This window comes from Cyanistes caeruleus, chromosome 2 (assembly GCF_971803275.1).
Source record: "Cyanistes caeruleus chromosome 2, bCyaCae1.hap1.1, whole genome shotgun sequence".
NCBI classification, from domain to species: Eukaryota; Metazoa; Chordata; class Aves; order Passeriformes; family Paridae; genus Cyanistes; species Cyanistes caeruleus.
The window spans coordinates 84,522,813-84,594,901 of record NC_141702.1 but is presented as its reverse complement, the minus strand read 5'-3'; positions in this window follow the sequence as shown (position 1 = coordinate 84,594,901).

Genomic DNA, 72,089 nt, shown 5'->3' with positions numbered 1-72,089 from the left:
AAGAAAATTCCCTCCAAATTCACTGAATTTCCTCAATATCCCACCAAACTCCAGAACCATCTCACAAAATCTCAACAAATTTCCAAAAAATTCAAAAAAAACTCTCACAAAGTTCTTGAAAGCCCCTCAAAATTCCAGAAAAATGCCACAAAATTCCCTACATCTTCTCAAAACCCAAACAAACTCCTGCAACATCCCACAAAATCTCTGGAAATTTCCACAAATTTCAAGAAGACTCACACAAAAAACTTGAAAGCTGCTGAAAATTCCACGAAAATCCCACAAAAATCCCTAAATCTTCTCAAAACCCAACCACATTCCTGCAGCATCTCACAAAATCTCCACCAATATCCAAAAAATTCAAGAAAATTCCCCCCAAATTCTTCAAGTCTCCTCCAAATCCCACAAAATTCAAGACAAATCCTCAAAATCCCACAAAAATCCCACAAATTCCACAACCATCTCACAAAATCTCAACAAATTTCCACTAAATTCAAGAAAACTCTCACAAAGTTCTTGAAAGCCCCTCAAAATTCCAGAAAAATGCCACAAACTTCCCTACATCTTCTCAAAACCCAAACAAACTCCTGCAACATCTCACAAAATCTCCAACAATTTCCAAACAATTCAAGAAAAATCCCGCAAAATTCTTCAAGTCTCGTACAAATCCCAGAAAAATCCCACAAAATTCCAGAAACATCCCACCAAATCACCTCAATATCACCAAACATTCTGGAAAAGCCCCACAAAATTGCAGAAAAATGCCACAAAATTCCCTAAACCTTCTCAAAACCCTACCCAATTCCTGCAACATCCCACAAAATCTCCAACAATTTCCACAAAATTCAAGAAAAATCCCTCAAAATTCACTGAATTTCCTCAATATCCCACCAAACTCCAGAACCATCTCACAAAATCTCAACAAATTTCCAAAAAATTCAAAAAAACTCTCACAAAGTTCTTGAAAGCCCCTCAAAATTCCAGAAAAATGCCACAAAATTCCCTACATCTTCTCAAAACATTACAAAATTCTACAGACATCTCACAAAATCTCCACACATTTCCACAAAATCTAAGAAAATTCCCGCAAAATTCTTCAAGTCTCCTCCAAATCCCACAAAATTCAAGAGAAATCCTCAAAATTCCACAAAAATCCAACAAAATTCCCTACATCTTCTCAAAATCCAAACAAATTCCTGAAACATCTCACAAAATCTCCACCAATTTCCACAACATTTAGGAAAAATCCCTCCAACTTCTTCAAGTCTCCTCCAAATCCCACAAAATTCAAGAGAATTCCTCAAAATTCCACAAAAATCCCACAAAATTCCTGCAACGTCTCACAAAATCTCCGGAAATTTCCACAAAATTCAAGAAGACTCTCACAAAATACTTGAAAACTGCTGAAAATTCCACGAATATCCCACAAAAATCCCTAAATCTTCTCAAAACCCAACCACATTCCTGCAGCATCTCACAAAATCTCCACCAATATCCAAAAAATTCAAGAAAATTCCCTCCAAATTCTTCAAGTCTCCTCCAAATCCCACAAAATTCAAGACAAATCCTCAAAATCCCACAAAAATCCCACCAAATTCCAGAACCATCTCACAAAATCTCAACAAATTTCCACTAAATTCAAGAAAACTCTCACAAAGTTCTTGAAAGCCCCTCAAAATTCCAGAAAAATGCCACAAAATAACCTACAGCTTCTCAAAACCCAAACAAACTCCTGCAACATCTCACAAAATCTCCAACAATTTCCAAACAATTCAAGAAAAATCCCGCAAAATTCTTCAAGTCTCGTACAAATCCCAGAAAAATCCCACAAAATTCCAGAAACATCCCACCAAATCACCTCAATATCACCAAACATTCTGGAAAAGCCTCACAAAATTGCAGAAAAATGCCACAAAATTCCCTAAACCTTCTCAAAACCCTACCCAATTCCTGCAACATCCCACAAAATCTCCAACAATTTCCACAAAATTCAAGAAAAATCCCTCAAAATTCACTGAATTTCCTCAATATCCCACCAAATTCCAGAACCATCTCACAAAATCTCAACAAATTTCCACAAAATCTAAGAAAATTCCCGCAAAATTCTTCAAGTCTCCTCCAAATCCCACAAAATTCAAGAGAAATCCTCAAAATTCCACAAAAATCCCACAAAATTCCTTCCATCTTCTCAAAACCCAAACAAATTCCTGCAACATCTCACAAAATCTCCACCAATTTCCAAACATTTCAAGAAAAATCCCGCAAAATTCTTCAAGTCTCCTCCAAATACCACAAACATCCTACAAACATCTCACAAACATCCCACAAACATCCCATAAAATTCAATAGAAATCCCACAAAATTCAAGAGAAATCCCACCAAATTCTGTACAAGCCCCACACAATTCCCTAAATCTTCTCAGAACCCAACCACATTCCTGCAACATCCCACAAAATCTCCAACAATTTCCACAAAATTCAAGAAAATTCCCTCCAAATTCACTGAATTTCCTCAATATCCCACCAAACTCCAGAACCATCTCACAAAATCTCAACAAATTTCCAAAAAATTCAAAAAAACTCTCACAAAGTTCTTGAAAGCCCCTCAAAATTCCAGAAAAATGCCACAAAATTCCCTACATCTTCTCAAAACATTACAAAATTCTACAGATATCTCACAAAATCTCCACACATTTCCACAAAATTCAAGAAAATTCCCGCAAAATTCTTCAAGTCTCCTCCAAATCCCACAAAATTCAAGAGAAATCCTCAAAATTCCACAAAAATCCAACAAAATTCCCTACATCTTCTCAAAATCCAAACAAATTCCTGAAACATCTCACAAAATCTCCACCAATTTCCACAACATTTAGGAAAAATCCCTCCAACTTCTTCAAGTCTCCTCCAAATCCCACAAAATTCAAGAGAATTCCTCAAAATTCCACAAAAATCCCACAAAATTCCTGCAACGTCTCACAAAATCTCCGGAAATTTCCACAAAATTCAAGAAGACTCTCACAAAATACTGGAAAGCTGCTGAAAATTCCACGAATATCCCACAAAAATCCCTAAATCTTCTCAAAACCCAACCACATTCCTGCAGCATCTCACAAAATCTCCACCAATATCCATAAAATTCAAGAAAATTCCCTCCAAATTCTTCAAGTCTCCTCCAAATCCCACAAAATTCAAGACAAATCCTCAAAATCCCACAAAAATCCCACCAAATTCCAGAACCATCTCACAAAATCTCAACAAATTTCCACTAAATTCAAGAAAACTCTCACAAAGTTCTTGAAAGCCCCTCAAAATTCCAGAAAAATGCCACAAACTTCCCTACATCTTCTCAAAACCCAAACAAACTCCTGCAACATCTCACAAAATCTCCAACAATTTCCAAACAATTCAAGAAAAATCCCGCAAAATTCTTCAAGTCTCCTACAAATCCCAGAAAAATCCCACAAAATTCCAGAAACATCCCACCAAATCACCTCAATATCACCAAAAATTCTGGAAAAGCCTCACAAAATTGCAGAAAAATGCCACAAAATTCCCTAAACCTTCTCAAAACCCTACCCAATTCCTGCAACATCCCACAAAATCTCCAACAATTTCCACAAAATTCAAGAAAAATCCCTCAAAATTCACTGAATTTCCTCAATATCCCACCAAATTCCAGAACCATCTCACAAAATCTCAACAAATTTCCACAAAATCTAAGAAAATTCCCTCCAAATTCTTCAAGTCTCCTCCAAATCCCACAAAATTCAAGAGAAATCCTCAAAATTCCACAAAAATCCCACAAAATTCCTTCCATCTTCTCAAAACCCAAACAAATTCCTGCAACATCTCACAAAATCTCCACCAATTTCCAAACATTTCAAGAAAAATCATGCAAAATTCTTCAAGTCTCCTCCAAATACCACAAACATCCTACAAACATCTCACAAACATCCCACAAACATCCCATAAAATTCAATAGAAATCCCACAAAATTCAAGAGAAATCCCACCAAATTCTGTACAAGCCCCACACAATTCCCTAAATCTTCTCAGAACCCAACCACATTCCTGCAACATCCCACAAAATCTCCAACAATTTCCACAAAATTCAAGAAAATTCCCTCCAAATTCACTGAATTTCCTCAATATCCCACCAAACTCCAGAACCATCTCACAAAATCTCAACAAATTTCCAAAAAATTCAAAAAAACTCTCACAAAGTTCTTGAAAGCCCCTCAAAATTCCAGAAAAATGCCACAAAATTCCCTACATCTTCTCAAAACATTACAAAATTCTACAGACATCTCACAAAATCTCCACACATTTCCACAAAATCTAAGAAAATTCCCGCAAAATTCTTCAAGTCTCCTCCAAATCCCACAAAATTCAAGAGAAATCCTCAAAATTCCACAAAAATCCAACAAAATTCCCGACATCTTCTCAAAATCCAAACAAATTCCTGAAACATCTCACAAAATCTCCACCAATTTCCACAACATTTAGGAAAAATCCCTCCAACTTCTTCAAGTCTCCTCCAAATCCCACAAAATTCAAGAGAATTCCTCAAAATTCCACAAAAATCCCACAAAATTCCTGCAACGTCTCACAAAATCTCCTGAAATTTCCACAAAATTCAAGAAGACTCTCACAAAATACTTGAAAGCTGCTGAAAATTCCACGAATATCCCACAAAAATCCCTAAATCTTCTCAAAACCCAACCACATTCCTGCAGCATCTCACAAAATCTCCACCAATATCCAAAAAATTCAAGAAAATTCCCTCCAAATTCTTCAAGTCTCCTCCAAATCCCACAAAATTCAAGACAAATCCTCAAAATCCCACAAAAATCCCACCAAATTCCAGAACCATCTCACAAAATCTCAACAAATTTCCACTAAATTCAAGAAAACTCTCACAAAGTTCTTGAAAGCCCCTCAAAATTCCAGAAAAATGCCACAAAATTCCCTACATCTTCTCAAAACCCAAACAAACTCCTGCAACATCTCACAAAATCTCCAACAATTTCCAAACAATTCAAGAAAAATCCCGCAAAATTCTTCAAGTCTCGTACAAATCCCAGAAAAATCCCACAAAATTCCAGAAACATCCCACCAAATCACCTCAATATCACCAAAAATTCTGGAAAAGCCTCACAAAATTGCAGAAAAATGCCACAAAATTCCCTAAACCTTCTCAAAACCCTACCCAATTCCTGCAACATCCCACAAAATCTCCAACAATTTCCACAAAATTCAAGAAAAATCCCTCAAAATTCACTGAATTTCCTCAATATCCCACCAAATTCCAGAACCATCTCACAAAATCTCAACAAATTTCCACAAAATCTAAGAAAATTCCCTCCAAATTCTTCAAGTCTCCTCCAAATCCCACAAAATTCAAGAGAAATCCTCAAAATTCCACAAAAATCCCACAAAATTCCTTCCATCTTCTCAAAACCCAAACAAATTCCTGCAACATCTCACAAAATCTCCACCAATTTCCAAACATTTCAAGAAAAATCCCGCAAAATTCTTCAAGTCTCCTCCAAATACCACAAACATCCTACAAACATCTCACAAACATCCCACAAACATCCCATAAAATTCAATAGAAATCCCACAAAATTCAAGAGAAATCCCACCAAATTCTGTACAAGCCCCACACAATTCCCTAAATCTTCTCAGAACCCAACCACATTCCTGCAACATCCCACAAAATCTCCAACAATTTCCACAAAATTCAAGAAAATTCCCTCCAAATTCACTGAATTTCCTCAATATCCCACCAAACTCCAGAACCATCTCACAAAATCTCAACAAATTTCCAAAAAATTCAAAAAAAACTCTCACAAAGTTCTTGAAAGCCCCTCAAAATTCCAGAAAAATGCCACAAAATTCCCTACATCTTCTCAAAACCCAAACAAACTCCTGCAACATCCCACAAAATCTCTGGAAATTTCCACAAATTTCAAGAAGACTCACACAAAAAACTTGAAAGCTGCTGAAAATTCCACGAAAATCCCACAAAAATCCCTAAATCTTCTCAAAACCCAACCACATTCCTGCAGCATCTCACAAAATCTCCACCAATATCCAAAAAATTCAAGAAAATTCCCCCCAAATTCTTCAAGTCTCCTCCAAATCCCACAAAATTCAAGACAAATCCTCAAAATCCCACAAAAATCCCACAAATTCCAGAACCATCTCACAAAATCTCAACAAATTTCCAAAAAATTCAAAAAAACTCTCACAAAGTTCTTGAAAGCCCCTCAAAATTCCAGAAAAATGCCACAAAATTCCCTACATCTTCTCAAAACATTACAAAATTCTACAGACATCTCACAAAATCTCCACACATTTCCACAAAATCTAAGAAAATTCCCGCAAAATTCTTCAAGTCTCCTCCAAATCCCACAAAATTCAAGAGAAATCCTCAAAATTCCACAAAAATCCAACAAAATTCCCTACATCTTCTCAAAATCCAAACAAATTCCTGAAACATCTCACAAAATCTCCACCAATTTCCACAACATTTAGGAAAAATCCCTCCAACTTCTTCAAGTCTCCTCCAAATCCCACAAAATTCAAGAGAATTCCTCAAAATTCCACAAAAATCCCACAAAATTCCTGCAACGTCTCACAAAATCTCCGGAAATTTCCACAAAATTCAAGAAGACTCTCACAAAATACTTGAAAGCTGCTGAAAATTCCACGAATATCCCACAAAAATCCCTAAATCTTCTCAAAACCCAAACAAATTCCTGCAACATCTCACAAAATCTCCACCAATTTCCAATCATTTCAAGAAAAATCACGCAAAATTCTTCAAGTCTCCTCCAAATCCCACAAAATTCAAGACAAATCCTCAAAATCCCACAAAAATCCCACCAAATTCCAGAACCATCTCACAAAATCTCAACAAATTTCCACTAAATTCAAGAAAACTCTCACAAAGTTCTTGAAAGCCCCTCAAAATTCCAGAAAAATGCCACAAAATTCCCTACATCTTCTCAAAACCCAAACTCCTGCAACATCTCACAAAATCTCCAACAATTTCCACAAAATTCAAGAAAATTCCCTCCAAATTCACTGAATTTCCTCAATATCCCACCAAACTCCAGAACCATCTCACAAAATCTCAACAAATTTCCAAAAAATTCAAAAAAAACTCTCACAAAGTTCTTGAAAGCCCCTCAAAATTCCAGAAAAATGCCACAAAATTCCCTACATCTTCTCAAAACCCAAACAAACTCCTGCAACATCCCACAAAATCTCTGGAAATTTCCACAAATTTCAAGAAGACTCACACAAAAAACTTGAAAGCTGCTGAAAATTCCACGAAAATCCCACAAAAATCCCTAAATCTTCTCAAAACCCAACCACATTCCTGCAGCATCTCACAAAATCTCCACCAATATCCAAAAAATTCAAGAAAATTCCCCCCAAATTCTTCAAGTCTCCTCCAAATCCCACAAAATTCAAGACAAATCCTCAAAATCCCACAAAAATCCCACAAATTCCAGAACCATCTCACAAAATCTCAACAAATTTCCACTAAATTCAAGAAAACTCTCACAAAGTTCTTGAAAGCCCCTCAAAATTCCAGAAAAATGCCACAAAATAACCTACATCTTCTCAAAACCCAAACAAACTCCTGCAACATCTCACAAAATCTCCAACAATTTCCAAACAATTCAAGAAAAATCCCGCAAAATTCTTCAAGTCTCGTACAAATCCCAGAAAAATCCCACAAAATTCCAGAAACATCCCACCAAATCACCTCAATATCACCAAACATTCTGGAAAAGCCTCACAAAATTGCCGAAAAATGCCACAAAATTCCCTAAACCTTCTCAAAACCCTACCCAATTCCTGCAACATCCCACAAAATCTCCAACAATTTCCACAAAATTCAAGAAAAATCCCTCAAAATTCACTGAATTTCCTCAATATCCCACCAAATTCCAGAACCATCTCACAAAATCTCAACAAATTTCCACAAAATCTAAGAAAATTCCCGCAAAATTCTTCAAGTCTCCTCCAAATCCCACAAAATTCAAGAGAAATCCTCAAAATTCCACAAAAATCCAACAAAATTCCTTCCATCTTCTCAAAACCCAAACAAATTCCTGCAACATCTCACAAAATCTCCACCAATTTCCAAACATTTCAAGAAAAATCCCGCAAAATTCTTCAAGTCTCCTCCAAATACCACAAACATCCTACAAACATCTCACAAACATCCCACAAACATCCCATAAAATTCAATAGAAATCCCACAAAATTCAAGAGAAATCCCACCAAATTCTGTACAAGCCCCACACAATTCCCTAAATCTTCTCAGAACCCAACCACATTCCTGCAACATCCCACAAAATCTCCAACAATTTCCACAAAATTCAAGAAAATTCCCTCCAAATTCACTGAATTTCCTCAATATCCCACCAAACTCCAGAACCATCTCACAAAATCTCAACAAATTTCCAAAAAATTCAAAAAAAACTCTCACAAAGTTCTTGAAAGCCCCTCAAAATTCCAGAAAAATGCCACAAAATTCCCTACATCTTCTCAAAACCCAAAAAAACTCCTGCAACATCCCACAAAATCTCTGGAAATTTCCACAAATTTCAAGAAGACTCACACAAAAAACTTGAAAGCTGCTGAAAATTCCACGAAAATCCCACAAAAATCCCTAAATCTTCTCAAAACCCAACCACATTCCTGCAGCATCTCACAAAATCTCCACCAATATCCAAAAAATTCAAGAAAATTCCCCCCAAATTCTTCAAGTCTCCTCCAAATCCCACAAAATTCAAGACAAATCCTCAAAATCCCACAAAAATCCCACAAATTCCAGAACCATCTCACAAAATCTCAACAAATTTCCACTAAATTCAAGAAAACTCTCACAAAGTTCTTGAAAGCCCCTCAAAATTCCAGAAAAATGCCACAAAATAACCTACATCTTCTCAAAACCCAAACAAACTCCTGCAACATCTCACAAAATCTCCAACAATTTCCAAACAATTCAAGAAAAATCCCGCAAAATTCTTCAAGTCTCGTACAAATCCCAGAAAAATCCCACAAAATTCCAGAAACATCCCACCAAATCACCTCAATATCACCAAACATTCTGGAAAAGCCTCAAAAAATTGCCGAAAAATGCCACAAAATTCCCTAAACCTTCTCAAAACCCTACCCAATTCCTGCAACATCCCACAAAATCTCCAACAATTTCCACAAAATTCAAGAAAAATCCCTCAAAATTCACTGAATTTCCTCAATATCCCACCAAATTCCAGAACCATCTCACAAAATCTCAACAAATTTCCACAAAATCTAAGAAAATTCCCGCAAAATTCTTCAAGTCTCCTCCAAATCCCACAAAATTCAAGAGAAATCCTCAAAATTCCACAAAAATCCAACAAAATTCCTTCCATCTTCTCAAAACCCAAACAAATTCCTGCAACATCTCACAAAATCTCCACCAATTTCCAAACATTTCAAGAAAAATCCCGCAAAATTCTTCAAGTCTCCTCCAAATACCACAAACATCCTACAAACATCTCACAAACATCCCACAAACATCCCATAAAATTCAATAGAAATCCCACAAAATTCAAGAGAAATCCCACCAAATTCTGTACAAGCCCCACACAATTCCCTAAATCTTCTCAGAACCCAACCACATTCCTGCAACATCCCACAAAATCTCCAATAATTTCCACAAAATTCAAGAAAATTCCCTCCAAATTCACTGAATTTCCTCAATATCCCACCAAACTCCAGAACCATCTCACAAAATCTCAACAAATTTCCAAAAAATTCAAAAAAACTCTCACAAAGTTCTTGAAAGCCCCTCAAAATTCCAGAAAAATGCCACAAAATTCCCTACATCTTCTCAAAACATTACAAAATTCTACAGACATCTCACAAAATCTCCACACATTTCCACAAAATCTAAGAAAATTCCCGCAAAATTCTTCAAGTCTCCTCCAAATCCCACAAAATTCAAGAGAAATCCTCAAAATTCCACAAAAATCCAACAAAATTCCCTACATCTTCTCAAAATCCAAACAAATTCCTGAAACATCTCACAAAATCTCCACCAATTTCCACAACATTTAGGAAAAATCCCTCCAACTTCTTCAAGTCTCCTCCAAATCCCACAAAATTCAAGAGAATTCCTCAAAATTCCACAAAAATCCCACAAAATTCCTGCAAAGTCTCACAAAATCTCCGGAAATTTCCACAAAATTCAAGAAGACTCTCACAAAATACTTGAAAGCTGCTGAAAATTCCACGAATATCCCACAAAAATCCCTAAATCTTCTCAAAACCCAACCACATTCCTGCAGCATCTCACAAAATCTCCACCAATATCCAAAAAATTCAAGAAAATTCCCTCCAAATTCTTCAAGTCTCCTCCAAATCCCACAAAATTCAAGACAAATCCTCAAAATCCCACAAAAATCCCACCAAATTCCAGAACCATCTCACAAAATCTCAACAAATTTCCACTAAATTCAAGAAAACTCTCACAAAGTTCTTGAAAGCCCCTCAAAATTCCAGAAAAATGCCACAAACTTCCCTACATCTTCTCAAAACCCAAACAAACTCCTGCAACATCTCACAAAATCTCCAACAATTTCCAAACAATTCAAGAAAAATCCCGCAAAATTCTTCAAGTCTCCTACAAATCCCAGAAAAATCCCACAAAATTCCAGAAACATCCCACCAAATCACCTCAATATCACCAAAAATTCTGGAAAAGCCTCACAAAATTGCAGAAAAATGCCACAAAATTCCCTAAACCTTCTCAAAACCCTACCCAATTCCTGCAACATCCCACAAAATCTCCAACAATTTCCACAAAATTCAAGAAAAATCCCTCAAAATTCACTGAATTTCCTCAATATCCCACCAAATTCCAGAACCATCTCACAAAATCTCAACAAATTTCCACAAAATCTAAGAAAATTCCCGCAAAATTCTTCAAGTCTCCTCCAAATCCCACAAAATTCAAGAGAAATCCTCAAAATTCCACAAAAATCCCACAAAATTCCTTCCATCTTCTCAAAACCCAAACAAATTCCTGCAACATCTCACAAAATCTCCACCAATTTCCAAACATTTCAAGAAAAATCACGCAAAATTCTTCAAGTCTCCTCCAAATCCCACAAAATTCAAGACAAATCCTCAAAATTCCACAAAAATCCCACAAAATTCCTTCCATATTCTCAGAACCCAAACAAACTCCTGCAACATCTCACAAAATCTCCAACAATTTCCAAACAATTCAAGAAAAATCCCGCAAAATTCTTCAAGTCTCGTACAAATCCCAGAAAAATCCCACAAAATTCCAGAAACATCCCACCAAATCACCTCAATATCACCAAACATTCTGGAAAAGCCTCACAAAATTGCCGAAAAATGCCACAAAATTCCCTAAACCTTCTCAAAACCCTACCCAATTCCTGCAACATCCCACAAAATCTCCAACAATTTCCACAAAATTCAAGAAAAATCCCTCAAAATTCACTGAATTTCCTCAATATCCCACCAAATTCCAGAACCATCTCACAAAATCTCAACAAATTTCCACAAAATCTAAGAAAATTCCCGCAAAATTCTTCAAGTCTCCTCCAAATCCCACAAAATTCAAGAGAAATCCTCAAAATTCCACAAAAATCCAACAAAATTCCTTCCATCTTCTCAAAACCCAAACAAATTCCTGCAACATCTCACAAAATCTCCACCAATTTCCAAACATTTCAAGAAAAATCCCGCAAAATTCTTCAAGTCTCCTCCAAATACCACAAACATCCTACAAACATCTCACAAACATCCCACAAACATCCCATAAAATTCAATAGAAATCCCACAAAATTCAAGAGAAATCCCACCAAATTCTGTACAAGCCCCACACAATTCCCTAAATCTTCTCAGAACCCAACCACATTCCTGCAACATCCCACAAAATCTCCAACAATTTCCACAAAATTCAAGAAAATTCCCTCCAAATTCACTGAATTTCCTCAATATCCCACCAAACTCCAGAACCATCTCACAAAATCTCAACAAATTTCCAAAAAATTCAAAAAAAACTCTCACAAAGTTCTTGAAAGCCCCTCAAAATTCCAGAAAAATGCCACAAAATTCCCTACATCTTCTCAAAACCCAAACAAACTCCTGCAACATCCCACAAAATCTCTGGAAATTTCCACAAATTTCAAGAAGACTCACACAAAAAACTTGAAAGCTGCTGAAAATTCCACGAAAATCCCACAAAAATCCCTAAATCTTCTCAAAACCCAACCACATTCCTGCAGCATCTCACAAAATCTCCACCAATATCCAAAAAATTCAAGAAAATTCCCCCCAAATTCTTCAAGTCTCCTCCAAATCCCACAAAATTCAAGCCAGATCCTCAAAATCCCACAAAAATCCCACAAATTCCAGAACCATCTCACAAAATCTCAACAAATTTCCACTAAATTCAAGAAAACTCTCACAAAGTTCTTGAAAGCCCCTCAAAATTCCAGAAAAATGCCACAAAATAACCTACATCTTCTCAAAACCCAAACAAACTCCTGCAACATCTCACAAAATCTCCAACAATTTCCAAACAATTCAAGAAAAATCCCGCAAAATTCTTCAAGTCTCGTACAAATCCCAGAAAAATCCCACAAAATTCCAGAAACATCCCACCAAATCACCTCAATATCACCAAACATTCTGGAAAAGCCTCACAAAATTGCCGAAAAATGCCACAAAATTCCCTAAACCTTCTCAAAACCCTACCCAATTCCTGCAACATCCCACAAAATCTCCAACAATTTCCACAAAATTCAAGAAAAATCCCTCAAAATTCACTGAATTTCCTCAATATCCCACCAAATTCCAGAACCATCTCACAAAATCTCAACAAATTTCCACAAAATCTAAGAAAATTCCCGCAAAATTCTTCAAGTCTCCTCCAAATCCCACAAAATTCAAGAGAAATCCTCAAAATTCCACAAAAATCCAACAAAATTCCTTCCATCTTCTCAAAACCCAAACAAATTCCTGCAACATCTCACAAAATCTCCACCAATTTCCAAACATTTCAAGAAAAATCCCGCAAAATTCTTCAAGTCTCCTCCAAATACCACAAACATCCTACAAACATCTCACAAACATCCCACAAACATCCCATAAAATTCAATAGAAATCCCACAAAATTCAAGAGAAATCCCACCAAATTCTGTACAAGCCCCACACAATTCCCTAAATCTTCTCAGAACCCAACCACATTCCTGCAACATCCCACAAAATCTCCAACAATTTCCACAAAATTCAAGAAAATTCCCTCCAAATTCACTGAATTTCCTCAATATCCCACCAAACTCCAGAACCATCTCACAAAATCTCAACAAATTTCCAAAAAATTCAAAAAAAACTCTCACAAAGTTCTTGAAAGCCCCTCAAAATTCCAGAAAAATGCCACAAAATTCCCTACATCTTCTCAAAACCCAAACAAACTCCTGCAACATCCCACAAAATCTCTGGAAATTTCCACAAATTTCAAGAAGACTCACACAAAAAACTTGAAAGCTGCTGAAAATTCCACGAAAATCCCACAAAAATCCCTAAATCTTCTCAAAACCCAACCACATTCCTGCAGCATCTCACAAAATCTCCACCAATATCCAAAAAATTCAAGAAAATTCCCCCCAAATTCTTCAAGTCTCCTCCAAATCCCACAAAATTCAAGACAAATCCTCAAAATCCCACAAAAATCCCACAAATTCCAGAACCATCTCACAAAATCTCAACAAATTTCCACTAAATTCAAGAAAACTCTCACAAAGTTCTTGAAAGCCCCTCAAAATTCCAGAAAAATGCCACAAAATAACCTACATCTTCTCAAAACCCAAACAAACTCCTGCAACATCTCACAAAATCTCCAACAATTTCCAAACAATTCAAGAAAAATCCCGCAAAATTCTTCAAGTCTCGTACAAATCCCAGAAAAATCCCACAAAATTCCAGAAACATCCCACCAAATCACCTCAATATCACCAAACATTCTGGAAAAGCCTCACAAAATTGCCGAAAAATGCCACAAAATTCCCTAAACCTTCTCAAAACCCTACCCAATTCCTGCAACATCCCACAAAATCTCCAACAATTTCCACAAAATTCAAGAAAAATCCCTCAAAATTCACTGAATTTCCTCAATATCCCACCAAATTCCAGAACCATCTCACAAAATCTCAACAAATTTCCACAAAATCTAAGAAAATTCCCGCAAAATTCTTCAAGTCTCCTCCAAATCCCACAAAATTCAAGAGAAATCCTCAAAATTCCACAAAAATCCAACAAAATTCCTTCCATCTTCTCAAAACCCAAACAAATTCCTGCAACATCTCACAAAATCTCCACCAATTTCCAAACATTTCAAGAAAAATCCCGCAAAATTCTTCAAGTCTCCTCCAAATACCACAAACATCCTACAAACATCTCACAAACATCCCACAAACATCCCATAAAATTCAATAGAAATCCCACAAAATTCAAGAGAAATCCCACCAAATTCTGTACAAGCCCCACACAATTCCCTAAATCTTCTCAGAACCCAACCACATTCCTGCAACATCCCACAAAATCTCCAACAATTTCCACAAAATTCAAGAAAATTCCCTCCAAATTCACTGAATTTCCTCAATATCCCACCAAACTCCAGAACCATCTCACAAAATCTCAACAAATTTCCAAAAAATTCAAAAAAAACTCTCACAAAGTTCTTGAAAGCCCCTCAAAATTCCAGAAAAATGCCACAAAATTCCCTACATCTTCTCAAAACCCAAACAAACTCCTGCAACATCCCACAAAATCTCTGGAAATTTCCACAAATTTCAAGAAGACTCACACAAAAAACTTGAAAGCTGCTGAAAATTCCACGAAAATCCCACAAAAATCCCTAAATCTTCTCAAAACCCAACCACATTCCTGCAGCATCTCACAAAATCTCCACCAATATCCAAAAAATTCAAGAAAATTCCCCCCAAATTCTTCAAGTCTCCTCCAAATCCCACAAAATTCAAGACAAATCCTCAAAATCCCACAAAAATCCCACAAATTCCAGAACCATCTCACAAAATCTCAACAAATTTCCACTAAATTCAAGAAAACTCTCACAAAGTTCTTGAAAGCCCCTCAAAATTCCAGAAAAATGCCACAAAATAACCTACATCTTCTCAAAACCCAAACAAACTCCTGCAACATCTCACAAAATCTCCAACAATTTCCAAACAATTCAAGAAAAATCCCGCAAAATTCTTCAAGTCTCGTACAAATCCCAGAAAAATCCCACAAAATTCCAGAAACATCCCACCAAATCACCTCAATATCACCAAACATTCTGGAAAAGCCTCACAAAATTGCAGAAAAATGCCACAAAATTCCCTAAACCTTCTCAAAACCCTACCCAATTCCTGCAACATCCCACAAAATCTCCAACAATTTCCACAAAATTCAAGAAAAATCCCTCAAAATTCACTGAATTTCCTCAATATCCCACCAAATTCCAGAACCATCTCACAAAATCTCAACAAATTTCCACAAAATCTAAGAAAATTCCCGCAAAATTCTTCAAGTCTCCTCCAAATCCCACAAAATTCAAGAGAAATCCTCAAAATTCCACAAAAATCCCACAAAATTCCTTCCATCTTCTCAAAACCCAAACAAATTCCTGCAACATCTCACAAAATCTCCACCAATTTCCAAACATTTCAAGAAAAATCACGCAAAATTCTTCAAGTCTCCTCCAAATACCACAAACATCCTACAAACATCTCACAAACATCCCACAAACATCCCATAAAATTCAATAGAAATCCCACAAAATTCAAGAGAAATCCCACCAAATTCTGTACAAGCCCCACACAATTCCCTAAATCTTCTCAGAACCCAACCACATTCCTGCAACATCCCACAAAATCTCCAACAATTTCCACAAAATTCAAGAAAATTCCCTCCAAATTCACTGAATTTCCTCAATATCCCACCAAACTCCAGAACCATCTCACAAAATCTCAACAAATTTCCAAAAAATTCAAAAAAAACTCTCACAAAGTTCTTGAAAGCCCCTCACAATTCCAGAAAAATGCCACAAAATTCCCTACATCTTCTCAAAACCCAAACAAACTCCTGCAACATCCCACAAAATCTCTGGAAATTTCCACAAATTTCAAGAAGACTCACACAAAAAACTTGAAAGCTGCTGAAAATTCCACGAAAATCCCACAAAAATCCCTAAATCTTCTCAAAACCCAACCACATTCCTGCAGCATCTCACAAAATCTCCACCAATATCCAAAAAATTCAAGAAAATTCCCCCCAAATTCTTCAAGTCTCCTCCAAATCCCACAAAATTCAAGACAAATCCTCAAAATCCCACAAAAATCCCACAAATTCCAGAACCATCTCACAAAATCTCAACAAATTTCCACTAAATTCAAGAAAACTCTCACAAAGTTCTTGAAAGCCCCTCAAAATTCCAGAAAAATGCCACAAAATAACCTACATCTTCTCAAAACCCAAACAAACTCCTGCAACATCTCACAAAATCTCCAACAATTTCCAAACAATTCAAGAAAAATCCCGCAAAATTCTTCAAGTCTCGTACAAATCCCAGAAAAATCCCACAAAATTCCAGAAACATCCCACCAAATCACCTCAATATCACCAAACATTCTGGAAAAGCCTCAAAAAATTGCCGAAAAATGCCACAAAATTCCCTAAACCTTCTCAAAACCCTACCCAATTCCTGCAACATCCCACAAAATCTCCAACAATTTCCACAAAATTCAAGAAAAATCCCTCAAAATTCACTGAATTTCCTCAATATCCCACCAAATTCCAGAACCATCTCACAAAATCTCAACAAATTTCCACAAAATCTAAGAAAATTCCCGCAAAATTCTTCAAGTCTCCTCCAAATCCCACAAAATTCAAGAGAAATCCTCAAAATTCCACAAAAATCCAACAAAATTCCTTCCATCTTCTCAAAACCCAAACAAATTCCTGCAACATCTCACAAAATCTCCACCAATTTCCAAACATTTCAAGAAAAATCCCGCAAAATTCTTCAAGTCTCCTCCAAATACCACAAACATCCTACAAACATCTCACAAACATCCCACAAACATCCCATAAAATTCAATAGAAATCCCACAAAATTCAAGAGAAATCCCACCAAATTCTGTACAAGCCCCACACAATTCCCTAAATCTTCTCAGAACCCAACCACATTCCTGCAACATCCCACAAAATCTCCAATAATTTCCACAAAATTCAAGAAAATTCCCTCCAAATTCACTGAATTTCCTCAATATCCCACCAAACTCCAGAACCATCTCACAAAATCTCAACAAATTTCCAAAAAATTCAAAAAAACTCTCACAAAGTTCTTGAAAGCCCCTCAAAATTCCAGAAAAATGCCACAAAATTCCCTACATCTTCTCAAAACATTACAAAATTCTACAGACATCTCACAAAATCTCCACACATTTCCACAAAATCTAAGAAAATTCCCGCAAAATTCTTCAAGTCTCCTCCAAATCCCACAAAATTCAAGAGAAATCCTCAAAATTCCACAAAAATCCAACAAAATTCCCTACATCTTCTCAAAATCCAAACAAATTCCTGAAACATCTCACAAAATCTCCACCAATTTCCACAACATTTAGGAAAAATCCCTCCAACTTCTTCAAGTCTCCTCCAAATCCCACAAAATTCAAGAGAATTCCTCAAAATTCCACAAAAATCCCACAAAATTCCTGCAACGTCTCACAAAATCTCCGGAAATTTCCACAAAATTCAAGAAGACTCTCACAAAATACTTGAAAGCTGCTGAAAATTCCACGAATATCCCACAAAAATCCCTAAATCTTCTCAAAACCCAACCACATTCCTGCAGCATCTCACAAAATCTCCACCAATATCCAAAAAATTCAAGAAAATTCCCTCCAAATTCTTCAAGTCTCCTCCAAATCCCACAAAATTCAAGACAAATCCTCAAAATCCCACAAAAATCCCACCAAATTCCAGAACCATCTCACAAAATCTCAACAAATTTCCACAAAATCTAAGAAAATTCCCGCAAAATTCTTCAAGTCTCCTCCAAATCCCACAAAATTCAAGAGAAATCCTCAAAATTCCACAAAAATCCCACAAAATTCCTTCCATCTTCTCAAAACCCAAACAAATTCCTGCAACATCTCACAAAATCTCCACCAATTTCCAAACATTTCAAGAAAAATCACGCAAAATTCTTCAAGTCTCCTCCAAATACCACAAACATCCTACAAACATCTCACAAACATCCCACAAACATCCCATAAAATTCAATAGAAATCCCACAAAATTCAAGAGAAATCCCACCAAATTCTGTACAAGCCCCACACAATTCCCTAAATCTTCTCAGAAACCAACCACATTCCTGCAACATCCCACAAAATCTCCAACAATTTCCACAAAATTCAAGAAAATTCCCTCCAAATTCACTGAATTTCCTCAATATCCCACCAAACTCCAGAACCATCTCACAAAATCTCAACAAATTTCCAAAAAATTCAAAAAAAACTCTCACAAAGTTCTTGAAAGCCCCTCAAAATTCCAGAAAAATGCCACAAAATTCCCTACATCTTCTCAAAACCCAAACAAACTCCTGCAACATCCCACAAAATCTCTGGAAATTTCCACAAATTTCAAGAAGACTCACACAAAAAACTTGAAAGCTGCTGAAAATTCCACGAAAATCCCACAAAAATCCCTAAATCTTCTCAAAACCCAACCACATTCCTGCAGCATCTCACAAAATCTCCACCAATATCCAAAAAATTCAAGAAAATTCCCCCCAAATTCTTCAAGTCTCCTCCAAATCCCACAAAATTCAAGACAAATCCTCAAAATCCCACAAAAATCCCACAAATTCCAGAACCATCTCACAAAATCTCAACAAATTTCCACTAAATTCAAGAAAACTCTCACAAAGTTCTTGAAAGCCCCTCAAAATTCCAGAAAAATGCCACAAAATAACCTACATCTTCTCAAAACCCAAACAAACTCCTGCAACATCTCACAAAATCTCCAACAATTTCCAAACAATTCAAGAAAAATCCCGCAAAATTCTTCAAGTCTCGTACAAATCCCAGAAAAATCCCACAAAATTCCAGAAACATCCCACCAAATCACCTCAATATCACCAAACATTCTGGAAAAGCCTCACAAAATTGCCGAAAAATGCCACAAAATTCCCTAAACCTTCTCAAAACCCTACCCAATTCCTGCAACATCCCACAAAATCTCCAACAATTTCCACAAAATTCAAGAAAAATCCCTCAAAATTCACTGAATTTCCTCAATATCCCACCAAATTCCAGAACCATCTCACAAAATCTCAACAAATTTCCACAAAATCTAAGAAAATTCCCGCAAAATTCTTCAAGTCTCCTCCAAATCCCACAAAATTCAAGAGAAATCCTCAAAATTCCACAAAAATCCAACAAAATTCCTTCCATCTTCTCAAAACCCAAACAAATTCCTGCAACATCTCACAAAATCTCCACCAATTTCCAAACATTTCAAGAAAAATCCCGCAAAATTCTTCAAGTCTCCTCCAAATACCACAAACATCCTACAAACATCTCACAAACATCCCACAAACATCCCATAAAATTCAATAGAAATCCCACAAAATTCAAGAGAAATCCCACCAAATTCTGTACAAGCCCCACACAATTCCCTAAATCTTCTCAGAACCCAACCACATTCCTGCAACATCCCACAAAATCTCCAACAATTTCCACAAAATTCAAGAAAATTCCCTCCAAATTCACTGAATTTCCTCAATATCCCACCAAACTCCAGAACCATCTCACAAAATCTCAACAAATTTCCAAAAAATTCAAAAAAAACTCTCACAAAGTTCTTGAAAGCCCCTCAAAATTCCAGAAAAATGCCACAAAATTCCCTACATCTTCTCAAAACCCAAACAAACTCCTGCAACATCCCACAAAATCTCTGGAAATTTCCACAAATTTCAAGAAGACTCACACAAAAAACTTGAAAGCTGCTGAAAATTCCACGAAAATCCCACAAAAATCCCTAAATCTTCTCAAAACCCAACCACATTCCTGCAGCATCTCACAAAATCTCCACCAATATCCAAAAAATTCAAGAAAATTCCCCCCAAATTCTTCAAGTCTCCTCCAAATCCCACAAAATTCAAGACAAATCCTCAAAATCCCACAAAAATCCCACAAATTCCAGAACCATCTCACAAAATCTCAACAAATTTCCACTAAATTCAAGAAAACTCTCACAAAGTTCTTGAAAGCCCCTCAAAATTCCAGAAAAATGCCACAAAATAACCTACATCTTCTCAAAACCCAAACAAACTCCTGCAACATCTCACAAAATCTCCAACAATTTCCAAACAATTCAAGAAAAATCCCGCAAAATTCTTCAAGTCTCGTACAAATCCCAGAAAAATCCCACAAAATTCCAGAAACATCCCACCAAATCACCTCAATATCACCAAACATTCTGGAAAAGCCTCAAAAAATTGCCGAAAAATGCCACAAAATTCCCTAAACCTTCTCAAAACCCTACCCAATTCCTGCAACATCCCACAAAATCTCCAACAATTTCCACAAAATTCAAGAAAAATCCCTCAAAATTCACTGAATTTCCTCAATATCCCACCAAATTCCAGAACCATCTCACAAAATCTCAACAAATTTCCACAAAATCTAAGAAAATTCCCGCAAAATTCTTCAAGTCTCCTCCAAATCCCACAAAATTCAAGAGAAATCCTCAAAATTCCACAAAAATCCAACAAAATTCCTTCCATCTTCTCAAAACCCAAACAAATTCCTGCAACATCTCACAAAATCTCCACCAATTTCCAAACATTTCAAGAAAAATCCCGCAAAATTCTTCAAGTCTCCTCCAAATACCACAAACATCCTACAAACATCTCACAAACATCCCACAAACATCCCATAAAATTCAATAGAAATCCCACAAAATTCAAGAGAAATCCCACCAAATTCTGTACAAGCCCCACACAATTCCCTAAATCTTCTCAGAACCCAACCACATTCCTGCAACATCCCACAAAATCTCCAATAATTTCCACAAAATTCAAGAAAATTCCCTCCAAATTCACTGAATTTCCTCAATATCCCACCAAACTCCAGAACCATCTCACAAAATCTCAACAAATTTCCAAAAAATTCAAAAAAACTCTCACAAAGTTCTTGAAAGCCCCTCAAAATTCCAGAAAAATGCCACAAAATTCCCTACATCTTCTCAAAACATTACAAAATTCTACAGACATCTCACAAAATCTCCACACATTTCCACAAAATCTAAGAAAATTCCCGCAAAATTCTTCAAGTCTCCTCCAAATCCCACAAAATTCAAGAGAAATCCTCAAAATTCCACAAAAATCCAACAAAATTCCCTACATCTTCTCAAAATCCAAACAAATTCCTGAAACATCTCACAAAATCTCCACCAATTTCCACAACATTTAGGAAAAATCCCTCCAACTTCTTCAAGTCTCCTCCAAATCCCACAAAATTCAAGAGAATTCCTCAAAATTCCACAAAAATCCCACAAAATTCCTGCAACGTCTCACAAAATCTCCGGAAATTTCCACAAAATTCAAGAAGACTCTCACAAAATACTTGAAAGCTGCTGAAAATTCCACGAATATCCCACAAAAATCCCTAAATCTTCTCAAAACCCAACCACATTCCTGCAGCATCTCACAAAATCTCCACCAATATCCAAAAAATTCAAGAAAATTCCCTCCAAATTCTTCAAGTCTCCTCCAAATCCCACAAAATTCAAGACAAATCCTCAAAATCCCACAAAAATCCCACCAAATTCCAGAACCATCTCACAAAATCTCAACAAATTTCCACAAAATCTAAGAAAATTCCCGCAAAATTCTTCAAGTCTCCTCCAAATCCCACAAAATTCAAGAGAAATCCTCAAAATTCCACAAAAATCCCACAAAATTCCTTCCATCTTCTCAAAACCCAAACAAATTCCTGCAACATCTCACAAAATCTCCACCAATTTCCAAACATTTCAAGAAAAATCACGCAAAATTCTTCAAGTCTCCTCCAAATACCACAAACATCCTACAAACATCTCACAAACATCCCACAAACATCCCATAAAATTCAATAGAAATCCCACAAAATTCAAGAGAAATCCCACCAAATTCTGTACAAGCCCCACACAATTCCCTAAATCTTCTCAGAAACCAACCACATTCCTGCAACATCCCACAAAATCTCCAACAATTTCCACAAAATTCAAGAAAATTCCCTCCAAATTCACTGAATTTCCTCAATATCCCACCAAACTCCAGAACCATCTCACAAAATCTCAACAAATTTCCAAAAAATTCAAAAAAAACTCTCACAAAGTTCTTGAAAGCCCCTCAAAATTCCAGAAAAATGCCACAAAATTCCCTACATCTTCTCAAAACCCAAACAAACTCCTGCAACATCCCACAAAATCTCTGGAAATTTCCACAAATTTCAAGAAGACTCACACAAAAAACTTGAAAGCTGCTGAAAATTCCACGAAAATCCCACAAAAATCCCTAAATCTTCTCAAAACCCAACCACATTCCTGCAGCATCTCACAAAATCTCCACCAATATCCAAAAAATTCAAGAAAATTCCCCCCAAATTCTTCAAGTCTCCTCCAAATCCCACAAAATTCAAGACAAATCCTCAAAATCCCACAAAAATCCCACAAATTCCAGAACCATCTCACAAAATCTCAACAAATTTCCACTAAATTCAAGAAAACTCTCACAAAGTTCTTGAAAGCCCCTCAAAATTCCAGAAAAATGCCACAAAATAACCTACATCTTCTCAAAACCCAAACAAACTCCTGCAACATCTCACAAAATCTCCAACAATTTCCAAACAATTCAAGAAAAATCCCGCAAAATTCTTCAAGTCTCGTACAAATCCCAGAAAAATCCCACAAAATTCCAGAAACATCCCACCAAATCACCTCAATATCACCAAACATTCTGGAAAAGCCTCACAAAATTGCCGAAAAATGCCACAAAATTCCCTAAACCTTCTCAAAACCCTACCCAATTCCTGCAACATCCCACAAAATCTCCAACAATTTCCACAAAATTCAAGAAAAATCCCTCAAAATTCACTGAATTTCCTCAATATCCCACCAAATTCCAGAACCATCTCACAAAATCTCAACAAATTTCCACAAAATCTAAGAAAATTCCCGCAAAATTCTTCAAGTCTCCTCCAAATCCCACAAAATTCAAGAGAAATCCTCAAAATTCCACAAAAATCCAACAAAATTCCTTCCATCTTCTCAAAACCCAAACAAATTCCTGCAACATCTCACAAAATCTCCACCAATTTCCAAACATTTCAAGAAAAATCCCGCAAAATTCTTCAAGTCTCCTCCAAATACCACAAACATCCTACAAACATCTCACAAACATCCCACAAACATCCCATAAAATTCAATAGAAATCCCACAAAATTCAAGAGAAATCCCACCAAATTCTGTACAAGCCCCACACAATTCCCTAAATCTTCTCAGAACCCAACCACATTCCTGCAACATCCCACAAAATCTCCAACAATTTCCACAAAATTCAAGAAAATTCCCTCCAAATTCACTGAATTTCCTCAATATCCCACCAAACTCCAGAACCATCTCACAAAATCTCAACAAATTTCCAAAAAATTCAAAAAAAACTCTCACAAAGTTCTTGAAAGCCCCTCAAAATTCCAGAAAAATGCCACAAAATTCCCTACATCTTCTCAAAACCCAAACAAACTCCTGCAACATCCCACAAAATCTCTGGAAATTTCCACAAATTTCAAGAAGACTCACACAAAAAACTTGAAAGCTGCTGAAAATTCCACGAAAATCCCACAAAAATCCCTAAATCTTCTCAAAACCCAACCACATTCCTGCAGCATCTCACAAAATCTCCACCAATATCCAAAAAATTCAAGAAAATTCCCCCCAAATTCTTCAAGTCTCCTCCAAATCCCACAAAATTCAAGACAAATCCTCAAAATCCCACAAAAATCCCACAAATTCCAGAACCATCTCACAAAATCTCAACAAATTTCCACTAAATTCAAGAAAACTCTCACAAAGTTCTTGAAAGCCCCTCAAAATTCCAGAAAAATGCCACAAAATAACCTACATCTTCTCAAAACCCAAACAAACTCCTGCAACATCTCACAAAATCTCCAACAATTTCCAAACAATTCAAGAAAAATCCCGCAAAATTCTTCAAGTCTCGTACAAATCCCAGAAAAATCCCACAAAATTCCAGAAACATCCCACCAAATCACCTCAATATCACCAAACATTCTGGAAAAGCCTCAAAAAATTGCCGAAAAATGCCACAAAATTCCCTAAACCTTCTCAAAACCCTACCCAATTCCTGCAACATCCCACAAAATCTCCAACAATTTCCACAAAATTCAAGAAAAATCCCTCAAAATTCACTGAATTTCCTCAATATCCCACCAAATTCCAGAACCATCTCACAAAATCTCAACAAATTTCCACAAAATCTAAGAAAATTCCCGCAAAATTCTTCAAGTCTCCTCCAAATCCCACAAAATTCAAGAGAAATCCTCAAAATTCCACAAAAATCCAACAAAATTCCTTCCATCTTCTCAAAACCCAAACAAATTCCTGCAACATCTCACAAAATCTCCACCAATTTCCAAACATTTCAAGAAAAATCCCGCAAAATTCTTCAAGTCTCCTCCAAATACCACAAACATCCTACAAACATCTCACAAACATCCCACAAACATCCCATAAAATTCAATAGAAATCCCACAAAATTCAAGAGAAATCCCACCAAATTCTGTACAAGCCCCACACAATTCCCTAAATCTTCTCAGAACCCAACCACATTCCTGCAACATCCCACAAAATCTCCAACAATTTCCACAAAATTCAAGAAAATTCCCTCCAAATTCACTGAATTTCCTCAATATCCCACCAAACTCCAGAACCATCTCACAAAATCTCAACAAATTTCCAAAAAATTCAAAAAAAACTCTCACAAAGTTCTTGAAAGCCCCTCAAAATTCCAGAAAAATGCCACAAAATTCCCTACATCTTCTCAAAACCCAAACAAACTCCTGCAACATCCCACAAAATCTCTGGAAATTTCCACAAATTTCAAGAAGACTCACACAAAAAACTTGAAAGCTGCTGAAAATTCCACGAAAATCCCACAAAAATCCCTAAATCTTCTCAAAACCCAACCACATTCCTGCAGCATCTCACAAAATCTCCACCAATATCCAAAAAATTCAAGAAAATTCCCCCCAAATTCTTCAAGTCTCCTCCAAATCCCACAAAATTCAAGACAAATCCTCAAAATCCCACAAAAATCCCACAAATTCCAGAACCATCTCACAAAATCTCAACAAATTTCCACTAAATTCAAGAAAACTCTCACAAAGTTCTTGAAAGCCCCTCAAAATTCCAGAAAAATGCCACAAAATAACCTACATCTTCTCAAAACCCAAACAAACTCCTGCAACATCTCACAAAATCTCCAACAATTTCCAAACAATTCAAGAAAAATCCCGCAAAATTCTTCAAGTCTCGTACAAATCCCAGAAAAATCCCACAAAATTCCAGAAACATCCCACCAAATCACCTCAATATCACCAAACATTCTGGAAAAGCCTCAAAAAATTGCCGAAAAATGCCACAAAATTCCCTAAACCTTCTCAAAACCCTACCCAATTCCTGCAACATCCCACAAAATCTCCAACAATTTCCACAAAATTCAAGAAAAATCCCTCAAAATTCACTGAATTTCCTCAATATCCCACCAAATTCCAGAACCATCTCACAAAATCTCAACAAATTTCCACAAAATCTAAGAAAATTCCCGCAAAATTCTTCAAGTCTCCTCCAAATCCCACAAAATTCAAGAGAAATCCTCAAAATTCCACAAAAATCCAACAAAATTCCTTCCATCTTCTCAAAACCCAAACAAATTCCTGCAACATCTCACAAAATCTCCACCAATTTCCAAACATTTCAAGAAAAATCCCGCAAAATTCTTCAAGTCTCCTCCAAATACCACAAACATCCTACAAACATCTCACAAACATCCCACAAACATCCCATAAAATTCAATAGAAATCCCACAAAATTCAAGAGAAATCCCACCAAATTCTGTACAAGCCCCACACAATTCCCTAAATCTTCTCAGAACCCAACCACATTCCTGCAACATCCCACAAAATCTCCAATAATTTCCACAAAATTCAAGAAAATTCCCTCCAAATTCACTGAATTTCCTCAATATCCCACCAAACTCCAGAACCATCTCACAAAATCTCAACAAATTTCCAAAAAATTCAAAAAAACTCTCACAAAGTTCTTGAAAGCCCCTCAAAATTCCAGAAAAATGCCACAAAATTCCCTACATCTTCTCAAAACATTACAAAATTCTACAGACATCTCACAAAATCTCCACACATTTCCACAAAATCTAAGAAAATTCCCGCAAAATTCTTCAAGTCTCCTCCAAATCCCACAAAATTCAAGAGAAATCCTCAAAATTCCACAAAAATCCAACAAAATTCCCTACATCTTCTCAAAATCCAAACAAATTCCTGAAACATCTCACAAAATCTTCACCAATTTCCACAACATTTAGGAAAAATCCCTCCAACTTCTTCAAGTCTCCTCCAAATCCCACAAAATTCAAGAGAATTCCTCAAAATTCCACAAAAATCCCACAAAATTCCTGCAACGTCTCACAAAATCTCCGGAAATTTCCACAAAATTCAAGAAGACTCTCACAAAATACTTGAAAGCTGCTGAAAATTCCACGAATATCCCACAAAAATCCCTAAATCTTCTCAAAACCCAACCACATTCCTGCAGCATCTCACAAAATCTCCACCAATATCCAAAAAATTCAAGAAAATTCCCTCCAAATTCTTCAAGTCTCCTCCAAATCCCACAAAATTCAAGACAAATCCTCAAAATCCCACAAAAATCCCACCAAATTCCAGAACCATCTCACAAAATCTCAACAAATTTCCACAAAATCTAAGAAAATTCCCGCAAAATTCTTCAAGTCTCCTCCAAATCCCACAAAATTCAAGAGAAATCCTCAAAATTCCACAAAAATCCCACAAAATTCCTTCCATCTTCTCAAAACCCAAACAAATTCCTGCAACATCTCACAAAATCTCCACCAATTTCCAAACATTTCAAGAAAAATCACGCAAAATTCTTCAAGTCTCCTCCAAATACCACAAACATCCTACAAACATCTCACAAACATCCCACAAACATCCCATAAAATTCAATAGAAATCCCACAAAATTCAAGAGAAATCCCACCAAATTCTGTACAAGCCCCACACAATTCCCTAAATCTTCTCAGAAACCAACCACATTCCTGCAACATCCCACAAAATCTCCAACAATTTCCACAAAATTCAAGAAAATTCCCTCCAAATTCACTGAATTTCCTCAATATCCCACCAAACTCCAGAACCATCTCACAAAATCTCAACAAATTTCCAAAAAATTCAAAAAAAACTCTCACAAAGTTCTTGAAAGCCCCTCAAAATTCCAGAAAAATGCCACAAAATTCCCTACATCTTCTCAAAACCCAAACAAACTCCTGCAACATCCCACAAAATCTCTGGAAATTTCCACAAATTTCAAGAAGACTCACACAAAAAACTTGAAAGCTGCTGAAAATTCCACGAAAATCCCACAAAAATCCCTAAATCTTCTCAAAACCCAACCACATTCCTGCAGCATCTCACAAAATCTCCACCAATATCCAAAAAATTCAAGAAAATTCCCCCCAAATTCTTCAAGTCTCCTCCAAATCCCACAAAATTCAAGACAAATCCTCAAAATCCCACAAAAATCCCACAAATTCCAGAACCATCTCACAAAATCTCAACAAATTTCCACTAAATTCAAGAAAACTCTCACAAAGTTCTTGAAAGCCCCTCAAAATTCCAGAAAAATGCCACAAAATAACCTACATCTTCTCAAAACCCAAACAAACTCCTGCAACATCTCACAAAATCTCCAACAATTTCCAAACAATTCAAGAAAAATCCCGCAAAATTCTTCAAGTCTCGTACAAATCCCAGAAAAATCCCACAAAATTCCAGAAACATCCCACCAAATCACCTCAATATCACCAAACATTCTGGAAAAGCCTCACAAAATTGCCGAAAAATGCCACAAAATTCCCTAAACCTTCTCAAAACCCTACCCAATTCCTGCAACATCCCACAAAATCTCCAACAATTTCCACAAAATTCAAGAAAAATCCCTCAAAATTCACTGAATTTCCTCAATATCCCACCAAATTCCAGAACCATCTCACAAAATCTCAACAAATTTCCACAAAATCTAAGAAAATTCCCGCAAAATTCTTCAAGTCTCCTCCAAATCCCACAAAATTCAAGAGAAATCCTCAAAATTCCACAAAAATCCAACAAAATTCCTTCCATCTTCTCAAAACCCAAACAAATTCCTGCAACATCTCACAAAATCTCCACCAATTTCCAAACATTTCAAGAAAAATCCCGCAAAATTCTTCAAGTCTCCTCCAAATACCACAAACATCCTACAAACATCTCACAAACATCCCACAAACATCCCATAAAATTCAATAGAAATCCCACAAAATTCAAGAGAAATCCCACCAAATTCTGTACAAGCCCCACACAATTCCCTAAATCTTCTCAGAACCCAACCACATTCCTGCAACATCCCACAAAATCTCCAATAATTTCCACAAAATTCAAGAAAATTCCCTCCAAATTCACTGAATTTCCTCAATATCCCACCAAACTCCAGAACCATCTCACAAAATCTCAACAAATTTCCAAAAAATTCAAAAAAAACTCTCACAAAGTTCTTGAAAGCCCCTCACAATTCCAGAAAAATGCCACAAAATTCCCTACATCTTCTCAAAACCCAAACAAACTCCTGCAACATCCCACAAAATCTCTGGAAATTTCCACAAATTTCAAGAAGACTCACACAAAAAACTTGAAAGCTGCTGAAAATTCCACGAAAATCCCACAAAAATCCCTAAATCTTCTCAAAACCCAACCACATTCCTGCAGCATCTCACAAAATCTCCACCAATATCCAAAAAATTCAAGAAAATTCCCCCCAAATTCTTCAAGTCTCCTCCAAATCCCACAAAATTCAAGACAAATCCTCAAAATCCCACAAAAATCCCACAAATTCCAGAACCATCTCACAAAATCTCAACAAATTTCCACTAAATTCAAGAAAACTCTCACAAAGTTCTTGAAAGCCCCTCAAAATTCCAGAAAAATGCCACAAAATAACCTACATCTTCTCAAAACCCAAACAAACTCCTGCAACATCTCACAAAATCTCCAACAATTTCCAAACAATTCAAGAAAAATCCCGCAAAATTCTTCAAGTCTCGTACAAATCCCAGAAAAATCCCACAAAATTCCAGAAACATCCCACCAAATCACCTCAATATCACCAAACATTCTGGAAAAGCCTCACAAAATTGCAGAAAAATGCCACAAAATTCCCTAAACCTTCTCAAAACCCTACCCAATTCCTGCAACATCCCACAAAATCTCCAACAATTTCCACAAAATTCAAGAAAAATCCCTCAAAATTCACTGAATTTCCTCAATATCCCACCAAATTCCAGAACCATCTCACAAAATCTCAACAAATTTCCACAAAATCTAAGAAAATTCCCGCAAAATTCTTCAAGTCTCCTCCAAATCCCACAAAATTCAAGAGAAATCCTCAAAATTCCACAAAAATCCCACAAAATTCCTTCCATCTTCTCAAAACCCAAACAAATTCCTGCAACATCTCACAAAATCTCCACCAATTTCCAAACATTTCAAGAAAAATCACGCAAAATTCTTCAAGTCTCCTCCAAATACCACAAACATCCTACAAACATCTCACAAACATCCCACAAACATCCCATAAAATTCAATAGAAATCCCACAAAATTCAAGAGAAATCCCACCAAATTCTGTACAAGCCCCACACAATTCCCTAAATCTTCTCAGAACCCAACCACATTCCTGCAACATCCCACAAAATCTCCAACAATTTCCACAAAATTCAAGAAAATTCCCTCCAAATTCACTGAATTTCCTCAATATCCCACCAAACTCCAGAACCATCTCACAAAATCTCAACAAATTTCCAAAAAATTCAAAAAAAACTCTCACAAAGTTCTTGAAAGCCCCTCACAATTCCAGAAAAATGCCACAAAATTCCCTACATCTTCTCAAAACCCAAACAAACTCCTGCAACATCCCACAAAATCTCTGGAAATTTCCACAAATTTCAAGAAGACTCACACAAAAAACTTGAAAGCTGCTGAAAATTCCACGAAAATCCCACAAAAATCCCTAAATCTTCTCAAAACCCAACCACATTCCTGCAGCATCTCACAAAATCTCCACCAATATCCAAAAAATTCAAGAAAATTCCCCCCAAATTCTTCAAGTCTCCTCCAAATCCCACAAAATTCAAGACAAATCCTCAAAATCCCACAAAAATCCCACAAATTCCAGAACCATCTCACAAAATCTCAACAAATTTCCACTAAATTCAAGAAAACTCTCACAAAGTTCTTGAAAGCCCCTCAAAATTCCAGAAAAATGCCACAAAATAACCTACATCTTCTCAAAACCCAAACAAACTCCTGCAACATCTCACAAAATCTCCAACAATTTCCAAACAATTCAAGAAAAATCCCGCAAAATTCTTCAAGTCTCGTACAAATCCCAGAAAAATCCCACAAAATTCCAGAAACATCCCACCAAATCACCTCAATATCACCAAACATTCTGGAAAAGCCTCAAAAAATTGCCGAAAAATGCCACAAAATTCCCTAAACCTTCTCAAAACCCTACCCAATTCCTGCAACATCCCACAAAATCTCCAACAATTTCCACAAAATTCAAGAAAAATCCCTCAAAATTCACTGAATTTCCTCAATATCCCACCAAATTCCAGAACCATCTCACAAAATCTCAACAAATTTCCACAAAATCTAAGAAAATTCCCGCAAAATTCTTCAAGTCTCCTCCAAATCCCACAAAATTCAAGAGAAATCCTCAAAATTCCACAAAAATCCAACAAAATTCCTTCCATCTTCTCAAAACCCAAACAAATTCCTGCAACATCTCACAAAATCTCCACCAATTTCCAAACATTTCAAGAAAAATCCCGCAAAATTCTTCAAGTCTCCTCCAAATACCACAAACATCCTACAAACATCTCACAAACATCCCACAAACATCCCATAAAATTCAATAGAAATCCCACAAAATTCAAGAGAAATCCCACCAAATTCTGTACAAGCCCCACACAATTCCCTAAATCTTCTCAGAACCCAACCACATTCCTGCAACATCCCACAAAATCTCCAATAATTTCCACAAAATTCAAGAAAATTCCCTCCAAATTCACTGAATTTCCTCAATATCCCACCAAACTCCAGAACCATCTCACAAAATCTCAACAAATTTCCAAAAAATTCAAAAAAAACTCTCACAAAGTTCTTGAAAGCCCCTCACAATTCCAGAAAAATGCCACAAAATTCCCTACATCTTCTCAAAACCCAAACAAACTCCTGCAACATCCCACAAAATCTCTGGAAATTTCCACAAATTTCAAGAAGACTCACACAAAAAACTTGAAAGCTGCTGAAAATTCCACGAAAATCCCACAAAAATCCCTAAATCTTCTCAAAACCCAACCACATTCCTGCAGCATCTCACAAAATCTCCACCAATATCCAAAAAATTCAAGAAAATTCCCCCCAAATTCTTCAAGTCTCCTCCAAATCCCACAAAATTCAAGACAAATCCTCAAAATCCCACAAAAATCCCACAAATTCCAGAACCATCTCACAAAATCTCAACAAATTTCCACTAAATTCAAGAAAACTCTCACAAAGTTCTTGAAAGCCCCTCAAAATTCCAGAAAAATGCCACAAAATAACCTACATCTTCTCAAAACCCAAACAAACTCCTGCAACATCTCACAAAATCTCCAACAATTTCCAAACAATTCAAGAAAAATCCCGCAAAATTCTTCAAGTCTCGTACAAATCCCAGAAAAATCCCACAAAATTCCAGAAACATCCCACCAAATCACCTCAATATCACCAAACATTCTGGAAAAGCCTCAAAAAATTGCCGAAAAATGCCACAAAATTCCCTAAACCTTCTCAAAACCCTACCCAATTCCTGCAACATCCCACAAAATCTCCAACAATTTCCACAAAATTCAAGAAAAATCCCTCAAAATTCACTGAATTTCCTCAATATCCCACCAAATTCCAGAACCATCTCACAAAATCTCAACAAATTTCCACAAAATCTAAGAAAATTCCCGCAAAATTCTTCAAGTCTCCTCCAAATCCCACAAAATTCAAGACAAATCCTCAAAATTCCACAAAAATCCAACAAAATTCCTTCCATCTTCTCAAAACCCAAACAAATTCCTGCAACATCTCACAAAATCTCCACCAATTTCCAAACATTTCAAGAAAAATCCCGCAAAATTCTTCAAGTCTCCTCCAAATACCACAAACATCCTACAAACATCTCACAAACATCCCACAAACATCCCATAAAATTCAATAGAAATCCCACAAAATTCAAGAGAAATCCCACCAAATTCTGTACAAGCCCCACACAATTCCCTAAATCTTCTCAGAACCCAACCACATTCCTGCAACATCCCACAAAATCTCCAATAATTTCCACAAAATTCAAGAAAATTCCCTCCAAATTCACTGAATTTCCTCAATATCCCACCAAACTCCAGAACCATCTCACAAAATCTCAACAAATTTCCAAAAAATTCAAAAAAACTCTCACAAAGTTCTTGAAAGCCCCTCAAAATTCCAGAAAAATGCCACAAAATTCCCTACATCTTCTCAAAACATTACAAAATTCTACAGACATCTCACAAAATCTCCACACATTTCCACAAAATCTAAGAAAATTCCCGCAAAATTCTTCAAGTCTCCTCCAAATCCCACAAAATTCAAGAGAAATCCTCAAAATTCCACAAAAATCCAACAAAATTCCCTACATCTTCTCAAAATCCAAACAAATTCCTGAAACATCTCACAAAATCTCCACCAATTTCCACAACATTTAGGAAAAATCCCTCCAACTTCTTCAAGTCTCCTCCAAATCCCACAAAATTCAAGAGAATTCCTCAAAATTCCACAAAAATCCCACAAAATTCCTGCAACGTCTCACAAAATCTCCGGAAATTTCCACAAAATTCAAGAAGACTCTCACAAAATACTTGAAAGCTGCTGAAAATTCCACGAATATCCCACAAAAATCCCTAAATCTTCTCAAAACCCAACCACATTCCTGCAGCATCTCACAAAATCTCCACCAATATCCAAAAAATTCAAGAAAATTCCCTCCAAATTCTTCAAGTCTCCTCCAAATCCCACAAAATTCAAGACAAATCCTCAAAATCCCACAAAAATCCCACCAAATTCCAGAACCATCTCACAAAATCTCAACAAATTTCCACTAAATTCAAGAAAACTCTCACAAAGTTCTTGAAAGCCCCTCAAAATTCCAGAAAAATGCCACAAACTTCCCTACATCTTCTCAAAACCCAAACAAACTCCTGCAACATCTCACAAAATCTCCAACAATTTCCAAACAATTCAAGAAAAATCCCGCAAAATTCTTCAAGTCTCCTACAAATCCCAGAAAAATCCCACAAAATTCCAGAAACATCCCACCAAATCACCTCAATATCACCAAAAATTCTGGAAAAGCCTCACAAAATTGCAGAAAAATGCCACAAAATTCCCTAAACCTTCTCAAAACCCTACCCAATTCCTGCAACATCCCACAAAATCTCCAACAATTTCCACAAAATTCAAGAAAAATCCCTCAAAATTCACTGAATTTCCTCAATATCCCACCAAATTCCAGAACCATCTCACAAAATCTCAACAAATTTCCACTAAATCTAAGAAAATTCCCGCAAAATTCTTCAAGTCTCCTCCAAATCCCACAAAATTCAAGAGAAATCCTCAAAATTCCACAAAAATCCCACAAAATTCCTTCCATCTTCTCAAAACCCAAACAAATTCCTGCAACATCTCACAAAATCTCCACCAATTTCCAAACATTTCAAGAAAAATCACGCAAAATTCTTCAAGTCTCCTCCAAATACCACAAACATCCTACAAACATCTCACAAACATCCCACAAACATCCCATAAAATTCAATAGAAATCCCACAAAATTCAAGAGAAATCCCACCAAATTCTGTACAAGCCCCACACAATTCCCTAAATCTTCTCAGAACCCAACCACATTCCTGCAACATCCCACAAAATCTCCAACAATTTCCACAAAATTCAAGAAAATTCCCTCCAAATTCACTGAATTTCCTCAATATCCCACCAAACTCCAGAACCATCTCACAAAATCTCAACAAATTTCCAAAAAATTCAAAAAAAACTCTCACAAAGTTCTTGAAAGCCCCTCACAATTCCAGAAAAATGCCACAAAATTCCCTACATCTTCTCAAAACCCAAACAAACTCCTGCAACATCCCACAAAATCTCTGGAAATTTCCACAAATTTCAAGAAGACTCACACAAAAAACTTGAAAGCTGCTGAAAATTCCACGAAAATCCCACAAAAATCCCTAAATCTTCTCAAAACCCAACCACATTCCTGCAGCATCTCACAAAATCTCCACCAATATCCAAAAAATTCAAGAAAATTCCCCCCAAATTCTTCAAGTCTCCTCCAAATCCCACAAAATTCAAGACAAATCCTCAAAATCCCACAAAAATCCCACAAATTCCAGAACCATCTCACAAAATCTCAACAAATTTCCACTAAATTCAAGAAAACTCTCACAAAGTTCTTGAAAGCCCCTCAAAATTCCAGAAAAATGCCACAAAATAACCTACATCTTCTCAAAACCCAAACAAACTCCTGCAACATCTCACAAAATCTCCAACAATTTCCAAACAATTCAAGAAAAATCCCGCAAAATTCTTCAAGTCTCGTACAAATCCCAGAAAAATCCCACAAAATTCCAGAAACATCCCACCAAATCACCTCAATATCACCAAACATTCTGGAAAAGCCTCAAAAAATTGCCGAAAAATGCCACAAAATTCCCTAAACCTTCTCAAAACCCTACCCAATTCCTGCAACATCCCACAAAATCTCCAACAATTTCCACAAAATTCAAGAAAAATCCCTCAAAATTCACTGAATTTCCTCAATATCCCACCAAATTCCAGAACCATCTCACAAAATCTCAACAAATTTCCACAAAATCTAAGAAAATTCCCGCAAAATTCTTCAAGTCTCCTCCAAATCCCACAAAATTCAAGAGAAATCCTCAAAATTCCACAAAAATCCAACAAAATTCCTTCCATCTTCTCAAAACCCAAACAAATTCCTGCAACATCTCACAAAATCTCCACCAATTTCCAAACATTTCAAGAAAAATCCCGCAAAATTCTTCAAGTCTCCTCCAAATACCACAAACATCCTACAAACATCTCACAAACATCCCACAAACATCCCATAAAATTCAATAGAAATCCCACAAAATTCAAGAGAAATCCCACCAAATTCTGTACAAGCCCCACACAATTCCCTAAATCTTCTCAGAACCCAACCACATTCCTGCAACATCCCACAAAATCTCCAATAATTTCCACAAAATTCAAGAAAATTCCCTCCAAATTCACTGAATTTCCTCAATATCCCACCAAACTCCAGAACCATCTCACAAAATCTCAACAAATTTCCAAAAAATTCAAAAAAAACTCTCACAAAGTTCTTGAAAGCCCCTCACAATTCCAGAAAAATGCCACAAAATTCCCTACATCTTCTCAAAACCCAAACAAACTCCTGCAACATCCCACAAAATCTCTGGAAATTTCCACAAATTTCAAGAAGACTCACACAAAAAACTTGAAAGCTGCTGAAAATTCCACGAAAATCCCACAAAAATCCCTAAATCTTCTCAAAACCCAACCACATTCCTGCAGCATCTCACAAAATCTCCACCAATATCCAAAAAATTCAAGAAAATTCCCCCCAAATTCTTCAAGTCTCCTCCAAATCCCACAAAATTCAAGACAAATCCTCAAAATCCCACAAAAATCCCACAAATTCCAGAACCATCTCACAAAATCTCAACAAATTTCCACTAAATTCAAGAAAACTCTCACAAAGTTCTTGAAAGCCCCTCAAAATTCCAGAAAAATGCCACAAAATAACCTACATCTTCTCAAAACCCAAACAAACTCCTGCAACATCTCACAAAATCTCCAACAATTTCCAAACAATTCAAGAAAAATCCCGCAAAATTCTTCAAGTCTCGTACAAATCCCAGAAAAATCCCACAAAATTCCAGAAACATCCCACCAAATCACCTCAATATCACCAAACATTCTGGAAAAGCCTCAAAAAATTGCCGAAAAATGCCACAAAATTCCCTAAACCTTCTCAAAACCCTACCCAATTCCTGCAACATCCCACAAAATCTCCAACAATTTCCACAAAATTCAAGAAAAATCCCTCAAAATTCACTGAATTTCCTCAATATCCCACCAAATTCCAGAACCATCTCACAAAATCTCAACAAATTTCCACAAAATCTAAGAAAATTCCCGCAAAATTCTTCAAGTCTCCTCCAAATCCCACAAAATTCAAGACAAATCCTCAAAATTCCACAAAAATCCAACAAAATTCCTTCCATCTTCTCAAAACCCAAACAAATTCCTGCAACATCTCACAAAATCTCCACCAATTTCCAAACATTTCAAGAAAAATCCCGCAAAATTCTTCAAGTCTCCTCCAAATACCACAAACATCCTACAAACATCTCACAAACATCCCACAAACATCCCATAAAATTCAATAGAAATCCCACAAAATTCAAGAGAAATCCCACCAAATTCTGTACAAGCCCCACACAATTCCCTAAATCTTCTCAGAACCCAACCACATTCCTGCAACATCCCACAAAATCTCCAATAATTTCCACAAAATTCAAGAAAATTCCCTCCAAATTCACTGAATTTCCTCAATATCCCACCAAACTCCAGAACCATCTCACAAAATCTCAACAAATTTCCAAAAAATTCAAAAAAACTCTCACAAAGTTCTTGAAAGCCCCTCAAAATTCCAGAAAAATGCCACAAAATTCCCTACATCTTCTCAAAACATTACAAAATTCTACAGACATCTCACAAAATCTCCACACATTTCCACAAAATCTAAGAAAATTCCCGCAAAATTCTTCAAGTCTCCTCCAAATCCCACAAAATTCAAGAGAAATCCTCAAAATTCCACAAAAATCCAACAAAATTCCCTACATCTTCTCAAAATCCAAACAAATTCCTGAAACATCTCACAAAATCTCCACCAATTTCCACAACATTTAGGAAAAATCCCTCCAACTTCTTCAAGTCTCCTCCAAATCCCACAAAATTCAAGAGAATTCCTCAAAATTCCACAAAAATCCCACAAAATTCCTGCAACGTCTCACAAAATCTCCGGAAATTTCCACAAAATTCAAGAAGACTCTCACAAAATACTTGAAAGCTGCTGAAAATTCCACGAATATCCCACAAAAATCCCTAAATCTTCTCAAAACCCAACCACATTCCTGCAGCATCTCACAAAATCTCCACCAATATCCAAAAAATTCAAGAAAATTCCCTCCAAATTCTTCAAGTCTCCTCCAAATCCCACAAAATTCAAGACAAATCCTCAAAATCCCACAAAAATCCCACCAAATTCCAGAACCATCTCACAAAATCTCAACAAATTTCCACTAAATTCAAGAAAACTCTCACAAAGTTCTTGAAAGCCCCTCAAAATTCCAGAAAAATGCCACAAACTTCCCTACATCTTCTCAAAACCCAAACAAACTCCTGCAACATCTCACAAAATCTCCAACAATTTCCAAACAATTCAAGAAAAATCCCGCAAAATTCTTCAAGTCTCCTACAAATCCCAGAAAAATCCCACAAAATTCCAGAAACATCCCACCAAATCACCTCAATATCACCAAAAATTCTGGAAAAGCCTCACAAAATTGCAGAAAAATGCCACAAAATTCCCTAAACCTTCTCAAAACCCTACCCAATTCCTGCAACATCCCACAAAATCTCCAACAATTTCCACAAAATTCAAGAAAAATCCCTCAAAATTCACTGAATTTCCTCAATATCCCACCAAATTCCAGAACCATCTCACAAAATCTCAACAAATTTCCACAAAATCTAAGAAAATTCCCGCAAAATTCTTCAAGTCTCCTCCAAATCCCACAAAATTCAAGAGAAATCCTCAAAATTCCACAAAAATCCCACAAAATTCCTTCCATCTTCTCAAAACCCAAACAAATTCCTGCAACATCTCACAAAATCTCCACCAATTTCCAAACATTTCAAGAAAAATCACGCAAAATTCTTCAAGTCTCCTCCAAATACCACAAACATCCTACAAACATCTCACAAACATCCCACAAACATCCCATAAAATTCAATAGAAATCCCACAAAATTCAAGAGAAATCCCACCAAATTCTGTACAAGCCCCACACAATTCCCTAAATCTTCTCAGAACCCAACCACATTCCTGCAACATCCCACAAAATCTCCAACAATTTCCACAAAATTCAAGAAAATTCCCTCCAAATTCACTGAATTTCCTCAATATCCCACCAAACTCCAGAACCATCTCACAAAATCTCAACAAATTTCCAAAAAATTCAAAAAAAACTCTCACAAAGTTCTTGAAAGCCCCTCACAATTCCAGAAAAATGCCACAAAATTCCCTACATCTTCTCAAAACCCAAACAAACTCCTGCAACATCCCACAAAATCTCTGGAAATTTCCACAAATTTCAAGAAGACTCACACAAAAAACTTGAAAGCTGCTGAAAATTCCACGAAAATCCCACAAAAATCTCTAAATCTTCTCAAAACCCAACCACATTCCTGCAGCATCTCACAAAATCTCCACCAATATCCAAAAAATTCAAGAAAATTCCCCCCAAATTCTTCAAGTCTCCTCCAAATCCCACAAAATTCAAGACAAATCCTCAAAATCCCAAAAAATCCCACAAATTCCAGAACCATCTCACAAAATCTCAACAAATTTCCACTAAATTCAAGAAAACTCTCACAAAGTTCTTGAAAGCCCCTCAAAATTCCAGAAAAATGCCACAAAATAACCTACATCTTCTCAAAACCCAAACAAACTCCTGCAACATCTCACAAAATCTCCAACAATTTCCAAACAATTCAAGAAAAATCCCGCAAAATTCTTCAAGTCTCGTACAAATCCCAGAAAAATCCCACAAAATTCCAGAAACATCCCACCAAATCACCTCAATATCACCAAACATTCTGGAAAAGCCTCACAAAATTGCAGAAAAATGCCACAAAATTCCCTAAACCTTCTCAAAACCCTACCCAATTCCTGCAACATCCCACAAAATCTCCAACAATTTCCACAAAATTCAAGAAAAATCCCTCAAAATTCACTGAATTTCCTCAATATCCCACCAAATTCCAGAACCATCTCACAAAATCTCAACAAATTTCCACAAAATCTAAGAAAATTCCCGCAAAATTCTTCAAGTCTCCTCCAAATCCCACAAAATTCAAGAGAAATCCTCAAAATTCCACAAAAATCCCACAAAATTCCTTCCATCTTCTCAAAACCCAAACAAATTCCTGCAACATCTCACAAAATCTCCACCAATTTCCAAACATTTCAAGAAAAATCACGCAAAATTCTTCAAGTCTCCTCCAAATACCACAAACATCCTACAAACATCTCACAAACATCCCACAAACATCCCATAAAATTCAATAGAAATCCCACAAAATTCAAGAGAAATCCCACCAAATTCTGTACAAGCCCCACACAATTCCCTAAATCTTCTCAGAACCCAACCACATTCCTGCAACATCCCACAAAATCTCCAACAATTTCCACAAAATTCAAGAAAATTCCCTCCAAATTCACTGAATTTCCTCAATATCCCACCAAACTCCAGAACCATCTCACAAAATCTCAACAAATTTCCAAAAAATTCAAAAAAAACTCTCACAAAGTTCTTGAAAGCCCCTCAAAATTCCAGAAAAATGCCACAAAATTCCCTACATCTTCTCAAAACCCAAACAAACTCCTGCAACATCCCACAAAATCTCTGGAAATTTCCACAAATTTCAAGAAGACTCACACAAAAAACTTGAAAGCTGCTGAAAATTCCACGAAAATCCCACAAAAATCTCTAAATCTTCTCAAAACCCAACCACATTCCTGCAGCATCTCACAAAATCTCCACCAATATCCAAAAAATTCAAGAAAATTCCCCCCAAATTCTTCAAGTCTCCTCCAAATCCCACAAAATTCAAGACAAATCCTCAAAATCCCAAAAAATCCCACAAATTCCAGAACCATCTCACAAAATCTCAACAAATTTCCACTAAATTCAAGAAAACTCTCACAAAGTTCTTGAAAGCCCCTCAAAATTCCAGAAAAATGCCACAAAATAACCTACATCTTCTCAAAACCCAAACAAACTCCTGCAACATCTCACAAAATCTCCAACAATTTCCAAACAATTCAAGAAAAATCCCGCAAAATTCTTCAAGTCTCGTACAAATCCCAGAAAAATCCCACAAAATTCCAGAAACATCCCACCAAATCACCTCAATATCACCAAACATTCTGGAAAAGCCTCACAAAATTGCAGAAAAATGCCACAAAATTCCCTAAACCTTCTCAAAACCCTACCCAATTCCTGCAACATCCCACAAAATCTCCAACAATTTCCACAAAATTCAAGAAAAATCCCTCAAAATTCACTGAATTTCCTCAATATCCCACCAAATTCCAGAACCATCTCACAAAATCTCAACAAATTTCCACAAAATCTAAGAAAATTCCCGCAAAATTCTTCAAGTCTCCTCCAAATCCCACAAAATTCAAGAGAAATCCTCAAAATTCCACAAAAATCCCACAAAATTCCTTCCATCTTCTCAAAACCCAAACAAATTCCTGCAACATCTCACAAAATCTCCACCAATTTCCAAACATTTCAAGAAAAATCACGCAAAATTCTTCAAGTCTCCTCCAAATACCACAAACATCCTACAAACATCTCACAAACATCCCACAAACATCCCATAAAATTCAATAGAAATCCCACAAAATTCAAGAGAAATCCCACCAAATTCTGTACAAGCCCCACACAATTCCCTAAATCTTCTCAGAAACCAACCACATTCCTGCAACATCCCACAAAATCTCCAACAATTTCCACAAAATTCAAGAAAATTCCCTCCAAATTCACTGAATTTCCTCAATATCCCACCAAACTCCAGAACCATCTCACAAAATCTCAACAAATTTCCAAAAAATTCAAAAAAAACTCTCACAAAGTTCTTGAAAGCCCCTCAAAATTCCAGAAAAATGCCACAAAATTCCCTACATCTTCTCAAAACCCAAACAAACTCCTGCAACATCCCACAAAATCTCTGGAAATTTCCACAAATTTCAAGAAAACTCACACAAAAAACTTGAAAGCTGCTGAAAATTCCACGAAAATCCCACAAAAATCCCTAAATCTTCTCAAAACCCAACCACATTCCTGCAGCATCTCACAAAATCTCCACCAATATCCAAAAAATTCAAGAAAATTCCCCCCAAATTCTTCAAGTCTCCTCCAAATCCCACAAAATTCAAGACAAATCCTCAAAATCCCACAAAAATCCCACAAATTCCAGAACCATCTCACAAAATCTCAACAAATTTCCACTAAATTCAAGAAAACTCTCACAAAGTTCTTGAAAGCCCCTCAAAATTCCAGAAAAATGCCACAAAATAACCTACATCTTCTCAAAACCCAAACAAACTCCTGCAACATCTCACAAAATCTCCAACAATTTCCAAACAATTCAAGAAAAATCCCGCAAAATTCTTCAAGTCTCGTACAAATCCCAGAAAAATCCCACAAAATTCCAGAAACATCCCACCAAATCACCTCAATATCACCAAACATTCTGGAAAAGCCTCACAAAATTGCCGAAAAATGCCACAAAATTCCCTAAACCTTCTCAAAACCCTACCCAATTCCTGCAACATCCCACAAAATCTCCAACAATTTCCACAAAATTCAAGAAAAATCCCTCAAAATTCACTGAATTTCCTCAATATCTCAACAAATTCCAGAACCATCTCACAAAATCTCAACAAATTTCCACAAAATCTAAGAAAATTCCCGCAAAATTCTTCAAGTCTCCTCCAAATCCCACAAAATTCAAGAGAAATCCTCAAAATTCCACAAAAATCCAACAAAATTCCTTCCATCTTCTCAAAACCCAAACAAATTCCTGCAACATCTCACAAAATCTCCACCAATTTCCAAACATTTCAAGAAAAGTCCCGCAAAATTCTTCAAGTCTCCTCCAAATACCACAAACATCCTACAAACATCTCACAAACATCCCACAAACATCCCATAAAATTCAATAGAAATCCCACAAAATTCAAGAGAAATCCCACCAAATTCTGTACAAGCCCCACACAATTCCCTAAATCTTCTCAGAACCCAACCACATTCCTGCAACATCCCACAAAATCTCCAACAATTTCCACAAAATTCAAGAAAATTCCCTCCAAATTCACTGAATTTCCTCAATATCCCACCAAACTCCAGAACCATCTCACAAAATCTCAACAAATTTCCAAAAAATTCAAAAAAACTCTCACAAAGTTCTTGAAAGCCCCTCAAAATTCCAGAAAAATGCCACAAAATTCCCTACATCTTCTCAAAACATTACAAAATTCTACAGACATCTCACAAAATCTCCACACATTTCCACAAAATCTAAGAAAATTCCCGCAAAATTCTTCAAGTCTCCTCCAAATCCCACAAAATTCAAGAGAAATCCTCAAAATTCCACAAAAATCCAACAAAATTCCCTACATCTTCTCAAAATCCAAACAAATTCCTGAAACATCTCACAAAATCTCCACCAATTTCCACAACATTTAGGAAAAATCCCTCCAACTTCTTCAAGTCTCCTCCAAATCCCACAAAATTCAAGAGAATTCCTCAAAATTCCACAAAAATCCCACAAAGTTCCTGCAACGTCTCACAAAATCTCCGGAAATTTCCACAAAATTCAAGAAGACTCTCACAAAATACTTGAAAGCTGCTGAAAATTCCACGAATATCCCACAAAAATCCCTAAATCTTCTCAAAACCCAACCACATTCCTGCAGCATCTCACAAAATCTCCACCAATATCCAAAAAATTCAAGAAAATTCCCTCCAAATTCTTCAAGTCTCCTCCAAATCCCACAAAATTCAAGACAAATCCTCAAAATCCCACAAAAATCCCACCAAATTCCAGAACCATCTCACAAAATCTCAACAAATTTCCACTAAATTCAAGAAAACTCTCACAAAGTTCTTGAAAGCCCCTCAAAATTCCAGAAAAATGCCACAAACTTCCCTACATCTTCTCAAAACCCAAACAAACTCCTGCAACATCTCACAAAATCTCCAACAATTTCCAAACAATTCAAGAAAAATCCCGCAAAATTCTTCAAGTCTCCTACAAATCCCAGAAAAATCCCACAAAATTCCAGAAACATCCCACCAAATCACCTCAATATCACCAAAAATTCTGGAAAAGCCTCACAAAATTGCAGAAAAATGCCACAAAATTCCCTAAACCTTCTCAAAACCCTACCCAATTCCTGCAACATCCCACAAAATCTCCAACAATTTCCACAAAATTCAAGAAAAATCCCTCAAAATTCACTGAATTTCCTCAATATCCCACCAAATTCCAGAACCATCTCACAAAATCTCAACAAATTTCCACAAAATCTAAGAAAATTCCCGCAAAATTCTTCAAGTCTCCTCCAAATCCCACAAAATTCAAGAGAAATCCTCAAAATTCCACAAAAATCCCACAAAATTCCTTCCATCTTCTCAAAACCCAAACAAATTCCTGCAACATCTCACAAAATCTCCACCAATTTCCAAACATTTCAAGAAAAATCCCGCAAAATTCTTCAAGTCTCCTCCAAATACCACAAACATCCTACAAACATCTCACAAACATCCCACAAACATCCCATAAAATTCAATAGAAATCCCACAAAATTCAAGAGAAATCCCACCAAATTCTGTACAAGCCCCACACAATTCCCTAAATCTTCTCAGAACCCAACCACATTCCTGCAACATCCCACAAAATCTCCAACAATTTCCACAAAATTCAAGAAAATTCCCTCCAAATTCACTGAATTTCCTCAATATCCCACCAAACTCCAGAACCATCTCACAAAATCTCAACAAATTTCCAAAAAATTCAAAAAAAACTCTCACAAAGTTCTTGAAAGCCCCTCACAATTCCAGAAAAATGCCACAAAATTCCCTACATCTTCTCAAAACCCAAACAAACTCCTGCAACATCCCAAAAAATCTCTGGAAATTTCCACAAATTTCAAGAAGACTCACACAAAAAACTTGAAAGCTGCTGAAAATTCCACGAAAATCCCACAAAAATCTCTAAATCTTCTCAAAACCCAACCACATTCCTGCAGCATCTCACAAAATCTCCACCAATATCCAAAAAATTCAAGAAAATTCCCCCCAAATTCTTCAAGTCTCCTCCAAATCCCACAAAATTCAAGACAAATCCTCAAAATCCCAAAAAATCCCACAAATTCCAGAACCATCTCACAAAATCTCAACAAATTTCCACTAAATTCAAGAAAACTCTCACAAAGTTCTTGAAAGCCCCTCAAAATTCCAGAAAAATGCCACAAAATAACCTACATCTTCTCAAAACCCAAACAAACTCCTGCAACATCTCACAAAATCTCCAACAATTTCCAAACAATTCAAGAAAAATCCCGCAAAATTCTTCAAGTCTCGTACAAATCCCAGAAAAATCCCACAAAATTCCAGAAACATCCCACCAAATCACCTCAATATCACCAAACATTCTGGAAAAGCCTCACAAAATTGCAGAAAAATGCCACAAAATTCCCTAAACCTTCTCAAAACCCTACCCAATTCCTGCAACATCCCACAAAATCTCCAACAATTTCCACAAAATTCAAGAAAAATCCCTCAAAATTCACTGAATTTCCTCAATATCCCACCAAATTCCAGAACCATCTCACAAAATCTCAACAAATTTCCACAAAATCTAAGAAAATTCCCGCAAAATTCTTCAAGTCTCCTCCAAATCCCACAAAATTCAAGAGAAATCCTCAAAATTCCACAAAAATCCCACAAAATTCCTTCCATCTTCTCAAAACCCAAACAAATTCCTGCAACATCTCACAAAATCTCCACCAATTTCCAAACATTTCAAGAAAAATCACGCAAAATTCTTCAAGTCTCCTCCAAATACCACAAACATCCTACAAACATCTCACAAACATCCCACAAACATCCCATAAAATTCAATAGAAATCCCACAAAATTCAAGAGAAATCCCACCAAATTCTGTACAAGCCCCACACAATTCCCTAAATCTTCTCAGAAACCAACCACATTCCTGCAACATCCCACAAAATCTCCAACAATTTCCACAAAATTCAAGAAAATTCCCTCCAAATTCACTGAATTTCCTCAATATCCCACCAAACTCCAGAACCATCTCACAAAATCTCAACAAATTTCCAAAAAATTCAAAAAAAACTCTCACAAAGTTCTTGAAAGCCCCTCAAAATTCCAGAAAAATGCCACAAAATTCCCTACATCTTCTCAAAACCCAAACAAACTCCTGCAACATCCCACAAAATCTCTGGAAATTTCCACAAATTTCAAGAAGACTCACACAAAAAACTTGAAAGCTGCTGAAAATTCCACGAAAATCCCACAAAAATCTCTAAATCTTCTCAAAACCCAACCACATTCCTGCAGCATCTCACAAAATCTCCACCAATATCCAAAAAATTCAAGAAAATTCCCCCCAAATTCTTCAAGTCTCCTCCAAATCCCACAAAATTCAAGACAAATCCTCAAAATCCCAAAAAATCCCACAAATTCCAGAACCATCTCACAAAATCTCAACAAATTTCCACTAAATTCAAGAAAACTCTCACAAAGTTCTTGAAAGCCCCTCAAAATTCCAGAAAAATGCCACAAAATAACCTACATCTTCTCAAAACCCAAACAAACTCCTGCAACATCTCACAAAATCTCCAACAATTTCCAAACAATTCAAGAAAAATCCCGCAAAATTCTTCAAGTCTCGTACAAATCCCAGAAAAATCCCACAAAATTCCAGAAACATCCCACCAAATCACCTCAATATCACCAAACATTCTGGAAAAGCCTCACAAAATTGCAGAAAAATGCCACAAAATTCCCTAAACCTTCTCAAAACCCTACCCAATTCCTGCAACATCCCACAAAATCTCCAACAATTTCCACAAAATTCAAGAAAAATCCCTCAAAATTCACTGAATTTCCTCAATATCCCACCAAATTCCAGAACCATCTCACAAAATCTCAACAAATTTCCACAAAATCTAAGAAAATTCCCGCAAAATTCTTCAAGTCTCCTCCAAATCCCACAAAATTCAAGAGAAATCCTCAAAATTCCACAAAAATCCCACAAAATTCCTTCCATCTTCTCAAAACCCAAACAAATTCCTGCAACATCTCACAAAATCTCCACCAATTTCCAAACATTTCAAGAAAAATCACGCAAAATTCTTCAAGTCTCCTCCAAATACCACAAACATCCTACAAACATCTCACAAACATCCCACAAACATCCCATAAAATTCAATAGAAATCCCACAAAATTCAAGAGAAATCCCACCAAATTCTGTACAAGCCCCACACAATTCCCTAAATCTTCTCAGAAACCAACCACATTCCTGCAACATCCCACAAAATCTCCAACAATTTCCACAAAATTCAAGAAAATTCCCTCCAAATTCACTGAATTTCCTCAATATCCCACCAAACTCCAGAACCATCTCACAAAATCTCAACAAATTTCCAAAAAATTCAAAAAAAACTCTCACAAAGTTCTTGAAAGCCCCTCAAAATTCCAGAAAAATGCCACAAAATTCCCTACATCTTCTCAAAACCCAAACAAACTCCTGCAACATCCCACAAAATCTCTGGAAATTTCCACAAATTTCAAGAAAACTCACACAAAAAACTTGAAAGCTGCTGAAAATTCCACGAAAATCCCACAAAAATCCCTAAATCTTCTCAAAACCCAACCACATTCCTGCAGCATCTCACAAAATCTCCACCAATATCCAAAAAATTCAAGAAAATTCCCCCCAAATTCTTCAAGTCTCCTCCAAATCCCACAAAATTCAAGACAAATCCTCAAAATCCCACAAAAATCCCACAAATTCCAGAACCATCTCACAAAATCTCAACAAATTTCCACTAAATTCAAGAAAACTCTCACAAAGTTCTTGAAAGCCCCTCAAAATTCCAGAAAAATGCCACAAAATAACCTACATCTTCTCAAAACCCAAACAAACTCCTGCAACATCTCACAAAATCTCCAACAATTTCCAAACAATTCAAGAAAAATCCCGCAAAATTCTTCAAGTCTCGTACAAATCCCAGAAAAATCCCACAAAATTCCAGAAACATCCCACCAAATCACCTCAATATCACCAAACATTCTGGAAAAGCCTCACAAAATTGCCGAAAAATGCCACAAAATTCCCTAAACCTTCTCAAAACCCTACCCAATTCCTGCAACATCCCACAAAATCTCCAACAATTTCCACAAAATTCAAGAAAAATCCCTCAAAATTCACTGAATTTCCTCAATATCTCAACAAATTCCAGAACCATCTCACAAAATCTCAACAAATTTCCACAAAATCTAAGAAAATTCCCGCAAAATTCTTCAAGTCTCCTCCAAATCCCACAAAATTCAAGAGAAATCCTCAAAATTCCACAAAAATCCAACAAAATTCCTTCCATCTTCTCAAAACCCAAACAAATTCCTGCAACATCTCACAAAATCTCCACCAATTTCCAAACATTTCAAGAAAAGTCCCGCAAAATTCTTCAAGTCTCCTCCAAATACCACAAACATCCTACAAACATCTCACAAACATCCCACAAACATCCCATAAAATTCAATAGAAATCCCACAAAATTCAAGAGAAATCCCACCAAATTCTGTACAAGCCCCACACAATTCCCTAAATCTTCTCAGAACCCAACCACATTCCTGCAACATCCCACAAAATCTCCAACAATTTCCACAAAATTCAAGAAAATTCCCTCCAAATTCACTGAATTTCCTCAATATCCCACCAAACTCCAGAACCATCTCACAAAATCTCAACAAATTTCCAAAAAATTCAAAAAAACTCTCACAAAGTTCTTGAAAGCCCCTCAAAATTCCAGAAAAATGCCACAAAATTCCCTACATCTTCTCAAAACATTACAAAATTCTACAGACATCTCACAAAATCTCCACACATTTCCACAAAATCTAAGAAAATTCCCGCAAAATTCTTCAAGTCTCCTCCAAATCCCACAAAATTCAAGAGAAATCCTCAAAATTCCACAAAAATCCAACAAAATTCCCTACATCTTCTCAAAATCCAAACAAATTCCTGAAACATCTCACAAAATCTCCACCAATTTCCACAACATTTAGGAAAAATCCCTCCAACTTCTTCAAGTCTCCTCCAAATCCCACAAAATTCAAGAGAATTCCTCAAAATTCCACAAAAATCCCACAAAGTTCCTGCAACGTCTCACAAAATCTCCGGAAATTTCCACAAAATTCAAGAAGACTCTCACAAAATACTTGAAAGCTGCTGAAAATTCCACGAATATCCCACAAAAATCCCTAAATCTTCTCAAAACCCAACCACATTCCTGCAGCATCTCACAAAATCTCCACCAATATCCAAAAAATTCAAGAAAATTCCCTCCAAATTCTTCAAGTCTCCTCCAAATCCCACAAAATTCAAGACAAATCCTCAAAATCCCACAAAAATCCCACCAAATTCCAGAACCATCTCACAAAATCTCAACAAATTTCCACTAAATTCAAGAAAACTCTCACAAAGTTCTTGAAAGCCCCTCAAAATTCCAGAAAAATGCCACAAACTTCCCTACATCTTCTCAAAACCCAAACAAACTCCTGCAACATCTCACAAAATCTCCAACAATTTCCAAACAATTCAAGAAAAATCCCGCAAAATTCTTCAAGTCTCCTACAAATCCCAGAAAAATCCCACAAAATTCCAGAAACATCCCACCAAATCACCTCAATATCACCAAAAATTCTGGAAAAGCCTCACAAAATTGCAGAAAAATGCCACAAAATTCCCTAAACCTTCTCAAAACCCTACCCAATTCCTGCAACATCCCACAAAATCTCCAACAATTTCCACAAAATTCAAGAAAAATCCCTCAAAATTCACTGAATTTCCTCAATATCCCACCAAATTCCAGAACCATCTCACAAAATCTCAACAAATTTCCACAAAATCTAAGAAAATTCCCGCAAAATTCTTCAAGTCTCCTCCAAATCCCACAAAATTCAAGAGAAATCCTCAAAATTCCACAAAAATCCCACAAAATTCCTTCCATCTTCTCAAAACCCAAACAAATTCCTGCAACATCTCACAAAATCTCCACCAATTTCCAAACATTTCAAGAAAAATCCCGCAAAATTCTTCAAGTCTCCTCCAAATACCACAAACATCCTACAAACATCTCACAAACATCCCACAAACATCCCATAAAATTCAATAGAAATCCCACAAAATTCAAGAGAAATCCCACCAAATTCTGTACAAGCCCCACACAATTCCCTAAATCTTCTCAGAACCCAACCACATTCCTGCAACATCCCACAAAATCTCCAACAATTTCCACAAAATTCAAGAAAATTCCCTCCAAATTCACTGAATTTCCTCAATATCCCACCAAACTCCAGAACCATCTCACAAAATCTCAACAAATTTCCAAAAAATTCAAAAAAAACTCTCACAAAGTTCTTGAAAGCCCCTCACAATTCCAGAAAAATGCCACAAAATTCCCTACATCTTCTCAAAACCCAAACAAACTCCTGCAACATCCCAAAAAATCTCTGGAAATTTCCACAAATTTCAAGAAGACTCACACAAAAAACTTGAAAGCTGCTGAAAATTCCACGAAAATCCCACAAAAATCTCTAAATCTTCTCAAAACCCAACCACATTCCTGCAGCATCTCACAAAATCTCCACCAATATCCAAAAAATTCAAGAAAATTCCCCCCAAATTCTTCAAGTCTCCTCCAAATCCCACAAAATTCAAGACAAATCCTCAAAATCCCAAAAAATCCCACAAATTCCAGAACCATCTCACAAAATCTCAACAAATTTCCACTAAATTCAAGAAAACTCTCACAAAGTTCTTGAAAGCCCCTCAAAATTCCAGAAAAATGCCACAAAATAACCTACATCTTCTCAAAACCCAAACAAACTCCTGCAACATCTCACAAAATCTCCAACAATTTCCAAACAATTCAAGAAAAATCCCGCAAAATTCTTCAAGTCTCGTACAAATCCCAGAAAAATCCCACAAAATTCCAGAAACATCCCACCAAATCACCTCAATATCACCAAACATTCTGGAAAAGCCTCACAAAATTGCAGAAAAATGCCACAAAATTCCCTAAACCTTCTCAAAACCCTACCCAATTCCTGCAACATCCCACAAAATCTCCAACAATTTCCACAAAATTCAAGAAAAATCCCTCAAAATTCACTGAATTTCCTCAATATCCCACCAAATTCCAGAACCATCTCACAAAATCTCAACAAATTTCCACAAAATCTAAGAAAATTCCCGCAAAATTCTTCAAGTCTCCTCCAAATCCCACAAAATTCAAGAGAAATCCTCAAAATTCCACAAAAATCCCACAAAATTCCTTCCATCTTCTCAAAACCCAAACAAATTCCTGCAACATCTCACAAAATCTCCACCAATTTCCAAACATTTCAAGAAAAATCACGCAAAATTCTTCAAGTCTCCTCCAAATACCACAAACATCCTACAAACATCTCACAAACATCCCACAAACATCCCATAAAATTCAATAGAAATCCCACAAAATTCAAGAGAAATCCCACCAAATTCTGTACAAGCCCCACACAATTCCCTAAATCTTCTCAGAAACCAACCACATTCCTGCAACATCCCACAAAATCTCCAACAATTTCCACAAAATTCAAGAAAATTCCCTCCAAATTCACTGAATTTCCTCAATATCCCACCAAACTCCAGAACCATCTCACAAAATCTCAACAAATTTCCAAAAAATTCAAAAAAAACTCTCACAAAGTTCTTGAAAGCCCCTCAAAATTCCAGAAAAATGCCACAAAATTCCCTACATCTTCTCAAAACCCAAACAAACTCCTGCAACATCCCACAAAATCTCTGGAAATTTCCACAAATTTCAAGAAGACTCACACAAAAAACTTGAAAGCTGCTGAAAATTCCACGAAAATCCCACAAAAATCTCTAAATCTTCTCAAAACCCAACCACATTCCTGCAGCATCTCACAAAATCTCCACCAATATCCAAAAAATTCAAGAAAATTCCCCCCAAATTCTTCAAGTCTCCTCCAAATCCCACAAAATTCAAGACAAATCCTCAAAATCCCAAAAAATCCCACAAATTCCAGAACCATCTCACAAAATCTCAACAAATTTCCACTAAATTCAAGAAAACTCTCACAAAGTTCTTGAAAGCCCCTCAAAATTCCAGAAAAATGCCACAAAATAACCTACATCTTCTCAAAACCCAAACAAACTCCTGCAACATCTCACAAAATCTCCAACAATTTCCAAACAATTCAAGAAAAATCCCGCAAAATTCTTCAAGTCTCGTACAAATCCCAGAAAAATCCCACAAAATTCCAGAAACATCCCACCAAATCACCTCAATATCACCAAACATTCTGGAAAAGCCTCACAAAATTGCAGAAAAATGCCACAAAATTCCCTAAACCTTCTCAAAACCCTACCCAATTCCTGCAACATCCCACAAAATCTCCAACAATTTCCACAAAATTCAAGAAAAATCCCTCAAAATTCACTGAATTTCCTCAATATCCCACCAAATTCCAGAACCATCTCACAAAATCTCAACAAATTTCCACAAAATCTAAGAAAATTCCCGCAAAATTCTTCAAGTCTCCTCCAAATCCCACAAAATTCAAGAGAAATCCTCAAAATTCCACAAAAATCCCACAAAATTCCTTCCATCTTCTCAAAACCCAAACAAATTCCTGCAACATCTCACAAAATCTCCACCAATTTCCAAACATTTCAAGAAAAATCACGCAAAATTCTTCAAGTCTCCTCCAAATACCACAAACATCCTACAAACATCTCACAAACATCCCACAAACATCCCATAAAATTCAATAGAAATCCCACAAAATTCAAGAGAAATCCCACCAAATTCTGTACAAGCCCCACACAATTCCCTAAATCTTCTCAGAAACCAACCACATTCCTGCAACATCCCACAAAATCTCCAACAATTTCCACAAAATTCAAGAAAATTCCCTCCAAATTCACTGAATTTCCTCAATATCCCACCAAACTCCAGAACCATCTCACAAAATCTCAACAAATTTCCAAAAAATTCAAAAAAAACTCTCACAAAGTTCTTGAAAGCCCCTCAAAATTCCAGAAAAATGCCACAAAATTCCCTACATCTTCTCAAAACCCAAACAAACTCCTGCAACATCCCACAAAATCTCTGGAAATTTCCACAAATTTCAAGAAGACTCACACAAAAAACTTGAAAGCTGCTGAAAATTCCACGAAAATCCCACAAAAATCCCTAAATCTTCTCAAAACCCAACCACATTCCTGCAGCATCTCACAAAATCTCCACCAATATCCAAAAAATTCAAGAAAATTCCCCCCAAATTCTTCAAGTCTCCTCCAAATCCCACAAAATTCAAGACAAATCCTCAAAATCCCACAAAAATCCCACAAATTCCAGAACCATCTCACAAAATCTCAACAAATTTCCACTAAATTCAAGAAAACTCTCACAAAGTTCTTGAAAGCCCCTCAAAATTCCAGAAAAATGCCACAAAATAACCTACATCTTCTCAAAACCCAAACAAACTCCTGCAACATCTCACAAAATCTCCAACAATTTCCAAACAATTCAAGAAAAATCCCGCAAAATTCTTCAAGTCTCGTACAAATCCCAGAAAAATCCCACAAAATTCCAGAAACATCCCACCAAATCACCTCAATATCACCAAACATTCTGGAAAAGCCTCAAAAAATTGCCGAAAAATGCCACAAAATTCCCTAAACCTTCTCAAAACCCTACCCAATTCCTGCAACATCCCACAAAATCTCCAACAATTTCCACAAAATTCAAGAAAAATCCCTCAAAATTCACTGAATTTCCTCAATATCTCAACAAATTCCAGAACCATCTCACAAAATCTCAACAAATTTCCACAAAATCTAAGAAAATTCCCTCCAAATTCTTCAAGTCTCCTCCAAATCCCACAAAATTCAAGAGAAATCCTCAAAATTCCACAAAAATCCAACAAAATTCCTTCCATCTTCTCAAAACCCAAACAAATTCCTGCAACATCTCACAAAATCTCCACCAATTTCCAAACATTTCAAGAAAAATCCCGCAAAATTCTTCAAGTCTCCTCCAAATACCACAAACATCCTACAAACATCTCACAAACATCCCACAAACATCCCATAAAATTCAATAGAAATCCCACAAAATTCAAGAGAAATCCCACCAAATTCTGTACAAGCCCCACACAATTCCCTAAATCTTCTCAGAACCCAACCACATTCCTGCAACATCCCACAAAATCTCCAACAATTTCCACAAAATTCAAGAAAATTCCCTCCAAATTCACTGAATTTCCTCAATATCCCACCAAACTCCAGAACCATCTCACAAAATCTCAACAAATTTCCAAAAAATTCAAAAAAACTCTCACAAAGTTCTTGAAAGCCCCTCAAAATTCCAGAAAAATGCCACAAAATTCCCTACATCTTCTCAAAACATTACAAAATTCTACAGACATCTCACAAAATCTCCACACATTTCCACAAAATCTAAGAAAATTCCCGCAAAATTCTTCAAGTCTCCTCCAAATCCCACAAAATTCAAGAGAAATCCTCAAAATTCCACAAAAATCCAACAAAATTCCCTACATCTTCTCAAAATCCAAACAAATTCCTGAAACATCTCACAAAATCTCCACCAATTTCCACAACATTTAGGAAAAATCCCTCCAACTTCTTCAAGTCTCCTCCAAATCCCACAAAATTCAAGAGAATTCCTCAAAATTCCACAAAAATCCCACAAAATTCCTGCAACGTCTCACAAAATCTCCGGAAATTTCCACAAAATTCAAGAAGACTCTCACAAAATACTTGAAAGCTGCTGAAAATTCCACGAATATCCCACAAAAATCCCTAAATCTTCTCAAAACCCAACCACATTCCTGCAGCATCTCACAAAATCTCCACCAATATCCAAAAAATTCAAGAAAATTCCCTCCAAATTCTTCAAGTCTCCTCCAAATCCCACAAAATTCAAGACAAATCCTCAAAATCCCACAAAAATCCCACCAAATTCCAGAACCATCTCAAAAATCTCAACAAATTTCCACTAAATTCAAGAAAACTCTCACAAAGTTCTTGAAAGCCCCTCAAAATTCCAGAAAAATGCCACAAAATTCCCTACATCTTCTCAAAACCCAAACAAACTCCTGCAACATCTCACAAAATCTCCAACAATTTCCAAACAATTCAAGAAAAATCCCGCAAAATTCTTCAAGTCTCGTACAAATCCCAGAAAAATCCCACAAAATTCCAGAAACATCCCACCAAATCACCTCAATATCACCAAACATTCTGGAAAAGCCTCACAAAATTGCAGAAAAATGCCACAAAATTCCATAAATCTTCTCAAAACCCTACCAAATTCCTGCGACATCTCACAAAATCTCCACCAATAGCCGAAAAATTCAAGAAAAATCCCTCAAAATTCACTGAATTTCCTCAATATCCCACCAAATTCCAGAACCATCTCACAAAATCTCAACAAATTTCCACAAAATCTAAGAAAATTCCGCAAAATTCTTCAAGTCTCCTCCAAATCCCACAAAATTCAAGACAAATCCTCAAAATTCCACAAAAATCCCACAAAATTCCTTCCATCTTCTCAGAACCCAAACAAACTCCTGCAACATCTCACAAAATCTCCACCAATTTCCAAACAATTCAAGGAAAATCCCGCAAAATTCTTCAAGTCTCCTCCAAATCCCACAAACATCCCACAAACATCTCACAAACATCCCACAAACATCCCACAAAATTCAAGAGAAATCCCACAAAATTCAAAAGAAATCGCCCCAAAATCCACCAAAATCATCCCAAAATCCACCAAAATCATCCCAAAATCCACCAAAATCATTCCGAAATCCAACAAAATCATCCCAAAATCCACCAAAATCCACTCAAAATCCACCAACTCACCCCAAAATCCATAACAATCGCCCCAAAATCCACCGAAATCATCCCAAAATCCACGAAAATCATTCCGAAATCCAACAAAATCCACAAAGATCACCCCAAAATGCCCCAAAATCCATCAAAATAACCCCAAAATGCCCCAAAATCCACCAAACCCCCCAAAAATCATCCCAGACTCCATCAAAATCCACCAAAATCTCCCCAAAATCCATCAAAATCATCCCTAAATCCACCAAAATCCACCAAAATTCGCAAAAATCATCCCAAAATCCCCCCAAATCCCTCCTAAACCCCCTAAATCTCCCCTAGGACCCCTCCAGGACCCCCCAAATTCCCCCAGGAACTCCCAAATCCCCCCAGGACCCCCCCCGGACCCCCACCTTGAAGGAGGGCAGCCTCAGGGCCCCCCGCAGGCCGGACCCCCGCAGGCCGGAACCCCCCCCCCCCCCCCAGGCCCAGTCCACGAGGGAGAGGAGGGTGGGGGCGGCTCCTCCGGCCTCGCCCGCTCGGGGGCCTCGTCCCGGGCCCGGCCCGACTGGAAGGGCTGCGGGGAAAACGGGGGGTCAGGGGGGGTCTGGGGGGTCCTGGGGGGATTTGGGGGGATTTGAGGGGGTCCTGGGGGGTGTGGGGGGATTTGGGGGGGATTTGGGGGTCCGGGAGGGGTCCTGGAGGGGGTTTGAGGGGGTTTGAGGGAGGATTGGGGGGGTTTGAGGGGATTTTGGGGGGATATGGGGGGATTTGAGGGGTCCTGGGGGGATTTGGGGGGCTTTGAGGGGGATTTGGGGGTCCTGGGGGGGATTTGGACGGGTTTGGAGGGGTTTGGAGGTCCTGAGGGGGGGCCTGGGGGGTATTTGGGACCTACGGGTCACCCCGAGTGTCACCGTTGAAAATGCCCAATTGCAGTGTGAGATTTTGTGAGATGGTTCTGGAATTTGGTGGGATTTTTGTGGGATTTTGAGGATTTGTCTTGAATTTTGTGGGATTTGGAGGAGACTTGAAGAAGTTGGAGGGATTTTTCCTAAATGTTGTGGAAATTGGTGGAGATTTTGTGAGATGTTTCAGGAATTTGTTTGGATTTTGAGAAGATGTAGGGAATTTTGTTGGATTTTTGTGGAATTTTGAGGATTTCTCTTGAATTTTGTGGGATTTGGAGGAGACTTGAAGAATTTTGCGGGAATTTTCTTAGATTTTGTGGAAATGTGTGGTGATTTTGTGAGATGTCTGTAGAATTTTGTAATGTTTTGAGAAGATGTAGGGAATTTTGTGGCATTTTTCTGGAATTTTGAGGGGCTTTCAAGAACTTTGTGAGAGTTTTTTTTAATTTTTTGGAAATTTGTTGAGATTTTGTGAGATGGTTCTGGAGTTTGGTGGGATATTGAGGAAATTCAGTGAATTTGGAGGGAATTTTCTTGAATTTTGTGGAAATTGTTGGAGATTTTGTGGGATGTTGCAGGAATGTGGTTGGGTTCTGAGAAGATTTAGGGAATTGTGTGGGGCTTGTACAGAATTTGGTGGGATTTCTCTTGAATTTTGTGGGATTTCTATTGAATTTTATGGGATGTTTGTGGGATGTTTGTGAGATGTTTGTAGGATGTTTGTGGTATTTGGAGGAGACTTGAAGAATTTTGCGTGATTTTTCTTGAAATGTTTGGAAATTGGTGGAGATTTTGTGAGATGTTGCAGGAATTTGTTTGGGTTTTGAGAAGATGTAGGGAATTTTGTGGGATTTTTGTGGAATTTTGAGGATTTGTCTTGAATTTTGTGGGATTTGGAGGAGACTTGAAGAATTTTGCGGGAATTTTCTTAGATTTTGTGGAAATTTGTTGAGATTTTGTGAGATGGTTCTGGAATTTGGTGGGATATTGAGGAAATTCAGTGAATTTTGAGGGATTTTTCTTGAATTTTGTGGAAATTGTTGGAGATTTTGTGGGATGTTGCAGGAATGTGGTTGGGTTTTGAGAAGATTTAGGGAATTGTGTGGGGCTTGTACAGGATTTTGTGGGATTTCTTTTGAATTTTGTGGGATTTCTCTTGAATTTTGTGGGAAGTTTGTGGGATGCTTGTGGGATGTTTGTGGGATGTTTGTGGTATTTGGAGGAGACTTGAAGAATTTTGCGGGATTTTTCTTGAATTGTTTGGAAATTGGTGGAGATTTTGTGAGATGTTGCAGGAGTTTGTTTGGGTTCTGAGAAGATGGAAGGAATTTTGTGGGATTTTTGTGGAATTTTGAGGATTTCTCTTGAATTTTGTGGGATTTGGAGGAGACTTGAAGAATTTGGAGGGAATTTTCTTGAATTTTTTGGATATTGGTGGAGATTTTGTGAGATGGTTCTGGAATTTGGTGGGATATTGAGGAAATTCAGTGAATTTGGAGGGATTTTTCTTGAATTTTTTGGCTATTGGTGGAGATTTTGTGAGATGTTGCAGGAATTTGGTAGGGTTTTGAGAAGGTTTATGGAATTTTGTGGCATTTTTCTGCAATTTTGTGAGGCTTTTCCAGAATGTTTGGTGATATTGAGGTGATTTGGTGGGATGTTTCTGGAATTTTGTGGGATTTTTCTGGGATTTGTACGAGACTTGTAGAATCTTGCGGGATTTTTCTTGAATTGTTTGGAAATTGTTGGAGATTTTGTGGGATGTTGCAGGAATGTGGTTGGGTTTTGAGAAGATGTAGGTTATTTTGTGGCATTTTTCTGGAATTTTGAGGGGCTTTCAAGAACTTTGTGAGAGTTTTCTTGAATTTAGTGGAAATTTGTTGAGATTTTGTGAGATGGTTCTGGAGTTTGGTGGGATATTGAGGAAATTCAGTGAATTTGGAGGGAATTTTCTTGAATTTTGTGGAAATTGTTGGAGATTTTGTGGGATGTTGCAGGAATGTGGTTGGGTTCTGAGAAGATTTAGGGAATTGTGTGGGGCTTGTACAGAATTTGGTGGGATTTCTCTTGAATTTTGTGGGATTTCTATTGAATTTTATGGGATGTTTGTGGGATGTTTGTGAGATGTTTGTAGGATGTTTGTGGTATTTGGAGGAGACTTGAAGAATTTTGCGGGATTTTTCTTGAAATGTTTGGAAATTGGTGGAGATTTTGTGAGATGTTGCAGGAATTTGTTTGGGTTTTGAGAAGATGGAAGGAATTTTGTGGGATTTTTGTGGAATTTTGAGGATTTCTCTTGAATTTTGTGGGATTTGGAGGAGACTTGAAGAATTTGGAGGGAATTTTCTTAAATTACTGGAAATTTGTTGAGATTTTGTGAGATGGTTCTGGAATTTGGTGGGATATTGAGGAAATTCAGTGAATTTTGAGGGATTTTTCTTGAATTTTTTGGCTATTGTTGGAGATTTTGTGGGATGTTGCAGGAATTGGGTAGGGTTTTGAGAAGGTTTAGGGAATTTTGTGGCATTTTTCTGCAATTTTGTGAGGCTTTTCCAGAATGTTTGGTGATATTGAGGTGATTTGGTGGGATGTTTCTGGAATTTTGTGGGATTTTTCTGGGATTTGTACGAGACTTGAAGAATTTTGCGGGATTTTTCTTGAATTGTTTGGAAATTGGTGGAGATTTTGTGAGATGTTGCAAGAGTTTGTTTGGGTTTTGAGAAGATGTAGGGAAGTTTGTGGCATTTTTCTGGAATTTTGAGGGGCTTTCAAGAACTTTGTGATAGTTTTCTTGAATTTAGTGGAAATTTGTTGAGATTTTGTGAGATGGTTCTGGAATTTGGTGGGATTTTTGTGGGATTTTGAGGATTTGTCTTGAATTTTGTGGGATTTGGAGGAGACTTGAAGAATTTGGAGGGAATTTTCTTGAATTTTTTGGATATTGGTGGAGATTTTGTGAGATGCTGCAGGAATGTGGTTGGGTTTTGAGAAGATTTAGGGATTTTTGTGGGATTTTCGTGGAATTTTCAGCAGCTTTCAAGTTTTTTGTGTGAGTCTTCTTGAATTTTGTGGAAATTTCCAGAGATTTTGTGGGATGTTGCAGGAATGTGGTTGGGTTCTGAGAAGATTTAGGGAATTGTGTGGGGCTTGTACAGGATTTTGTGCGATTTCTTTTGAATTTTGTGGGATTTCTCTTGAATTTTGTGGGATGTTTGTGGGATGTTTGTGGGATGTTTGTGGGATGTTTGTGGTATTTGGAGGAGACTTGAAGAATTTTGCGGGATTTTTCTTGAATTGTTTGGAAATTGGTGGAGATTTTGTGAGATGTTGCAGGAGTTTGTTTGGGTTCTGAGAAGATGGAAGGAATTTTGTGGGATTTTTGTGGAATTTTGAGGATTTGTCTTGAATTTTGTGGGATTTGGAGGAGACTTGAAGAATTTTGCGGAATTTTCTTTGATTTTGCGGAAATTTGTTGAGATTTTGTGAGATGTTGCAGGAATTTGGTGGGATATTGAGGAAATTCAGTGAATTTTGAGGGATTTTTCTTGAATTTTGTGGCTATTGGTGGAGATTTTGCGAGATGTTGCAGGAATTGGGTAGGGTTTTGAGAAGATGTATGGAATTTTGTGGCATTTTTCTGCAATTTTGTGAGGCTTTTCCAGAATGTTGGTGATATTGAGGTGATTTGGTGGGATGTTTCTGGAATTTTGTGGGATTTTTCTGGGATTTGTACGAGACTTGAAGAATTTTGCGGGATTTTTCTTGAATTGTTTGGAAATTGTTGGAGATTTTGTGAGATGTTGCAGGAGTTTGTTTGGGTTTTGAGAAGATGTAGGGAATTTTGTGGCATTTTTCTGGAATTTTGAGGGGCTTTCAAGAACTTTGTGAGAGTTTTCTTGAATTTAGTGGAAATTTGTTGAGATTTTGTGAGATGGTTCTGGAATTTGGTGGGATTTTTGTGGGATTTTGAGGATTTGTCTTGAATTTTGTGGGATTTGGAGGAGACTTGAAGAATTTGGAGGGAATTTTCTTGAATTTTTTGGATATTGGTGGAGATTTTGTGAGATGCTGCAGGAATGTGGTTGGGTTTTGAGAAGATTTAGGGATTTTTGTGGGATATTCGTGGAATTTTCAGCAGCTTTCAAGTATTTTGTGAGAGTCTTCTTGAATTTTGTGGAAATTTCCGGAGATTTTGTGAGATGTTGCAGGAATTTGGTGGGATTTTTGTGGAATTTTGAGGATTTCTCTTGAATTTTGTGGGATTTGGAGGAGACTTGAAGAAGTTGGAGGGATTTTTCCTAAATGTTGTGGAAATTGGTGGAGATTTTGTGAGATGTTTCAGGAATTTGTTTGGATTTTGAGAAGATGTAGGGAATTTTGTTGGATTTTTGTGGAATTTTGAGGATTTCTCTTGAATTTTGTGGGATTTGGAGGAGACTTGAAGAATTTTGCGGGAATTTTCTTAGATTTTGTGGAAATGTGTGGTGATTTTGTGAGATGTCTGTAGAATTTTGTAATGTTTTGAGAAGATGTAGGGAATTTTGTGGCATTTTTCTGGAATTTTGAGGGGCTTTCAAGAACTTTGTGAGAGTTTTTTTGAATTTTTTGGAAATTTGTTGAGATTTTGTGAGATGGTTCTGGAGTTTGGTGGGATATTGAGGAAATTCAGTGAATTTGGAGGGAATTTTCTTGAATTTTGTGGAAATTGTTGGAGATTTTGTGGGATGTTGCAGGAATGTGGTTGGGTTCTGAGAAGATTTAGGGAATTGTGTGGGGCTTGTACAGAATTTGGTGGGATTTCTCTTGAATTTTGTGGGATTTCTATTGAATTTTATGGGATGTTTGTGGGATGTTTGTGAGATGTTTGTAGGATGTTTGTGGTATTTGGAGGAGACTTGAAGAATTTTGCGGGATTTTTCTTGAAATGTTTGGAAATTGGTGGAGATTTTGTGAGATGTTGCAGGAATTTGTTTGGGTTTTGAGAAGATGGAAGGAATTTTGTGGGATTTTTGTGGAATTTTGAGGATTTCTCTTGAATTTTGTGGGATTTGGAGGAGACTTGAAGAATTTGGAGGGAATTTTCTTAGATTTTGTGGAAATTTGTTGAGATTTTGTGAGATGGTTCTGGAATTTGGTGGGATATTGAGGAAATTCAGTGAATTTTGAGGGATTTTTCTTGAATTTTGTGGAAATTGTTGGAGATTTTATGGGATGTTGCAGGAATTGGGTAGGGTTTTGAGAAGGTTTAGGGAATTTTGTGGCATTTTTCTGCAATTTTGTGAGGCTTTTCCAGAATTTTTGGTGATATTGAGGTGATTTGGTGGGATGTTTCTGGAATTTTGTGGGATTTTTCTGGGATTTGTACGAGACTTGAAGAATTTTGCGGGATTTTTCTTGAATTGTTTGGAAATTGGTGGAGATTTTGTGAGATGTTGCAGGAGTTTGTTTGTGTTTTGAGAAGATGTAGGGAAGTTTGTGGCATTTTTCTGGAATTTTGAGGGGCTTTCAAGAACTTTGTGAGAGTTTTTTTGAATTTTTTGGAAATTTGTTGAGATTTTGTGAGATGGTTCTGGAGTTTGGTGGGATATTGAGGAAATTCAGTGAATTTGGAGGGAATTTTCTTGAATTTTGTGGAAATTGTTGGAGATTTTGTGGGATGTTGCAGGAATGTGGTTGGGTTCTGAGAAGATTTAGGGAATTGTGTGGGGCTTGTACAGAATTTGGTGGGATTTCTCTTGAATTTTGTGGGATTTCTCTTGAATTTTGTGGGATGTTTGTGGGATGTTTGTGAGATGTTTGTAGGATGTTTGTGGTATTTGGAGGAGACTTGAAGAATTTTGCGGGATTTTTCTTGAAATGTTTGGAAATTGGTGGAGATTTTGTGAGACGTTGCAGGAATTTGTTTGGGTTTTGAGAAGATGGAAGGAATTTTGTTGGATTTTTGTGGAATTTTGAGGATTTGTCTTGAATTTTGTGGGATTTGGAGGAGACTTGAAGAATTTTGCGGGAATTTTCTTAGATTTTGTGGAAATTTGTTGAGATTTTGTGAGATGGTTCTGGAATTTGGTGGGATATTGAGGAAATTCAGTGAATTTTGAGGGATTTTTCTTGAATTTTGTGGAAATTGTTGGAGATTTTGTGGGATGTTGCAGGAATTGGGTAGGGTTTTGAGAAGGTTTAGGGAATTTTGTGGCATTTTTCTGCAATTTTGTGAGGCTTTTCCAGAATGTTTGGTGATATTGAGGTGATTTGGTGGGATGTTTCTGGAATTTTGTGGGATTTTTCTGGGATTTGTAGGAGACTTGAAGAATTTGGAGGGAATTTTCTTGAATTTTTTGGATATTGGTGGAGATTTTGTGAGATGCTGCAGGAATGTGGTTGGGTTTTGAGAAGATTTCGGGATTTTTGTGGGATATTCGTGGAATTTTCAGCAGCTTTCAAGTATTTTGTGAGAGTCTTCTTGAATTTTGTGGAAATTTCCGGAGATTTTGTGGGATGTTGCAGGAATGTGGTTGGGTTTTGAGAAGATTTAGGGAATTGTGTGGGGCTTGTACAGGATTTTGTGCGATTTCTTTTGAATTTTGTGGGATTTCTCTTGAATTTTCTGGGATGTTTGTGGGATGTTTGTGGGATGTTTGTGGGATGTTTGTAGGATGTTTGTGGTATTTGGAGGAGACTTGAAGAATTTTGCGGGATTTTTCTTGAATTGTTTGGAAATTGTTGGAGATTTTGTGAGATGTTGCAGGAGTTTGTTTGGGTTCTGAGAAGATGGAAGGAATTTTTTTGGATTTTTGTGGAATTTTGAGGATTTCTCTTGAATTTTGTGGGATTTGGAGGAGACTTGAAGAATTTTAGGGAATTTTCTTAGATTTTGTGGAAATTTGTTGAGATTTTGTGAGATGGTTCTGGAATTTGGTGGGATATTGAGGAAATTCAGTGAATTTTGAGGGATTTTTCTTGAATTTTTTGGCTATTGGTGGAGATTTTGCGAGATGTTGCAGGAATTTGGTAGGGTTTTGAGAAGATTTAGGGAATTTTGTGGCATTTTTCTGCAATTTTGTGAGGCTTTTCCAGAATGTTTGGTGATATTGAGGTGATTTGGTGGGATGTTTCTGGAATTTTGTGGGATTTTTCTGGGATTTGTACGAGACTTGAAGAATTTTGCGGGATTTTTCTTAAATTGTTTGGAAATTGGTGGAGATTTTGTGAGATGTTGCAGGAGTTTGTTTGGGTTTTGAGAAGATGTAGGGAATTTTGTGGCATTTTTCTGGAATTTTGAGGGGCTTTCAAGAACTTTGTGAGAGTTTTCTTGAATTTAGTGGAAATTTGTTGAGATTTTGTGAGATGGTTCTGGAATTTGGTGGGATTTTTGTGGGATTTTGAGGATTTGTCTTGAATTTTGTGGGATTTGGAGGAGACTTGAAGAATTTGGAGGGAATTTTCTTGAATTTTTTGGATATTGGTGGAGATTTTGTGAGATGCTGCAGGAATGTGGTTGGGTTTTGAGAAGATTTAGGGATTTTTGTGGGATATTCGTGGAATTTTCAGCAGCTTTCAAGTATTTTGTGAGAGTCTTCTTGAATTTTGTGGAAATTTCCGGAGATTTTGTGAGATGTTGCAGGAATTTTGTGGGATTTTTGTGGAATTTTGAGGAATTCTCTTGAATTTTGTGGGATTTGGAGGAGACTTGAAGAAGTTGGAGGGATTTTTCCTAAATGTTGTGGAAATTGGTGGAGATTTTGTGAGATGTTTCAGGAATTTGTTTGGATTTTGAGAAGATGTAGGGAATTTTGTTGGATTTTTGTGGAATTTTGAGGATTTCTCTTGAATTTTGTGGGATTTGGAGGAGACTTGAAGAATTTTGCGGGAATTTTCTTAGATTTTGTGGAAATGTGTGGAGATTTTGTGAGATGTCTGTAGAATTTTGTAATGTTTTGAGAAGATGTAGGTAATTTTGTGGCATTTTTCTGGAATTTTGAGGGGCTTTCAAGAACTTTGTGAGACTTTTTTTGAATTTTTTGGAAATTTGTTGAGATTTTGTGAGATGGTTCTGGAGTTTGGTGGGATATTGAGGAAATTCAGTGAATTTGGAGGGAATTTTCTTGAATTTTGTGGAAATTGTTGGAGATTTTGTGGGATGTTGCAGGAATGTGGTTGGGTTCTGAGAAGATTTAGGGAATTGTGTGGGGCTTGTACAGAATTTGGTGGGATTTCTCTTGAATTTTGTGGGATTTCTATTGAATTTTATGGGATGTTTGTGGGATGTTTGTGAGATGTTTGTAGGATGTTTGTGGTATTTGGAGGAGACTTGAAGAATTTTGCGGGATTTTTCTTGAAATGTTTGGAAATTGGTGGAGATTTTGTGAGATGTTGCAGGAATTTGTTTGGGTTTTGAGAAGATGGAAGGAATTTTGTGGGATTTTTGTGGAATTTTGAGGATTTGTCTTGAATTTTGTGGGATTTGGAGGAGACTTGAAGAATTTGGAGGGAATTTTCTTAGATTTTGTGGAAATTTGTTGAGATTTTGTGAGATGGTTCTGGAATTTGGTGGGATATTGAGGAAATTCAGTGAATTTTGAGGGATTTTTCTTGAATTTTGTGGAAATTGTTGGAGATTTTGTGGGATGTTGCAGGAATTGGGTAGGGTTTTGAGAAGGTTTAGGGAATTTTGTGGCATTTTTCTGCAATTTTGTGAGGCTTTTCCAGAATTTTTGGTGATATTGAGGTGATTTGGTGGGATGTTTCTGGAATTTTGTGGGATTTTTCTGGGATTTGTACGAGACTTGAAGAATTTTGCGGGATTTTTCTTGAATTGTTTGGAAATTGTTGGAGATTTTGTGAGATGTTGCAGGAGTTTGTTTGGGTTTTGAGAAGATGTAGGTTATTTTGTGGCATTTTTCTGGAATTTTGAGGGGCTTTCAAGAACTTTGTGAGAGTTTTCTTGAATTTAGTGGAAATTTGTTGAGATTTTGTGAGATGGTTCTGGAATTTGGTGGGATTTTTGTGGGATTTTGAGGATTTGTCTTGAATTTTGTGGGATTTGGAGGAGACTTGAAGAATTTGGAGGGAATTTTGTTGAATTTTTTGGATATTGGTGGAGATTTTGTGAGATGCTGCAGGAATGTGGTTGGGTTTTGAGAAGATTTAGGGATTTTTGTGGGATATTCGTGGAATTTTCAGCAGCTTTCAAGTATTTTGTGAGAGTCTTCTTGAATTTTGTGGAAATTTCCGGAGATTTTGTGTGATGTTGCAGGAATTTTGTGGGATTTTTGTGGAATTTTGAGGAATTCTCTTGAATTTTGTGGGATTTGGAGGAGACTTGAAGAATTTTGCGGGAATTTTCTTAGATTTTGTGGAAATGTGTGGAGATTTTGTGAGATGTCTGTAGAATTTTGTAATGTTTTGAGAAGATGTAGGGAATTTTGTGGCATTTTTCTGGAATTTTGAGGGGCTTTCAAGAACTTTGTGAGAGTTTTTTTGAATTTTTTGGAAATTTGTTGAGATTTTGTGAGATGGTTCTGGAGTTTGGTGGGATATTGATGAAATTCAGTGAATTTGGAGGGAATTTTCTTGAATTTTGAGGAAATTGTTGGAGATTTTGTGGGATGTTGCAGGAATGTGGTTGGGTTCTGAGAAGATTTAGGGAATTGTGTGGGGCTTGTACAGAATTTGGTGGGATTTCTCTTGAATTTTGTGGGATTTCTATTGAATTTTATGGGATGTTTGTGGGATGTTTGTGAGATGTTTGTAGGATGTTTGTGGTATTTGGAGGAGACTTGAAGAATTTGGAGGGAATTTTCTTGAATTTTTTGGATATTGGTGGAGAGTTTGTGAGATGTTGCAGGAGTTTGTTTGGGTTCTGAGAAGATGGAAAGAAATTTTGTTGGATTTTTGTGGAATTTTGAGGATTTGTCTTGAATTTTGTGGGATTTGGAGGAGACTTGAAGAATTTGGAGGGAATTTTCTTAGATTTTGTGGAAATTTGTTGAGATTTTGTGAGATGGTTCTGGAATTTGGTGGGATATTGAGGAAATTCAGTGAATTTTGAGGGATTTTTCTTGAATTTTGCGGAAATTGTTGGAGATTTTGTGGGATGTTGCAGGAATTGGGTAGGGTTTTGAGAAGGTTTAGGGAATTTTGTGGCATTTTTCTGCAATTTTGTGAGGCTTTTCCAGAATTTTTGGTGATATTGAGGTGATTTGGTGGGATGTTTCTGGAATTTTGTGGGATTTTTCTGGGATTTGTACGAGACTTGAAGAATTTTGCGGGATTTTTCTTGAATTTTGTGGAAATTGTTGGAGATTTTGTGAGATGTTGCAGGAGTTTGTTTGGGTTTTGAGAAGATGTAGGGAAGTTTGTGGCATTTTTCTGGAATTTTGAGGGGCTTTCAAGAACTTTGTGAGAGTTTTCTTGAATTTAGTGGAAATTTGTTGAGATTTTGTGAGATGGTTCTGGAATTTGGTGGGATTTTTGTGGGATTTTGAGGATTTGTCTTGAATTTCTTGAATTTTGTGGGATTTGGAGGAGACTTGAAGAATTTGGAGGGAATTTTGTTGAATTTTTTGGATATTGGTGGAGATTTTGTGAGATGCTGCAGGAATGTGGTTGGGTTTTGAGAAGATTTAGGGATTTTTGTGGGATTTTCGTGGAATTTTCAGCAGCTTTCAAGTTTTTTTGTGAGTCTTCTTGAATTTTGTGGAAATTTCCAGAGATTTTGTGTGATGTTGCAGGAATGTTGTTGGGTTCTGAGAAGATTTAGGGAATTGTGTGGGGCTTGTACAGGATTTTGTGCGATTTCTTTTGAATTTTGTGGGATTTCTCTTGAATTTTGTGGGAAGTTTGTGGGATGTTTGTGGGATGTTTGTGGGATGTTTGTGGGATGTTTGTGGTATTTGGAGGAGACTTGGAGAATTTTGCGGGATTTTTCTTGAATTGTTTGGAAATTGGTGGAGATTTTGTGAGATGTTGCAGGAGTTTGTTTGGGTTCTGAGAAGATGGAAGGAATTTTGCGGGATTTTTGTGGAATTTTGAGGATTTGTCTTGAATTTTGTGGGATTTGGAGGAGACTTGAAGAATTTGGAGGGAATTTTCTTGAATTTTTTGGATATTGGTGGAGATTTTGTGTAATGCTGCAGGAATGTGGTTGGGTTTTGAGAAGATTTAGGGATTTTTGTGGGATATTCGTGGAATTTTCAGCAGCTTTCAAGTATTTTGTGAGAGTCTTCTTGAATTTTGTGGAAATTTCCGGAGATTTTGTGAGATGTTGCAGGAATTTTGTGGGATTTTTGTGGAATTTTGAGGAATTCTCTTGAATTTTGTGGGATTTGGAGGAGACTTGAAGAAGTTGGAGGGATTTTTCCTAAATGTTGTGGAAATTGGTGGAGATTATGTGAGATGTTTCAGGAATTTGTTTGGATTTTGAGAAGATGTAGGGAATTTTGTTGGATTTTTGTGGAATTTTGAGGATTTCTCTTGAATTTTGTGGGATTTGGAGGAGACTTGAAGAATTTTGCGGGAATTTTCTTAGATTTTGTGGAAATGTGTGGAGATTTTGTGAGATGTCTGTAGAATTTTGTAATGTTTTGAGAAGATGTAGGTAATTTTGTGGCATTTTTCTGGAATTTTGAGGGGCTTTCAAGAACTTTGTGAGAGTTTTTTTGAATTTTTTGGAAATTTGTTGAGATTTTGTGAGATGGTTCTGGAGTTTGGTGGGATATTGAGGAAATTCAGTGAATTTGGAGGGAATTTTCTTGAATTTTGTGGAAATTGTTGGAGATTTTGTGGGATGTTGCAGGAATGTGGTTGGGTTCTGAGAAGATTTAGGGAATTGTGTGGGGCTTGTACAGAATTTGGTGGGATTTCTCTTGAATTTTGTGGGATTTCTATTGAATTTTATGGGATGTTTGTGGGATGTTTGTGAGATGTTTGTAGGTGTTTGTGGTATTTGGAGGAGACTTGAAGAATTTGGAGGGAATTTTCTTGAATTTTTTGGATATTGGTGGAGATTTTGTGAGATGTTGCAGGAGTTTGTTTGGGTTCTGAGAAGATGGAAGGAATTTTGTGGGATTTTTGTGGAAATTTGAGGATTTGTCTTGAATTTTGTGGGATTTGGAGGAGACTTGGAGAATTTTGCGGAATTTTCTTAGATTTTGTGGAAATTTGTTGAGATTTTGTGAGATGGTTCTGGAATTTGGTGGGATATTGAGGAAATTCAGTGAATTTTGAGGGATTTTTCTTGAATTTTGTGGAAATTGTTGGAGATTTTGTGGGATGTTGCAGGAATTGGGTAGGGTTTTGAGAAGGTTTAGGGAATTTTGTGGCATTTTTCTGCAATTTTGTGAGGCTTTTCCAGAATTTTTGGTGATATTGAGGTGATTTGGTGGGATGTTTCTGGAATTTTGTGGGATTTTTCTGGGATTTGTACGAGACTTGAAGAATTTTGCGGGATTTTTCTTGAATTGTTTGGAAATTGGTGGAGATTTTGTGAGATGTTGCAGGAGTTTGTTTGGGTTTTGAGAAGATGTAGGTTATTTTGTGGCATTTTTCTGGAATTTTGAGGGGCTTTCAAGAACTTTGTGAGAGTTTTCTTGAATTTAGTGGAAATTTGTTGAGATTTTGTGAGATGGTTCTGGAATTTGGTGGGATTTTTGTGGGATTTTGAGGATTTGTCTTGAATTTTGTGGGATTTGGAGGAGACTTGAAGAATTTGGAGGGAATTTTGTTGAATTTTTTGGATATTGGTGGAGATTTTGTGAGATGCTGCAGGAATGTGGTTGGGTTTTGAGAAGATTTAGGGATTTTTGTGGGATATTCGTGGAATTTTCAGCAGCTTTCAAGTATTTTGTGAGAGTCTTCTTGAATTTTGTGGAAATTTCCGGAGATTTTGTGTGATGTTGCAGGAATTTTGTGGGATTTTTGTGGAATTTTGAGGAATTCTCTTGAATTTTGTGGGATTTGGAGGAGACTTGAAGAATTTTGCGGGAATTTTCTTAGATTTTGTGGAAATGTGTGGAGATTTTGTGAGATGTCTGTAGAATTTTGTAATGTTTTGAGAAGATGTAGGGAATTTTGTGGCATTTTTCTGGAATTTTGAGGGGCTTTCAAGAACTTTGTGAGAGTTTTTTTGAATTTTTTGGAAATTTGTTGAGATTTTGTGAGATGGTTCTGGAGTTTGGTGGGATATTGATGAAATTCAGTGAATTTGGAGGGAATTTTCTTGAATTTTGAGGAAATTGTTGGAGATTTTGTGGGATGTTGCAGGAATGTGGTTGGGTTCTGAGAAGATTTAGGGAATTGTGTGGGGCTTGTACAGAATTTGGTGGGATTTCTCTTGAATTTTGTGGGATTTCTATTGAATTTTATGGGATGTTTGTGGGATGTTTGTGAGATGTTTGTAGGATGTTTGTGGTATTTGGAGGAGACTTGAAGAATTTGGAGGGAATTTTCTTGAATTTTTTGGATATTGGTGGAGAGTTTGTGAGATGTTGCAGGAGTTTGTTTGGGTTCTGAGAAGATGGAAAGAAATTTTGTTGGATTTTTGTGGAATTTTGAGGATTTGTCTTGAATTTTGTGGGATTTGGAGGAGACTTGAAGAATTTGGAGGGAATTTTCTTAGATTTTGTGGAAATTTGTTGAGATTTTGTGAGATGGTTCTGGAATTTGGTGGGATATTGAGGAAATTCAGTGAATTTTGAGGGATTTTTCTTGAATTTTGCGGAAATTGTTGGAGATTTTGTGGGATGTTGCAGGAATTGGGTAGGGTTTTGAGAAGGTTTAGGGAATTTTGTGGCATTTTTCTGCAATTTTGTGAGGCTTTTCCAGAATTTTTGGTGATATTGAGGTGATTTGGTGGGATGTTTCTGGAATTTTGTGGGATTTTTCTGGGATTTGTACGAGACTTGAAGAATTTTGCGGGATTTTTCTTGAATTTTGTGGAAATTGTTGGAGATTTTGTGAGATGTTGCAGGAGTTTGTTTGGGTTTTGAGAAGATGTAGGGAAGTTTGTGGCATTTTTCTGGAATTTTGAGGGGCTTTCAAGAACTTTGTGAGAGTTTTCTTGAATTTAGTGGAAATTTGTTGAGATTTTGTGAGATGGTTCTGGAATTTGGTGGGATTTTTGTGGGATTTTGAGGATTTGTCTTGAATTTCTTGAATTTTGTGGGATTTGGAGGAGACTTGAAGAATTTGGAGGGAATTTTGTTGAATTTTTTGGATATTGGTGGAGATTTTGTGAGATGCTGCAGGAATGTGGTTGGGTTTTGAGAAGATTTAGGGATTTTTGTGGGATTTTCGTGGAATTTTCAGCAGCTTTCAAGTTTTTTGTGTGAGTCTTCTTGAATTTTGTGGAAATTTCCAGAGATTTTGTGTGATGTTGCAGGAATGTTGTTGGGTTCTGAGAAGATTTAGGGAATTGTGTGGGGCTTGTACAGGATTTTGTGCGATTTCTTTTGAATTTTGTGGGATTTCTCTTGAATTTTGTGGGAAGTTTGTGGGATGTTTGTGGGATGTTTGTGGGATGTTTGTGGGATGTTTGTGGTATTTGGAGGAGACTTGGAGAATTTTGCGGGATTTTTCTTGAATTGTTTGGAAATTGGTGGAGATTTTGTGAGATGTTGCAGGAGTTTGTTTGGGTTCTGAGAAGATGGAAGGAATTTTGCGGGATTTTTGTGGAATTTTGAGGATTTGTCTTGAATTTTGTGGGATTTGGAGGAGACTTGAAGAATTTGGAGGGAATTTTCTTGAATTTTTTGGATATTGGTGGAGATTTTGTGTAATGCTGCAGGAATGTGGTTGGGTTTTGAGAAGATTTAGGGATTTTTGTGGGATATTCGTGGAATTTTCAGCAGCTTTCAAGTATTTTGTGAGAGTCTTCTTGAATTTTGTGGAAATTTCCGGAGATTTTGTGAGATGTTGCAGGAATTTTGTGGGATTTTTGTGGAATTTTGAGGAATTCTCTTGAATTTTGTGGGATTTGGAGGAGACTTGAAGAAGTTGGAGGGATTTTTCCTAAATGTTGTGGAAATTGGTGGAGATTATGTGAGATGTTTCAGGAATTTGTTTGGATTTTGAGAAGATGTAGGGAATTTTGTTGGATTTTTGTGGAATTTTGAGGATTTCTCTTGAATTTTGTGGGATTTGGAGGAGACTTGAAGAATTTTGCGGGAATTTTCTTAGATTTTGTGGAAATGTGTGGAGATTTTGTGAGATGTCTGTAGAATTTTGTAATGTTTTGAGAAGATGTAGGTAATTTTGTGGCATTTTTCTGGAATTTTGAGGGGCTTTCAAGAACTTTGTGAGACTTTTTTTGAATTTTTTGGAAATTTGTTGAGATTTTGTGAGATGGTTCTGGAGTTTGGTGGGATATTGAGGAAATTCAGTGAATTTGGAGGGAATTTTCTTGAATTTTGTGGAAATTGTTGGAGATTTTGTGGGATGTTGCAGGAATGTGGTTGGGTTCT